The sequence below is a fragment of the Rosa rugosa genome, chromosome 6 (assembly GCF_958449725.1).
Source record: "Rosa rugosa chromosome 6, drRosRugo1.1, whole genome shotgun sequence".
Classification (NCBI taxonomy): domain Eukaryota; kingdom Viridiplantae; phylum Streptophyta; class Magnoliopsida; order Rosales; family Rosaceae; genus Rosa; species Rosa rugosa.
In genome coordinates this window covers 33,392,896-33,464,984 of record NC_084825.1, presented here as the reverse complement: position 1 = coordinate 33,464,984, position 72,089 = coordinate 33,392,896, and the positions used below count along the sequence as shown (strand labels likewise).

The window sequence follows — 72,089 nt, the reverse complement described above, 5'->3', positions numbered from 1 at the left end:
GCTTTGTTGATGAATGAATGCCAACGTAGAGAAATTTGGCCTAAATGGAAAGATGCGATCCAGGTTAAGTTGGATTCCCTAGCGAAGAGGAATGTTTTTTGAGCCAATGATGTCAACACCTCCTAACATAAAACCTGTTGACTAATGGGTCTTCGTTAGAAAGCGTAGTGAGAAAACGAGATGGTAATCTCGCCTTATAGCGCAAGGCTTCTCATAAACCGCCCTGGAATCGACTACGATGAGACATATTCTCTCGTAATAGATGTCATTGCACTCCACTACCTTGTCAGTTTGGTAGTTTCCAAATAACTGAACATGCAGCGTACAAATATGGTCAACACGTATCTCTATGGGGATCTAGATACGGAATGTACATGAAGGTTCATGGTTAACTTCATTTACCCAAGTTAAGGTTGAAACGCTCACTAAAGTGACTACTTGATTGAGAAGGGATATGCCCGCGCGTTTCCATAACAAGTTTCGAATTCTATCGCGGTTCATGTTGGACATGATCTTCATTGGAAGCCCTTAAAGACTTAAGGGAAACTGCTGAACACTTGAAATCCGAGTTTGAGATAAAGGATTTTGGGAGAACACGATTATGTCTCAGTTTGGAACTTAAGCATCGTGTTGATAGATGCTTAGGCATTTTGACAAGGTCAAGCCTCCAAGCACCCCCATGATTGTCCGTAGTCTTGATCCTGAAAATGATCATCTTCGTCCAAAGGATGACGACGAAGATGTGCTAGAGGCAAGAGTGCCTTACTTAAGTACAATAGGCGCATTATTGTACTTAATTCAATGCACAAGATCAGACATCTCATTTGCAGTAAACTTGTTAGCTAAGATATAGCTCTACGCCAACGCAACGCCATTAGATTAGTGTAAAAGATATCTTTCGGTACTTGAGATGTACGATTGATATGAGCTTGTTCTATCCCTACAGAGAGACGATGGATTCAGACCCATCACACACCAGAAACGCCGCCAACTCTGGCCTGCGTCCACTATCCCCATCCCAAAAAAACATGTGTTTTGGAAGGTTTTGCTGATGTTGAGTATCTCTCTGACCCACACAAAAGTCATTCCCAAATTGGTTAAGTGTTCACCATGGATAAAGACCGTGATATCTTGGAGGTCTACAAAACAGACTCTAGTCGCTATATCTTCAAACAATGCAGAGACTATTGCTCTTCACGAAGAGGTTCGTGAATGTATATGGATTGGATCCATAATTATGCATGTTCGAACAATTATGGTTTGAAGTCTACCACAGATGAGCCTACGAGCATATAGGATAATGCTGCTTGTTTTGAACAAATGAAGCAAGGCTACATCAAAAGCGACATCACCAAGGATAATCAGCAACAACAAACTCTTCTCAAGATGAAAGTGAATTAGGTTTGATCTGAGGACAGTGTGGCAGACTTGCTCACTAAGTCATTACCTAAATTCCACTTTCGAGAAACATGTTGGTAGCATCATTTGAGGAAGTTATCCGAACTCTCATGACCGTTGTCATCAGGTGTAACGCCCCAAGCTGCACCTCACCAGCTTAAGCACGTCACAGTGCCGCGAGCCTCTAAAACATAAACCGAACGCTCGATTTACATTCTAGAGAACCGCTAGGCATTTTGTTTGAAAACTTTTCGTATAAACACAGCGGAAGCTACAAATATTTTTGAGGTGAAAATCCTTGAGTTGCTAAAGTTTATTTCATTCGTCTAGAACTTGAAATGAATTCTCACACACGAGGTACGAACTTCAAGGAAATGAGAACTCAACCAAAATTGACACAAGGCTAACTATCAACAAGTCTCGGAATACGAAGTCAAGAAATAGAATTTAGAACAAGGTCTAAACAACAAAATTTACCGAACTTGTTCCACACACCCAGCTCCGTCCGCAATTGTCCCGTCACCAGTGCACAGTACCTGCATCCACACTGTTGTAGGGGTGAGCTTTCATCCTCGCTGCTCTACAGGAACTCTACCACGACTAGGTTTGAAACCAGCAAATATATCTTTGGGATCCCAGTATGAAAACATGCTTAATCCAAGTATTTAAAAGAACGACAAACTTTAATGTTTTTCAACTTGAAAACCGATGCATGATGCTTAAATAAATACGGCGTCAAAACCAAGTATTACCTGATGGCCGGTCCCATAGACCCACTACACGACCTTACCTCAAATTAATTTATCACCAGGTAAGCGTAGCGAGAGCGTCCGCTACCTAGCTACGCACACGTACCGGGCCCGTCATTAAAGCGGAATATCCGGACGACCGGCGTAACTAACCCTCCAGAGGTTTTGGGGATCGAACCCAAGGAAGTCAGAGCCACCCTTCGCTCTCAAGCCATCACACATTTTCTCACGGATTGGTTAGTATGCATTGCATTTTAACATAACCAACCCATACCACTTAACATGCATCACATTAATAAAATATAAAAGAAAATCACCAACCAAGGAGACTCCTGAATCCCTACCTGGATTCCGACGCTTTCTCTCATGTACTCCGAGAGTCGCAAACCTTCCGTTCCTCGGGTAACTGGAGTCCTAGATTCCGACATTTCGACAGTTAATAATCCATCGAACAATTATATGAGATCTCGACGATTAATAAATCGTCCTAACCAACTTTTCCTGGTTTGACCAGGAGTTGACCAACTTTGACCATTGTTTGACCAATCGAGATAGGTTTGATAATTAACTTAGATTATCGAACATTCACTGAAATTACGATATCGACCAAACATATATTGAGTGCACCCGATTACTAAGGCCACCCAATATATATATATACTTATATATTAATTTCTTTCACTTTCTATCCATTTAACATATGCACAAGCATAGAACATGTTTCCAATTTCGTCAACGACACTTGGTCTTTTACTTTCACTTCGCATTTTGTCACATAGTAATTCGACCAAATTTACTATGGACACCCAAATCACATGTGACCAATTCCACCCATCAAATCCATTTCCTTGACAATTCATTTTATAAACCATAATAAAAATACCAGAATAGTAACTCACAACAACTTAACAAACTAAACACACAACCAAGGAAATCTGAGCTCTACCACAACTCCACAGTTCATTACATATACAAACGAATCCAAAGTTTCAGTACCAGCAACAGATATACCAACTCAAGCTACTAACTTCGGATTTGCATCACAATAACCAAACTTCAATTCAAGATTTTGAATTATACCTTCAAAATCCAACTGCAACCAAACCAAACTCCTTGTGGAAACTAGGCAGATGATGAACTGAGGATGTCAACGTGATCTACCCAGCCAACTGCCCAATTCCTTGTCTACAGTTGCAGTGGAGGCCGAGACCAAGCCAAGGAGAGCCGGAAAAGTCGCCGGTAACGAAGAACACGGCAGAACCGAGATGAACCCAGAAAGGAAATCGTCAAAACGTGACCAAATTTGAAAACTAATTACACAGGCATGTAGACCATGAAGAGGAGATGAGGTTTACTACCAATTACAGGCCAGATGGTGGCCAGAATCGCAGAAACTCGCCAGTGCAGTCGCTGCTTCTCACCATCGAGTCTCCCTCCTCGTTCGGTGCATGGGCGATCAAAGGCCACAGGCGTGACGGCGACGACGAGACGAAGCTATTGGTGGCCACGCGCCGTCGTGGGGGGGGGGGGCCGGACAGCGTCCCTCTGGTCGGGTTTCCCTTCCAGGTCGTCTCTCTCTCTCTCTCTTTCGGGTCAGAGAACTCTGGTTCTCTCCCTTTCTCGATACTTCTGGTGTTCCCACGGGTCAAGACTCATATATATAAACTGACCCAATTAACAGTGGACGTCCCTAATGAAGCGGTGGAAGAGGTGGATGGCTAGGATCTCTCCACTTGTCTTCTATTTCTTGAATTAATTTTCAAAATCCCAAAACTTCGGATAGCCACGATAAATAGCCTGAGTATCCGAAAACTTCTCCGAAAATTTCCACGAACTCGTCATAACGTGTACTTTATTATCTAATCACTACAACAGAAATGCTAATTTGCGAGGAACAAATTTGTCGCTGAAAACTGAGATTTCCTCGCCGTAGTGTTTTCGCGAGGAAAATATTTTTGTCACCAGTTCCTCACGGTAGGGTGGTCAAGAAAAGTTTCCGCGAGAAAAATACTATTTCCTCGCCAATCCCTTTTTGCGATGAATATATTTTTTTCTCGCTGTTATTCTTTAGCTACAATTTTTTTCCTCGCCTAAACTCATACTTTTTTCTCACTAAAAATTTTTGAAGGCCAGAAAATAGTCGTTAAATATATTTCCCGATAAAATAAATTTCATCGCTAAAGTATTATTTCCTCGCTAATGATATGTAAATAATTTAGAAATTATAAATAATAAAAAAATTGAAAAAACATTTTCGTCATTGTAGGTATCTTTTGGCAAGGAAATCTTTCCTCACTATAAGCAATTTTTAACGAGGAAATTTATTTTCTTCCTTATATGTATCTTGTACGAGAGAAAACTATTCCTCACCAAAGGTACTCAATGACGAGGAAATTTACATTTTTAGATGTAGGTTATATGGTGTATTCCTCGCCAAAGGTACTCAATGACAATGAACTTTACATTTGTCGATATAGGTTATAAGGTTTATAGCGAGGAAATTTACTTTTGTCGTTGTAGGTTGTATTTACTATAGCGAGAAAATTTACTTTTGTCGTTGTGAGTTGTATAGTCTATAGCGAGGAAATTTATCTTTTGTCGTTGTAGGTTGTATAGTCTATAACGAGAAAATTTACTTTCATCACAATAGATACTATATTTTATAGCGAGGAAATTTACTTTTTGTCGTTATAAGTTGTATAACCTATAGCGATGAAATTTACTATCATCGTCATACATATTATAATTTTTAACGAGGAAATTTATTTTTATCGTCATAAGTTGTGTATTATATAGCGATGAAATTTATTTTCGTCGTTATACATTCTATAGCCTATAGCGAGGAAATTCTTTTTCGTTACAATTGATTGCTTATTACGAGGAAACTGTTGACAATACATATGGTTTTGTCACCAATTGTTCTCTACCATATTACATGAAAATATTTAAAACTAATTGAAATAGTCAAACCAATAATAAATCTCATAATAATAAAACCAAAGTAACAATCAAAGTGTTTCCTAACATAAGGAGTAACAAAAATAGTCTAAAACCAATAACAAAACCAACTTAGCGATCCTTGTGCTCTCAACAATTCAAAAACAAATATAAATGTCTTCTTTCCTGTGGTCTTCAAAAATGGGTAAGATAGCAATCCACTGTTTTGCATAGCACTGTATACAATTGCAAAAGGTTTATATGTTTCAGAAAGAAAGGAAAAAGAAAAAGAAAAAAAAAACTAACTGAACAATTAATAAAATACAATTGTGCCTAATTCAAAACCTAAGTAGTGGTCATAAGCTTCAGATGGCACATCAACTTTTGACATATTTTAATTTTCCAAAAGCTCAACTCTAATATGATGAAATCATGCTCTCCGCACTCCAAGAAGATTAACATATCATTATGCTCTAAAATGAAGGTCTAGATAAAAGGTTATAGCTGCTCGTAGTTAGCTAAATGATCATGATACAGAAAATTTCAGTTTAAAAAAAATTGGTAGCTGCTGCGTCAGCAAACAGTTAATAGAATTTCAGTCAAAACTTAAATAAAACAGTTGGTATGCATAGCTTACTAACCCAGAAAACGAAACAAGAAAACCAATAAAAGCTGAATCTTAGAGCTACCAACTCCCCATCACCCTTGAATGGAATAATACATTATGACAGATCAAATTTCTCACCTTTTTATGAGCAAATAAGAAGTCCAATAGAAAGCCACCTAATCTGAAAGTCCTGCATCAGCAAATACGGTGAGATTCTACTGTTGTTCTTACCACATATTAGTTTATCCAGTTCATCTACTGTTGTTCTTAATGCCCATGAATTAACAATTCTACAATTTCCAAGAAAGACGAAGTGACTCTCTCACCTATAGAACAAAACCCCTTAACACCTCGCAATTAAGTAGACTATTCTTTTTTGTTTCTCTATTTTTAATTTGCTGCCTTTACTTCTGCAAGAGGTTTTCATCAGTTGAGGATTATGCAACAGTAATTATAACTATACTTATTTTCACGATTATACACGTATTCCTGATATTTAAGTTAGACATGTTAACAGCATGAAAAATGTAATTTGAGGTACAATCATAAGATGGCAAATGAAATTCCATTCTCACCAAAACGGTATTCTAAACTCTATTTGTGACAAAGAAAAATCAATGAGAGGAGAACTGAACCAAAGATAGAAGAACATACAAACATAACAACTAAGAAAAGCTGATTTGACATTGGAAAACAAAAACATGGCAAGGAAAACCCATTTTTACCTAAACAGTGTCCCGAAACTCTGTTTAGGTAGCTGAGAAAAGTTCATGACCTTAAGATTTTTATAAACAGCAAAGCCACCACACAACCATTTGAAACAGAATGCAGCATACTCATTATTCCAATCCAATTTCTCCTCCTGAATTTTCACCAATCAAACAGTGAAAAATGAAACTAAGAACAACAACAAAGGAAAATTGAGAAAATGTTCACAACCAACAATCAATCATATCTGAGAATGAAGAAACATTTGAACATAATTCAAAATGATCAAATTGAATTGGAAACAAACCTCACAGACGCAATTGACAAGGTAGCCAAAGAACAACCCAGAAGAGCAAATAATGAATTGTTGCCACACAGGCCTATCAGAGAGTGAAATCCCAAACAGAAACCTGCAACCCACAGTCTAAGTATTCAGAAGAATTGAATTCAAAGAGATATTTGACCAGCCCATCAATTGGAGTACTCAACAAAGGCAACAATAAAGCTGATCAGAATTTAATTCATCATATATGATACTATTTAAAGAGAAAAAATAAAATTAAAATAAAATTTCTATGCATTCGTTAACTCATGGCGCACAGTAAATCAAGTGCAGTGCAATTGACCTGTTGCTTAACCCTTTAACAGAGCAAAGAATGCGATGGTTGGTACTTTGATCAATCGAGCTGTATCGAATCCAAAAATTTCAATAATTGGAACAGCAACGAATAACCTAGCCTACAAGAAAATAAGACCTTGATTAATCAAGCTATACAAGAATAATATATAGGGAGGGATGAATCTAATCTTACTCACAGAGATGAGAACTTCAAAGATGGGAGATTCAGAGGAGCCTTAGAGACAGAGCTTTGGTAGAACGCCGTCAGAGATAGAGAAGGGCGAAAAAGATAAGAGTTCTGTTTCCTTAGGTTTTATCTTTAATTTTTTTTTTTCCTTTTGAATTGGCGCCTTCCTCCCCGCCTTCGGTCATTTGGGTTTTCATTGTCCCGCTTCTCGTTTGTTTTTTTTTTTTTGGTAGTTGTCTCCTCTTTCTCGAATCCTTCAATATGCCATTTATAAAAGTAAAAATGGATACCCACAATAGGGTATCCTAAATTTAGGCCTCATCAAAAAGCCCGCCTTGGTGGGTAGAGGGCCGACCCGTCAAAAAGTCCGCAAAAACTCAGTCCACCAAAAGGCCGCTAGGCCCGGCCCGTAAAAGTCCGTAAACTATTATATATAATATATGTATGTGTTATATATATATATATATATATATATATATATATATATATATATATATTTATAAACACACACCCACATATATATATATAAACACATATTCTATATAAATGTATGAGAACTTCCACACATATATAAACACACACACACACACATATATATATATATATAAACAATATGTGTGTGTGTTTATATATATATATATATATATGTGTGTGTGTGTGTGTGTGTGTGTGTGTGAAGTTCTCATACTTCTATATAGAATATGTGCATATATATTCTACATATCATGACGACGGTTGACCAATTCGATTGCATTCGAAAATATGGTGAAATTGGCTAAATTTTTTATCACACTCATAATTTATTGTAATAATCTCATCCAACGGTCGGTTTTTCCATTTTTATTGAATTGATAGGGGTTGCTCTTTGGAGTGTATGATATATAAATATAGGTTTATAAGAGTAACTAAGTTTGACCTCGTTGATTGAATTCGAAACGAGAACCAAATTGGCTGAATTTTTTACAACCATCATAAAACATTACAATCTCTCCATCGAGCGGTTGGTTTCTCTAAATTCATTTTCTACTTCATGGTTGCTTTAGAATGAACCTCAACAATTTAAATGCAATGTACAAGTCATATAACTTTAGGAGGCAAATTGATATAGGCCAATGTCTTTGTAATTAAAATTGAAATTTTTATCTTATGTACACGCACATCCATCGATAGGATATTTACAGACGTGATGTGAAAAAATAAGCATATTTCGCGGTCGTCAAGCCATCGGTCAACCAAGAAAACATACAAGTGACAACGGTTGACCAATTCGATTGGATTCGAAAATATAGTGAAATTGGCTAAATTTTTTACCACACTCATAATTTATTGTAATAATCCCATCCAACGGTCGGTTTTTCCATTTTCTTTGAATTGATAAGGGTTGCTCTTTGGAGTGCATGATATATAAATATAGGTTTATAAGAGTAACTAAGTTTGACCTAGTTGATTGAATTCGAAACGAGAACTAAATAGGCTGAATTTTTTACAACCACCATAAAACATTACAATCTCTCTATCAAGCGGTTGGTTTCTCTAAATTCATTTTCCACTTCATAGTTGCTTTAGAGTGAACCTCAACAATTTAAATGCAACATGTAAGTCATACAACTTTAGGAGGCAAATTGGTATACGTCAACGTCTTTATAATTAAAATTGAAATTTTTATCTTATGTCCACGCATATCCATCGATGGAATATTTATAGACGTGATGTAGAAAAATAAGCACGTTTCGCGGTTGTTACGCCATCGGTCAACCAAGAAGACATAAAAGTGATGACGGTTGACCAATTCGATCGGATTCGAAAATATGGTGAAATTGGTTAAATTTTTTACCACACTCATAATTTATTGTAATGATCACATCCAACGGTTAGTTTTTTTATTTTCTTTGAATTGATAGACGTTGCTCTTTGGAGTGTATAATATATAAATATAAGTTTATAAAAAAATTAGTGTCTTTAAAGATTTATTTGTAAATAAAGCCCGTAAGGTCCGGCCCAAAAAAGCCCACAAGGCCTGGCCCGAAAAAGCCTGCAAGGCCCGCTTTTTATGGACGGGCTTGGATCATTCGATTTACAATAAAGCCCGGCCCGACCCGGCCCGCTACTATTTAAAAATATAGTAAGGCCCGGCCCGGCTTGTTGATGAGGCCTACCTAAATTGTAGAGAGGTCCATCATATTATGACATGTCATTCATTAGTAATGTTATTGTAGCACATGTCCGTGTACCTCTTATAGAGCATTTACCCTTAATTTATTAGGAATGTAAAAACTCCTTAATCTAATGGAAATGGATAAATTATAATTTGATCATCGATGTGAAAGCTCCTTCAAATAATAGGAATAGGAAAAATTCATAACATGTTATATGTTATAGGGATTGTATCTTAATAAAGGAGATATATTATCTTGTGGGAGGAGATATATCTTGTTAGGGTGGTGATATTTAGTCAAGAAGGGAATATCCGGTTGAGACGAAAATATCTGGTCGAGGTGAAAATATCCGGTCGAGACAGGAATATCTAGTCGAAGAGGAAATATCCGGTTGAGGCAAGAAAATCTGGTCGAGGAGGAAATATTCGGTCGAGACAAGAATATCTCATTGAGGTAGAAATATCCGGTCGAGGCAGGAAAATCTGGTCTCGGAGGAAATCTTAATTTTGTCGCCATTGAATTTGGGGGGTCTTATACAATTTTTGCGCTAAACTAATAACGACAAAATCGTTTTTTCCTTGCTAATTATTTTTTCTTTTACTAGGAAATGGTTCCTTGTAGAACAGAAACTTTTAATGAGGAATCTGTAGTTTTATCGCCGTTGAATTTGGCTGGCCTGACACAATTTTTTCCCAAACTAATAACGGGGAAAGTGTATTTTCCTCGCTAAATGCTTCTTTTGACGAGAAAATAGTTCATCACAAAACACGGACTTTTAGAGAGGAAACCATAGTTTTGTCGCCATTGAGTTTGGCGGGTTTTACATAATTTTCCACCGAACAACTAACGACGAAATCGGTATTTCCTCGCTAATTGCTTTTTTTCACCAGGAAAATAGTTCATCGTAAAACACAGGCTTTCAGCGAGGAAACCATAATTTTATCGCCATTGAATTTGGCGGGTTTTACATAATTTTCCGCCAAACTAATAACGACGAAATCATTATTTCCTCGCTAATTGCTTCTTTTCACGAGGAAATAGTTCATCGTAAAACACGGGCTTTTAGCGAGGAAATCATAATTTTGTCGCCATTGAATTTGGCGGGTTTTACATAATTTTCCGCCAAACTACTAACGACAAAATCATTATTTCCTCGCTAATTGCTTCTTTTCACGAGGAAATAGTTCATCGTAAAACACGAGATTTTAGCGAGGAAACCATAATTTTGTCGCCATTGAATTTGGCGGGTTTTACATAATTTTCCGCCAAACTAATAACGACGGAATCATTATTTCCTCGCTAATTGCTTCTTTTCACGAGGAAATAGTTCATCGTAAAACACGGGCTTTTAGCAAGGAAATCATAATTTTGTCGCCATTGAATTTGGCGGGTTTTACATAATTTTCCGCCAAACTAATAACGACGAAATCATTATTTCCTTGCGAATTGCTTCTTTTCACGAGGAAATAGTTCATCGTAAAACACGAGATTTTAGCGAGGAATCCATACTTTTGTCGCCATTGAATTTGGTGGGTTTTACATAATTTTCCGCTAAACTAATAACGACGAAATCATTATTTCCTCGCTAATTGCTTCTTTTCACGAGGAAATAGTTCATCGTAAAACACGAGATTTTAGCGAGGAAACCATAATTTTGTCGCCATTGAATTTGGCGGGTTTTACATAATTTTCCGCCAAACTAATAACGACGGAATCATTATTTCCTCGCTAATTGCTTCTTTTCACGAGGAAATAGTTCATCGTAAAACACGGGCTTTTAGCAAGGAAATCATAATTTTGTCGCCATTGAATTTGGCGGGTTTTACATAATTTTCCGCCAAACTAATAACGACGACATCATTATTTCCTTGCGAATTGCTTCTTTTCACGAGGAAATAGTTCATCGTAAAACACGAGATTTTAGCGAGGAATCCATAATTTTGTCGCCATTGAATTTGGTGGGTTTTACATAATTTTCCGCTAAACTAATAACGACGAAATCATTATTTCCTCGCTAATTGCTTCTTTTCACGAGGAAATAGTTCATCGTAAAACACGGGATTTTAGCGAGGAATCCATAATTTTGTCACCATTGAATTTGACGGGTTTTACATAATTTTTCACCAAACTAATAACGACGAAATCATTATTTCCTCGTTGAATGTCGTTTTCGCGATGAAAAAATTCCTCACCCTAGTCTCATATTTCCTCACTAATAACATGATGATTTAGAAGACCAAACTATGGTCACTTTTAGTGATGAACAAAAATATTTGTCATAGAAAGTGGTGTATAGTGAGGAAAATATGTTTCTCGTAGAAAACCTAATGACATTTAGTGAGGAATCGAAATCTTCCTCGTAAAAAGTGACATTTACTAAGGAAAATAAATTCCTCGCAAAAAACTTGGTCGCTAAAAAGACTTTCTGTTGTAGTGAATCCTTAAATCGAGGATTTCACTGTACAAAAATTTCTGAAAATATTATCGAGCACTTTGATAATTACCGAGATCGTAAATAAATAATTTGTCGAACGATCTCAATTTAAGCACGATAAATTTTCCGGGGCTTACATCAGGGGGAGATGCAGACATCAGGGGAGATGTCTACATGTATGGTCTCGAAACGTGAAGGGTGTGTTGTGCTCTTTTTCCCCTTCGACCGAGGTTATTTTTGTCCCACAGGGTTTTTGTTACTCAGCAAGGTTTTTAATGAGGCAACGAGAGAAGCACCACGTTTGGGCGACACAAGGGGGAGTGTTCAAGTAAATCCAGAATATATGTCTGGCGCAAACTCGAGATCACTTGCTCTAGTTTAAATAGGGTTTATATTAGAAATATTCTCAGAGAATCTTAGGAGATATCCAATCAATGTATGATTATGTTTCCATGTACAACTCTATCTCTATGCTTGCAATCCTCTATATAAAGAGGCCCTTATTATCAATGAAAGTACGACTCAATTCTCTCCCAATTTCCGTTTTTCCTTAAACAAAAAATAATAATAATAATAATAATAAGAGAAAATGGGGGGCATAATAGTCAGTTCGGATCATTTTGGATATATTATATGATAATTAGAGCAAATAAGAACTATTCAGTTTAATTTAAAAGGCGAGGGACCAAAATATTTTTTAGGGAAAAGTATGAGGAGTAACGAGTATTTAATCCAAAAATTATCTCTTGAAATCTCCCAAAATTAAGTGTTATTTTTTAAAAGAAATAAAAATTAAAGAAATTGAAGTTTACTAATTAAATTAATTAAAAAAAATAAGAAAGGGACAAGTTGTAAGTGTATATGAAAAAAGATAAACATATTTAGAAAATATTAAAAAAAAAAATACGGCTTCAAGGGCCGGGCTTCATTTGCATGGCCCATACCCTATACTATTTGATAAAGGGAAGGGCAAGGCCAGGCTGGGCTTCATTTGCTGGTCAATGAGTTTGAGATTATTGTTGTAGGTGTAGTTTATTCCTTTGCTAAAATAAGTATACCATCTGAATTTCATTCCTTTAAGTCTTGAGCTATTTTTCTAAGTTTAAAGTTTCAAGCTAGCATAGAATAATGAATATGATGTGGTTAAAAGCTTATGTGAACTTAACAATTAAAGTGTATAAGAGTAGCAGCATTGCTGCAAAGTCAAGTACAAGCCAGTGACTTGAAATATAAAAATTTATCATTCCATTCTATTAGAGCAAGTTCACCCGTGGGTCACCAGGTTACATACTATTCACTTGTCGCACCCCGAATTTTGAATAAAAATTTCAAAATCCGAAACATGAATTAAACAACTTAATCAAATAAACGTTCTGAATTTTTTTCTCAGAACAAACACACCACTCGCCACTTGAATATAAAATCTTGAAAAGCTAAGTTTATTATTACAATTCACTCTCACAAGTAAAATTGTAAAGCTCTAAATAAGCATAACACACCTCACAAAAGAAAAATCAGAATAACACACTTGCAGCTACTCTACGCAGCTCGATCACCTTCCTGATTCTCCTGACCTGTAATAGTACCCGCTACACAGTTTGAATAGTGTTCCGGGATTGCAACAACACCAAACCCGGTAAGCTTTTGACAGCTCGTATGAGTAAACAAGAATGAACTGTTGATTTGTTAAATTACAATTCTTATAACTCAAGTAAACAATCAACAATCTCAACTTCCACAAGAAACGTCAAGCCAACTCACGGAAAACAACAAGGAATACATCCCCACAAATCTCAAAACCTCTATAACGACCATGTGGTCTTCCCCACAATCTACAATTTTCCCCACTATAGCTTTTCCTACAACACGTTAGATATCACCACTTTGGTCTAACAAATATCACCACTTTGGTTCTACGATTATCACCACTTTGGTCTAACAAATAATCACCGCCACTTTGGTCTAACAAATAATCACGACTTTGGTCTAACAAATAATCACGACTTTGGTCAAACAAAAAAATCACCACTTTGGTCAAAGAAATAATCACCACTTTGGTCATACATCTCGGTTATTATTTAACCGTCAAACCTTAGACCATTTGGTCCTCGAAAACCCTACATTCTCAACCTTCTATTTAACTCACAAGGTCAACATGATTATCACAACATTCATCAATAATCATTATCACAATTCCACACACACCTCAATGTCACACCTTTCCATGTATAGTCACATATATATATATATATATATATATATATATATATATATATATATATATATATATATATATATATATATATATACACATAATTATCCGCTCAGGGAAAATCACTAATACCAACTATAGCTCAAGCATAAAAATTGTGAAATTCATTTGTATAGTGGAAATCATTTTACTTACCTATGGACCGTAGATGATCAAGTCCATATAATTTAAAACAAATATTTATTCCATAAATATTTTCACACAATTGCAACAAAATAAAGTAATTAAATGTACTGGGTTCGTAATATGAACCACGTGAGGTTTACTCACCTCTAAATTCCCGCTGCGTCTTCTTAACAGCTCAAAACACGATTCACAATCGTCCGCCAACTCAAACCTTCAATCACCTAATCAAACATGACCTTAACTTAGCCAATAACTCAAAAACATACTCAAATGACAATCCAACGGTCGGATTCTAAGTTATACGAAAATCCGACGGACGGATTCTCACGAATTGTTGTTTTGCAATTATACGAAGATCCAACGGTCAGATCTTCGCCCATGACCACACAAAGTCACTGGGACAGTCATACGATCAACATATCAAAACTAAAAGTCCATCGGACGGTCTTATCTTCACGGATCACAAATCGAACGATCGAAATCGATCGAAATCATAAAATTCATAACTTAATCATACGATCTCCAAAAATTATGAATTATATATGCAAGCGATCGTATCGACACATAGAACATAAAATTGGACAGAAACTGTCCTTGGGGTGGCCGGAGGTCTCCGGAAACCACCATCACAGTGGCGGCGCCGCCGCCCATCCAAAGTCAAAATTTGACAAAACTCACAACATGAAAGTTCATCATCTCAACTCCAATTTCACTTTTCATAACTACACCAAAGTCAGAGCATCTCCAACAGTAGGAATTACTTTTTAGTTAAATTTAGCTAAAGATGTGAAATATAGCTATTGATTTAACAATGTTGCTCCAGCAATAGTAACTATTTGTAAATAATATATTAAATTTTATCGAATCGTAAACTGACATGTGGACAAAAGATGAGAGAGAAATATAACGTTTGCTTTAGCTATATATGCAAGATTCTCTAGCAAAATATAGCTAGTCATTTTAGCTAAAGCTAAATTTAACTTGGTTATAGCTAGTCTGTTGGAGTTGATTTTTGCTTTAAAAATAGTTATATATAGCTAAAAATTGAATTTAGCTAGTCTGTTGGAGATGCTCTCAGATTATAAGCCAAAAAGTCAAATTTTACCTTTGAAGCAGCTGGAACCCGATGAACCCTAATTTCAAAAGTTCCAAAATTCGATCTCCACAGATCGAATCGTTGCAAGCCGTTTTGAGGAGAGCATCTACGTCTTCTGGGCTAAAAAAGCCCCCAAGAATCACGAGCTATGGTGGCCGAAGGAGTGAGAACCAAGGTGGCGTAGGAAGGCGATTTCCAGCTCGGGTTGTGCGGCTTCTCGGCCTTGTACCGGCCACCACGATGGTGATCTCATGTCGATGTCTTCTGGAAAGTTGTAGAAAACTTCACGGCGAGCAAAATTTCTTTTGGAATTAAGTCGATTGGTGGCCTGTGGAGGAAGATATGGCCGGACAAAGGAGAGCCCAGAAAACTGGATTTTTTGACATTGTAGTCCATTTCTCGGCCTTATACCGCCGTGTATGGTGCTTCCCAGGACGAATCACCACCACATACGTGTAGAGGGGTCTGAGGCAAGCAAGATTCCCTTTAGAATTGCTCCGATCGGTGGCCGGAGGAGGAAGAACGAAGGTGACGAAGGGAGGGGGTCGCGGCTGGGCTCGGGAGAGAAATGGGGAGAGATTTCTGGACTCCAGAAATTCTGTCCTCATTTGCAATTTTGGGAAATAAATTTGATTTTATACTAAAATGGAAATTTCTTCCAAAATTCATAACTAATTCATACGAAGTCTGATTTTTGCATTCTACATATGCACAGACTCGTATTGATGAGCTCTACGACTTTTATGAAGGAAGTTTTCCCAAATTCCCAACGTATAAAACGTCAACTCCTTTGACCCCCCCTAAAACGTTCAGTTTTCGATAAAAACACGTCCAAACCACTTTCGCTCCAACCTAGAGCCACAAAATTGTACTAATTGATACTTTATTAATTCCCGGAATTTCAAGAAATTAATAACAAATTTTTCAGGGTATTACATCACTGCTCTTTATGTGTATTTTCACTTTCTGAGTCACAGGCACAGTGTATTTCGTGCCCTGGGTCGCGTTGTGTCACCCTGGGTCACTTTCTGGGTCACCCTGGTGACCTGCAAGCTGACCTGGTGACCCAGATCTTATTGGAAACTGTGCCTGTGACCTAGAGAGTGGAAATAAACACTAAAAAGTAGTGAATAGTAGGTGACCCGGTGACCCAATTGGTGAACTTGCTCTTAGTTTGTTTGACTATGTGGTTGTGTAAGAGCTATTGAGAGAATGAGAGTGAGCAGCACAAAATTTTCTTTTTGCCTACTTTTTTGATTGAAGAAAAATGGAGCTACTTGTTTTGTGCAATATTTTCCTTCTTATATCTCTCATTCTCTTAGCTCCCAGTATTTGCTTAAACATTCTATGAGATGCTCAAGCATCAAATTGGATGCCGTCTTCTAAGATTTCTCCAGGTTGGTTAATATCGTTTATATGAATATGCAATTGGTAAATTTTCTTTTTCTCTGACAGCTGATGCATCCTCTTGGCATTTTTGCTTATATATAGAAACTAAGAATAAGATTTGTGAATAAAGAAAAAAAAAAAACAACAATGTCACTAGCAACGAGAAGAAGAAAATGTTGAGAAAGCAAATGATGAAAATCCACCAGCAAAGCACCCAAAGTTGAGCTAGATATGGCACCTTATCTGGATTGCGTTTCTCAAGTAGTTTCAACTATTATGGCATATCTTATTCTAGTTGGAATGGAAATAAACTACATGTTGATAGTTTTCTTTTGACTGAAATCTCAAAAGAAAAGCTAGGATTCGAGGTTTGAGAAAAGGGCGGTGCGGCAGCCCTCAAGCCTTGATAGCCTTAATTAAAGAAACTGTCGAATACAAGGGGGGGGGGACATTGAGCCTAAACCCCTGATTACAATAAGTAGAACATCCTGAGATACTATCCTGAGTCTCTACTAAATGCTTGTACTCAACAAAGCACCAACTAGCAAAGAGCGCTCTACTGGCGACTCTATTTGCTTTAACTGCATTAACGCAGCGGTGATACAACGGAAAGATAACTTGATCTGCAACCCGACTGTAGCAAAGCATAATTACCATACGCATAGCTTTCCCATCATAATGCCACTAGACACTACATCCAGTGACACTTAATTTCCCTCTGCTACTAAGAGGCAGCGACCATTTGCAAGTGCACGGAACTCGCCGCCTACCTAGAGCAAAACAGGCACACAAGGTGCAATGACTGGCACACAGGCCACTACCTCCAACCAGAACGCGGTTGGAGGTTATTACCGACAAAACAACAAGGGGACAAACTTAATAAAACACATTACATAAAACGATGGGCCCAAAACATGAGACCCAACAAACAGTAACCTAAACAGGGAGCCCAGCCCAAATCGGTGAACACCGATCACAAATTCATCGCCATTTCCATAAGGAACAGCGCCTCCGTCAAAGGGTGTTCTAGTGGTTCCGCCACCGTTTTCTCTCCTATGCTCGCTGCCATGAAGCTGCGAACCTTCACTCCGGCACCCAAGGTGGAATCTCGAGGAAGGATCCGGTCCCGAGGACGTTTTTCTAGCAGCATCAAAGGGGTGGAGCTTGCTGCAATTAGCAGAGGAGAGAAGGGTTTTTGGATTGAGGTGAGATGGGTTGAGGAAAAAATAGATAAGAAGGGATGGGAGGAGGACAGAGAGGAGAACTTTGGCAACAGACGACATGGGTATGGAGATGAATCTGTGGAAGGGATGGGAAAAACAAGCCTCAAAGCAAAGACAATGGGCACTGGGACTAGAAGCCCGACAGAGAGTGCGCTCCCCCGTCCCTCAAACTGGAGATCTGGACCCGGATGGATCTAGCTCCCAGCAAGAGAGAAGAGGAATCTACTTTCTCTCTCTAGATTCTAGAGAGAAGGCAGAGACCCTCCGTTCAGAGGAACAGCTGTTCAGTGAGTAGCTAGGATTCGAGGTTAGCAACTAGATAATGTGAAATTTTTTCTTGGTGAACAGTATGAACCGAAGGCATTACCCATGTCCCATGCCATTGTACAAGAAATTACATCTAACAGTATTTTGAATTTAGCTTTCTTAATTTACTCCAAACTACAACAATTTTTTTTTAGGGCAACGGAAGACTAATCCATTGATAGAAATCATGACGACCTCACTCAGTTAAGCATGAAGGGTACAAGCACCCCTCATATTACAATGCATGCTCATGAGAGTACTAAACCAAAAGGAAATCCAAAAAAACTAAAGTTCCAAAAAGAAAAACTACTAGCCAATTCAATAAAAAAAACTATGAGAACTACGAAGACCTACGCCTCCTAGCGTGAGACACTTCCTCGATCACTTTGACCCCTAAGACCCTTCTGGTGTACGTCACCATCATCAAGAAAGACACATCACACCCTAGATGACATAGGAAATCATCTCTTACCCAGACTGGGAAACGAGCACTGAACCCTGCCCATCCTGCACCCCATGCATACCATCAGACCCTTCAGCAACGGACCCTGACGCCGTGGCCTCAGAGCCACCACAAATGGACGCTGTCGACGAAGCTTTTGCCCTGTTTCGCTATCCCCGAGGCCTACCCTTCTTCTTGTAAACCTTGGGAGCCTAAGTTACCTTCACTTTAACCAGACCCTCTGGAGAGAAAATTTATGGCTGCAGATTGGCCGAAACAAGAGCCAAGCTATGTTTGGCGTGCTTGCCTTCCTCTAGAGCTTCCTCCTTCCTGGGACGATGTACCCCCATCACCTGTGCAGAAGCAGAAGTTCCCTCAGTTCCCAGAGCTCGTCACAAGTTCCGGAAGCGACCGAATCTGCACTGATTTCTTCTTTAGCAAGCTAGGAACCCTGAAAGCAGAGAGAAGTGAAGGAGAAATAGTCGGTTGGGCGTTTGCCCTAAAGACAAGGGCTGGAATGATCAGCCCCGCCGCTGGCTGTGACCCCGCCTCTACCATAGTATCAGTCTCTGATTCCTCCTCCCTAGGGCAGCGCTGCTCGCCATGATTGAGCAGAGTGCAAGAGCGACAACGTCCTAGGAGCCTTTCATACTTAAAGCGAAGGGTTAGGATGTCGACAGGAGAAACTCTAACCCTACGGTCCAGCTTTACCGGATCGTTGATGGAGAGAATAAGTCAGACTCGAGCTTCTCCCCTACGCAGCGCCAACCGGTCCACCTCCAAAACCTCCCCAATCGTCCCCCCAACCAGCCGGACGATAGGCTCCGTCAAGATGCCCGGAGGGATGCCCTGTAGTGTAACCCAGATCCAAACAAAATCCAACTTCACGGCACAGATCTTCGAGAAGCCATCATAATGGTTCGGAAGGATCATTGCGCACTGAAAGCCCCACGGGCCACCCTTCTTCACACGAGCAACATCCCTTTTATGAGTGAACGTAAACAGAAAACGTTCACCCCGTGGTTGGACATCCATTGTCCCCACAGCCTCCACATCGATCTCACAGCACTCTGGAAAGAATCCATTACCACTGCCCTACAAGTGTTCAACCTACCCACCAAGTAAAAATTGCGAGCCAAAAACTCCTTCCCCGGAACCCTAAGATTCCCCAAGTCCATTAGTTCTTCTCCTTCTCTAAGCAACAGTTTTGTCGCTAGCCTGACAGTCATGGATGCGATAGCATCAGCCATGAAATTAGGTAGCCGCACAACTCGAAAATACTCAAAACCCTAACCCTAGTAGAGCGAGAGAGAGGGGGAGCAAAAGTCGCGGTATTTGTTTTAGGAAAATGGGGTTATTCCCAAACTACAACATTATTGGTATTACATATTTCATACAAATAGTATGCATAAGTAACAAAAATCAGACATTAATAGAAAACACTGCACGTTAAGATGATACATTTGAATACTTATCAGGGTATGCTCTGCAACAGGGAATTGTGATTTCTGACTAGGATGGACATCGCACACTCAGCAAGCCTCAAGGGTCAAACTATCGTTCCTGTACTAAAGTGGTTTCAATAGTCATTCAATTCTTCAATTCATTCTCATCCATCACCAAATCTTTCTCCTCTCTATGTTTCTGTTGTTCTGAGTTGTGGGTATTGGGATATCAGTAACTAGTTCATCATTGTGTTTATTTGTGATTTGAGCAGACAAAGCTTCTTGGGCAAATGCTCTATTAGATTTTGACTACAGGGTCAAGCCAGCAAACCCTGGGAGAAGAGTACTGCAATATCACTCAGGTTCAACTAGTTATTCATCTTCTAAATTTCTCACATTTGAAGCCATTTTTTGTATAGTTTGCATACTTGTTTTCGTTAGGTTGCAGGGCCTTATGGGCTGCCTCCAACACGAGCAAGGCGTGCACTTTTCATAGTGTGTACCAGATGACGCTTCCTTATATTCCAGAAAAAATTAAGTCCTAACTTTCAACTTGCAGTTTTAATTTTGATATATTGATTTCGAGATTTTAACGATGCATTAATGTATGGCTGTTTTTTTTTTTTTTTTCTTTTGCCAGTTCTCGAGCTGCTAACTGTGGCATTATCCTTGCTGATTCCCAGATCTTCTGGTGTAATTCATTCAATAGTGGAAAGGGCAGAATACCGGGCGTATATATCTATATGGGCTTTCTTACTTCATAGAGGCCGACCATGAGTAAGTGCATATTCAATGATCTCTAGTTTTTCCAAGTCGATCATTTTCTATTTGTTTGTTCAACTTTTGAATATGTTTTTTTTTAAAAAAAAATTTTATTCAGAATTCTTCATAAGTTATACCAAGACACGTGTTACCATGTCTCTTATTTATGTGATCGATTGTGTCGAAGTGCAAAATTACATCTGTGATCTTTTGAATTAGCTAGGAGTTTTCTGTGGCAAGAAAAAATATGTAATCTTTGTTATACAGGGTTTTGGTTTTAGATCACCCCGTTGTATAATGTTTCTTTATCTAACAAAATTAGTGTGGAGATGAGCCACTAGCTTGATTGAGTTCCAAACCCCTAAAAAAAAAATTTAGAGTATGACATCGATCTGCAAGTTGGTCGCACAAAAAAAAAAAAAAAATTCGCCCTAGACAACAAAGCTCAAGACCGGCCCTGCATGGCTGCATGGGAGGTTTATCGATATTCAAAGCCGGTAATTAATAAGTATTGGCTATCTTGAATAAGTCTGAGATTTGATGAGGCTTGAAAATTCATTATAAGAACATATAACAGTCTGTAACTGCTGATACTCTTAATACCATGGAAAGAGATAAATCGAGCGGCATGACTTTTATATTACCGAATCACGTAATATTGTAGTTATCAGTACAGCGGTGTGACCAAAGTACTAGCTAACCCCATACATATGACTGGTATGCTCAAAAGCATAAGTGTCCGTACGGTTTTAAGGCCACATATATATATAAGCTTCCATTGTTGGCTTCGACAGTATAAGTTTACGAGGCTAACAATATATACAAAGTGAGATTTCTTCAGAGGGATTAACAAGAGCTTTATAGCTAGCTAGCTTATTTTACCAACATGGCAATCAGTACTCCTCTTGTTGTGATAGCCTTTTTCGTTGTTTTTCCGAGCATGGTTTTGGCAAAACAGTATGTTGTTGGAGATGATGAAGGCTGGGATGGTAATGTTGATTACCAAGCGTGGGCAGATGACAAGACTTTCAAACTTGGAGATGTTTTAAGTATGCGTGCCTTTTCTTTGCTATCAATTCATGAATTTGTTTTATGGAGGTAAAATTGTAGCTCACTAAATCTTGGTTCTTTTTGTTTCCCAGTATTCAAATACGATGCTGGTAGCCATAACGTTGCTCAAGCGTTTAATGCTGATGGCTATGACAGTTGTACTTCATCACCAGAATTGGGTGTGTACACCAGTGGCAATGACGCTTTAACTTTCAATCTTGTTGGGAGCTATTATTTTTTATGTGACTATCATTGTGACTCTGATCAACACAAAGTTATGATCAATATTGTTACATAGATCTCGGCCTCCGGATCAGCACCCGTTGAAAAATTCAAAAGAAATTTATTTGAGATCTAATTAGTCCTAGAGAATTATATGTTTAAGTAATTAGTAATTTTATTTTTTGACATTAAAATTTCTATGTTGGACAAACCAACTTATGATCGATTTCCTGACTAGTAGTCTTTTTTTTTTTTTTTTTTTGAAATAAGACTAGTATATAGTCTAGTGAATAAGACATTTATGATTTATCTCAAACAAGATGTTGGTACCAAGTTCGTATCACCCCTTCCTTATTAATTTTTTTTTTTTTTTTTTTTTTTTTTTTGATAAAGGGAGCCTTGTGATCGGCTCAGGTTATGTATGCACATTGTAACTTTCATATATTTTCATTAGAAGAAATTTAAATTCTTTCTTTGTTAATTTTGTTTTAATCAAGTAAACAACTAGTCTATTGTAAGTCATAAAGTCAAACTCACAACATTCTACTATAAATGAGAGACTTATGCCATTAAATCAAATGATACTGGCATGGGCTTCTTTGTTAACTTTGATATTGTTTATTTCTAATCTAATTCATATACTTATGATTTAAGAATTGCATCATAAAAATTAAGATTTGATATTATGAAAATAACTAATATTGGCGGTGCACATCTGAAAGGAGTATGGAGCTCATCCAACTTGGGGGCTCATCCCACGCCTAACTTATTATATTAGAATGAAAACCATGTCATTCAGATAATTAAAACTAGCAAGGTGCGTCAATTTATGAACTACGTCATTTGCTTCACGAAATATATGTCTAAGATAAGTGGAAAATGGTAAAATATAAGAAAGTAAAAATAGAGTGTCAAAATTACTTTGTTATTTAAATTTGACATATGATCGTGGATGATGGATCCGTAAAATTAATTAAGGATTAAATTCGGTTTACTCCCTCAAATTTTGGGTCAAAAATCAGTTTGATCCCTCTTTTTTTTTTTTAATCACGTTGGTCCCTGCGCTTCCAAATCCCATCAGCCGCGTCCAAATTTCAAATTTCCTACCAAATATGACGTTATGTGCTGAGTTGCAGCCGACATAAGGCCCCACTTTTTAACTTTTAAACCCTCTAAGAAGGCTAAATTCACAAAAAAAAAAAAAAAAAAAAAAAAATTCAATGCCTGCCCATCAAAAGTGTGAAGATCTCTCCTCCTCGTCCGATCCCAATCCCAACCGGCATCAACACTAGTACCTAACGAGGTCATCTCCGTCGTCCTCCTCCTTGACCTCGGCTTCCTTCAAAGGCTGCTAATGCTGCATCTCCCTGCTCTTCTCCTTTCTGGCCCTACTGGTCCTCGTCGTCGTCCTCGTCATAATGCTCGCCGTGAAACCTAAGAAGCCCCAATTTGATCTCCAACAGGTAGGCGTCCAATACATGGGCATCAACTCACCCAATCCCACCAACCTGAACCTGACTACTTCGGCCTCTCTCTCCCTCAACATTCGCATGCTCTTCTCAGCCAAGAACCCGACTCCTTCAACTCTTCTTCTTCTTCGTCCGCCATGAAAGGCCCAGAAACCCCACCATCTCACCCTCCTTTAACTCCTCCTACTCTACCACAGAACCCAACCACTTCGAATTGCAACAATTTAGTGATAATTTGCTTAAACCTAGCATGTCCAGTTATTCACAAAACAAAAAGAAGCTTACTTTTGTAGAATTTGAGTATCAACAACGCGGATTTGACTCCCAAACTGTTCATTTCCTTATCTAATTACACTTCAACTTCGGTGAGAGAAAAAACGACATGTCGTCACTGAAAGAGGTGGATTCCATCATCAGATGCACCATCGACAAGCTCCTTGTCCTCTACTTCAGCAGCACTAGTTGATATCGATTCCGACGAAATTCATGTCTACCTCCATTACTTCGACATTACTTTGATTCTGTTCACCATTTTCTTCTTCAACGCCCATCACATGAAGACAGATTCTAGAACTGCAGATCACACCAAATGGATCGGAGCGTTTCGGACGAAGCAATTTTCATTGATGTTGTGGAGGCGATTTTCAGAAGAGCAATGAAAATGAAGTTAATTGTGAACTGCCCGTTGCCAGAAATCGAAGATGAAGACTGGTTGGGATCAATGTTTTAAAACGCTGAGGCGGGCATATGCATTTTTCGATGAGCCTCAATAAGGCGTTCGCCTTGAGGTGTAAGGCGTAAGCCTTACGTATAAAAGACTTATATTGATGTAAGTATTACACTTATATATACACCACATTAAGAGTAACCAAAAGAACATTATTAATTGTCATTCACTCATAATAAATAAAGTACTAGAACCAACAGCATCAACTTTCATCATTCTGATCCATTACCATACACCAAATCACCAATGCCTATTGTTTGGCTCCAATTTTGTTGCAGCTGGTCAACAGTCTCTTTTCTGCGCGGGCGTGCCAGCACCGTTCGGGTGCGGTCGTCGGGGGTGTCCCTTGACCTGACTTCTTTCAAGCGAATGTAGACGAGGAGAGCACCAACCTCGTCGTGGGATTCTTTATGCCTCGTGATGAGGACTTTTGCTGAGCTTCTTGAAAATCACAATCGATACTCGATGTTGTAGATCGAGCAGAGCGAGAACCACTGGGAAGTAGTGAGAACTTGCTAAAGCGTGACTTTAGCTTGGCTGGTTTGCGAGGGTGTTACCCTTGCTTGGCTGGTTCCGTAACCGTTGTGGTCGTGGTACTACAATCGGCTCCCGAGGAGACTAGGACCGAAGTACGTTGACAGAGGGTTTGGTGGCACTGAAATTCGGCTTCTGAGAAGACTAGGACTAGGAGTGTGATCACCGGTAAGAGAAAGAGAAGGAGAGGAGTTGCTCTTAGAGAGGTTGCTCTAGAGAGAATTTAGATCATCTTAGAGATGTTTGTTGAATTGTGTTGTTCCTGTTTTACTTGTTGTAGCCTCTATATATAGGCTACCAAGCAACACTATTTGGCCTTAAACAACTCATAATGGGTTAGGTTTTAGCACTTAAACATTAATGGAATGTTAGGTTTGAATACTTAAACCACTAATGGAATGTTAGGTTTAAGCACTTAAACACTAATGGAATGTTAGGTTCAAGCACTTCCTGCTCCAATTTTTCTGCAGCTATATCTCCACCAAGAACTCAAAATGGGCCTTCGACTTCTTCATATAAAATGATCCACAATGAGTGTAGATCATTGTGGAAAATTGTTAGAGCTTTCTTCCATGTGGTTGGGCCGGAAACGCTGCTGGACCTCTTACAGGTCCAGTTTTCCAATTTTTTTCTTCTGCAGAAAATTGGACTGATTGTTTGAAGGCCTTCCACTCAAAACTAGCTCTGGCACTCTTCATAATAAATGATTCTTGGGCTGTCTAGAATGGATCTGCAGAGTTTCAGCTCATTTCGAGTTCATTTGGTCAGGCGGCCTGTCGACAATATATAGCTTGATCCACTGACATTGGCTCAATTTCTCCAAGACGTGCCTTGTCAGGCCAAAATGCTCATTTTGGGTCCAAACATTGCCCCCCAGACCTCGAAGTCAAAGGTCTTCGTCTTGACTGAAGAGGTCTTGAATCAGCACTACTCTTATAATGTTGTCGCTCCAAAACCACTTGTATTGGCTTGACTGTTTCCATATAGGCCTCTAAATAGGCCATAAAGCTTGAATGCCGTAATCTGAAATGCCTTTGTCATGAACTGACGCTTCCTTTGCCAATTTTATTGCCCCCCATGGATCTAGCGAAACTTGGGCAGGTTGTAGGCAATCAAAACTTTAGCGTGCCCCCCATGCGAAGGAGACTGCTTTTGATCGCGAATGAGGATCCTTCTCTTCCTTGGTGGTAGCTTCGCCATGTGTATAGCAACAAGTATCTGCCTTGTTTGCTGGCTCTCTGTTGATTTTCTCAAATGTAGGTGTTGGAGCCGCTTTCCTGGCTAGATCAAGGCCTATAGTACTTGGCGAAATAAGATGCAAAATAGCAAACTGTTTGCTTTCATTTAATCCTTCGCGAGTCTTATGCCAAAGAGGATGATTGGATCATGGCTATCGTCATCATGACCTGTGACCAAGTGAAACCATCATATTTTGCTGCAACTTTAGCATCTAAAACCGCATCGGTTTTAATCATGTTTTATTTAAAAAACATCAGGCCACTATGCTGGCCCTGCGGTGGTAGGAAAAGGTGGAATATCTTCACTGTCGCCTTAGATGCGATTCTCAAGATGGAATAATGACTCATTAATTATCGACTAGGGCCACTCACTGGCGCAGCTAATAAATTAATCTCCAAACATATTTGAGCTATAAATCAAGGTGTATTGGAGAAGTATCTTCACTGTCGCCTTAGATGCGATTCTCAAGATGGAATAATGACTCATTAATTATCAACTAGGGCCACTCACTTGCCCAGCTAATAAATTAATCTCCAAACATATTTGAGCTATAAATCAAGGGAGTCCAAACACCTATAGTTATCTACACAAGGGAGTCCAAATCACCAATGCCTATAGTTATCTACACAAGAGAACAAGCATAACAATTGAGAACAATAGATGCATCAGTAACCTCTATGACACTAGAGTCTACAATAATTCCTGGGCCTATAGTTGCATGCCAACATCTGAAGAGCATGATCCTGGAGCCATTGCAGGTCCCGGATCAGATACCAAAATTAGTGTATTTGGCTACTGGCAAGCTTTTAACTTCTGAACCAAAACTAGTGTGCAGACTACCAAAGGATTTCCTTCAAATTAATCTCCAAACTATGCGTAATTGTCTTCTACACTACCTAGCCTAAAGCAACCCATTCATAACAAGAGTAGAAGTCTGTTAACACAGAAAGAGTAATTCAAGCTAACTACTTACGTGAACAAAAACATTTGAATCAAACATAACCAGTCTCTGGCAATTGCTCCAAAACATACGAAAGCCCCTTTCTTGAGAGCCCCACACGTTCTTGGTTTCTTGGCTGCACCAAGATTATTAACTAGTTTTTAAGAGATCAAATTCTTGGCTTTAGTCGGTACTCTCACTCTTTTTTCAAAGAACGGTTCTTTATAGTTTATAGTCAAATTTTGCAAATTTCCTATGAAAGATTAGAACCCACATCGTCTCGATGCGATAAAATTGGAAACTTATGCATCTGCATTTTCAACATTGGGTTCTGGGTGATCTGAGATTGTGGAGTTTAATCCAAAAAATTGAAAATTTAATTGGCTACATTTTGTTTGGTGTTTTGATGGAATTGTGTGTAGGACATTTCATACAACTTAAAAGTTCCTTACTATGCAATCCACCCATCAACAAATGATGCCCAAAAGTAAGACATTTACTCAGACCCAGATACATATATGATTGTCTAGACGGGAACAACTCAAACCCAGATAAATATAGCCTTGGTTCAAACACTATTTTCAAGATTTATAATGGAATCAATTGGAATCATACCTTCAAATGGCCTGTTGCGAATCGAGCTCCAATACCTTTAAATGGCCTGCTGCAAATCGAACTCCAATACCTTCAAATGGCCTGCTGCGAATCGAGCTCCAATACCTTCAAATTGACTGCTGCGAATCGAAATCGAACTCCTAACTCGAACTCTGGGTTAGGGATCAAATTTGCTACGTACCTTTTGGAAGAGAGAGGGCTGAAATCAGCTCTCCAACACTCGATTACTTTGGGGTTACGACCTTTCTAGGCTTTAAACCCAATCTGTTCCAAAACGACGTCATTTTTCATTTTTTTTCTGCGCGTACGTCTTTAGCGCCTTGGGCGTCGCTTTTCACGCCTTGGAGGACGCCTCAGCAGCCTCATCGCCTAACCATTGAAACACACTCATTTTCAGGCCAGATTTTCGCTTTTTGAGCCTCAGGGGCACGCTTTTTAATTCATTGGTTGGGATTGGGATTTTGATCAGAAGGAGAAGGAGAGACACTTTTTCTTCTGGAGAGAGAGAGGGCAGCCTTTTTTTTTTTTTTTTTGTGAATTTAGCTCAAAGATTAGTTTGAGAATTTAGCCTTCTTAGAGCGTTGAAAAGCTTAAAAGTGGGGCCCCATGTCACCTCCAATTCAGCACATGACGTCACATTTGGTGGAGAATTTGAAATTTGGACGTGGTTGATGTGATTTGGAAGCACATTGACCAACGTGATTAAAAAGCAAAATAGAGACCAAATTACTGATTTTTGACCTAAAGTTTGAGGGATTAAACTGAATTTAATTCATTAATTAAAGTGCACACTCAGATATTATCCAACAAGGGGAACTAGACAACTAAGTAAAGAAAGTCGGCATTCAGATATATGAGTTATGAGTACTGCCCCTAGCTAGGAAGTTAAAATATGACACCGGTGTGAAAAATTAGACTAATGTTTGGTGCACTACCTTTTTAGGTATTAATTACATATCACCTTATGTGGTAGCTGATATAGTATGAACCCAACTTATTAGAGAATTTAATTAAATGACGTGGTTGTTCTACATCAGTTGCCACATAAGGTGAAATGCATGTGATAACCAAAAACGTGATTTACCTAGTGTTTGGACCCAAAATGAGCATTTTGGCCTGACAAGGCACGTCTTGGAGAAATTGAGTCAATGTCAGTGGCTCAAGCTATATATTGTCGACAAGTTCGAAATATATTATTTAGAGGCTAAAGCCTACTATGGAAGAATATGCAAGCTGCAAGAAAAGGAAATGATGGAAGCATGGAAATGAAAAGTCAACATTAGCACATTTTCGTACTTGGGCTAGGAGAAACCGAGCTAAACAAGGAAGAAGGGACGGAAGACTAACCAAATGAAATTCAAATGAGCTAAAACTGTCCCGATTAAATCTAGACATCCCAAGGATCATTTCTTATGAAGAGTGCTAGAGCTAGTTTTGAGTGGAAAGCCTTCAAACAATCAGTCCAATCTTTTGCAGAAGCAAAACTGGAAAACTGGACCTGTAAGAGGTCCAGTAGTGTTTCCGGCCCAACCGCTTTATTAAAAGCTCTGAAATTTTACCATGATGATCTACACTCATAGTGGAACATTTGTTATGAAGAAGTCATGGTCAAAATCTGAATTCTTAATGGAGATATAATTGAAGGAATAAAGGAGCCGAAAGTGCTTCCTTATCTCCGAAATTCATCATTCCTTATCTCCAATTATGCTTCCTTATCTCCTTATCTTCGAAATTCATCATTCCTTATCTCCAATTATGCTTCCTTATCTCCAATTAATGCTCCACTATCATTTGTTTAAGGCCAATTACTTTGGCATGGTAGCCTATAAATAGAGGTTACAATGAAACACTTCAACACACACAATTCACAACAACAATCTCTAAGATTATCCAAGCCTCTCTAGAGCAACCCCTCTCTAAGAGCAACTCCTCTCTTTCTCTTACCGGTGATCACACTCCAGTCCTAGTCTTCTCAAGAGCCGACTGTCAGTGCCACCAAACCCTCTGTCAACGTGCTTCGGTCCTAGTCTCCTCGGGAGCCGACTGTAGTACCGCGACCACAACGGTTACGGAACCAGTCAAGCAAGGGTAACACCCTCGCAAACCAACCAAGCTAAAGTCACGCTTTAGCAAGTTCTCTCTACTTCCCGGTGATTTCGCTCTGCTTAACCTATAACATTGAGTATCGACTTGGTGACACAAGACAAAGTCCTCCAGCACGAGGCACAAAGAATCCTGCGATGAGGTTGGTGCTCTCCTCGTCTACAGTCGCTCAAAAAAAGTTAGGTCAAGGGACACCCCCAACGACCGCACCCGAACGGTGCTGGCACGTCCGCGCAGAAAAGAGACTGTTGACCAGCTGCAGCAAAATTAGAGTCAAACACCTAGCATTATTTAAAGATAATTATGGGATGATGAAGAAAAGGTTGTTTTTTTGGTTCAGCACGTACCTTTGATCAAGAAAATAATTAATATAGTTGTCATCCCTCATCCGCATATGAAAAAAGTCTAAAGTGAATTAGTGATTGGTGCAAACATTTTAATTTATAACGCCTTTCCTCGCATTATATACTCACGGTGCAAGTAGTTTGAGTTTTGAGAACCCTTTGCTCGACTTAAGAGCTAGGTTCTAATTTTTTTTTACAAGGTTGTTTTGAAAAGTAGAACTGTGATTTTCTTTTTTGTTTGTACACCAAATTGTATGTACATCATATATACCATGTTGTAGAATTTTTGTAAATAAAATATCTTAAAGTTAAATGCAAGTATTGTAATTGGCCGGTTCAAAAATATAAAATCTAAATTTCACAGAGGTATAGAAAATATCTGAAATGTAATATGTTCACCAAGAAAGAAATAGGCGAAATTAAATTTCTTTGGCAGACCGTTAAAATTGCCAACATAAAATGTTGGTTTGCAATTCTTTTGTTCCCTAATTATGTAATTCGTAACAATCCCTGTCAACGAGCTCATATCAACGGGACAACATGTCACGGGAACCGTAAACTTTCCAATATTCAGGTTCCATATTCCGTTGGGAGGCTTTGCGAAATGTAGCGAGAAGAACCAAACAAATTAATATATGCTATTAATAATGAGTAAAAAAGTGATCAAGTAAAACAAATCTGTTACTGCATGCAGACGTACAACAATGTAGTCCCGATTTCAAAGATTGTAATTATCAGTACAGCGGTGTGACCAAAGTAGTATTTAACCCCATATATATGATTGATATGCTCACAGCATAAGTGCCCGTACGTTTTCAAAACCATATATGTAGATATATAAGGTTCCATAGTTGGCTTGGACAGTGTACAAGTTTACGAAGGCTAACAATATATGCAAAGTGAAATTTCTTCAGAGGGACTAACAAGTGCTACCTTTATTACTAACATGGCACGAGTCACTACTGCTCTTGTTGTCATTGCCTTTTCCGTCGTTTTTCCGAGAATGGTTCTGGCAACAGAATATGTTGTCGGAGACGATCTAGGCTGGGACGGAACTGCTAAATTACCAAGCTTGGGCTGATGACCATGCTTTCCATGTTGGAGATGTCTTAAGTGAGTGCCTTTTCTTTGCTATCAATTCATTGAAGTAAAATTGGAAGTCACTACATCTCAGTTTTTCGTTTTCCAGTTTTCAATTACGAAGCAGGTGAACACAACATTCTTTTAGCGGCTGATCCTCTAGGGATTGATACTTGTGTTTCATCTCCAATTGCTTGGGTGTGTACGACAGTGGCAATGACGCATTAACCTTGAGCGTTGCTGGAACCTACTACTTCTTATGTGGATATCACTGCGATACACTTCAGCAGAAGTTCTTTATCGTTGTGGACTAGATATTGCGCACCTGATTAGTCACATATGGAGGCGCTACAAGACCTTTGTGAGGTTCCTTTGGGCCCAAAACCTCAATCCTAAGGATTTTTCTTTTTCTTTTTTACCAATGAATCTGTAAGGTTTTCTAGTTGTGATTGATTTCTCAATTGTGAACGTCGTGGCTGTCGGCTAGCAAGCAAGAATAAGCCCAATGTCAAAACTAAAGTTATGTGTCGGTCTATTATGACCAAGAAGAAGATCGAGGTGGTTCTTCCAGTCTTATCTGATGCAGCTGTATGTCAGGCATCTGAGTTCTATTTTCCAATTCCCCAATTTCAGGATCATACTATATGTTTTATTATTTGGGTTATAACCAATAAAGCAGGTGCAATAACTACCACAGGTGGTCGAGTTGGTAAGAGCCTCCAGGTGTGGAACCCCCATATCCGGGTTCGAATCCCGCCGACGCTTATTGGAGTTAAATCCCAATATATTCTTGGTGGCCAGGGGGGAGGAAGCGTTTTGACAAGATCCCCCGAGCACGGATTAGTCTCTAGGCCTAGCTAGGAAGCCTTTGAGGACACCGTGTGATTGAACAATCAAAAATAATAATAATAAAGCAGGTGCAGTTTCTTATTGATGATACTTTTCTGTGGAGCCTTAATAGTTAATAGAGGATTATTTTTGTAACTTTGCTTTATAATGGCTTTTGATATCTCTTGCTAAATAAAGAAAAAGTCATTTTTCTAAAGACCAAGACAGACTTGGGCTCTACAGAAAAGCCACCAAGATATCTCCTTGAAACTCAAAACTGAGAGAGAGAGAGAGAGAGAGAGAGAGAGAGAGAGAGAGAGAGAGAGAGAGAGAGAGAGAGAGAGAGAGAGAGAGAGAGAGAGAGAGAGAGAGAGAGAGAGAGAGAGAGAGAGAGAGAGAGAGAGAGAGAGGAGGTGGTTTTTGCATATCTAATTGGAATGGTATTATTTTGAGGAGAGATTAATAGAATATTTTGGAATTGCAACTGATATCCAAATTGGATTTAACTTATCACCAAACGTACGTACGTTCAAAAGTAATCTCATTTGTCATCATGGATCTGTCACACACGAAGTGCTGTAAAAATAGCATTCTTGCACTGTAATGATTAAATTTACTATTGTCCACAAGTGACAAACTTGACAGAAACTTAAGTCATAACTGAGATAAGTACTAGTACATGAAGGTTGATAGACATCAGTTAGAGACTGATGTATATTTTAGTAAACAACTGATGTCTCGTTAAGTGATGTCTAATGTCATGCTTTTAGACATCGGTCAATGCTCGATGTCTAAACATATTTAGACAACATAGATTTCCAAAAAAATGATGTCCTATGTATACTATAAACCTATGAATATCTAGATTATCGATGTCTAAGCACCAACTTCTGATGTCTCGTATTACTTTAACATCAGCAAGTTGTTTTCGTCTAATGTGTAACCCTGAAACCAAATTGGTCTTTCACTTATATTTGATGTCTAAAAAGAATTCAACATCAGTTTTTTACTAGGTTATGTTTACAAATGCATCTTTACACCATGAAATGCATTTAAACCTGTTGTTATCTAGTCTTTTGGCATCCCTTTTTACCTTCAATTCTTACTATAGAATAATAACTTTTGTATTTCAAAGTAAGATTAATACAACTGTCTACATATTAAAAGAGCTATTCTTATTTCTCATATCAAAAAGACAGAAGAATACCAAGCAATATTCTTTATTAGCACAAAAAACAAATACAATAGAGAGGGGGATATAAGACCTGACCTCTTAGTACAAAAAACATAAAGAACTTACATAATGGAAAGCACTAAAAGTTCAATTGATCAAAATTAAATAACTTGGCTATCCAAATCAAATTGCTACCCAAGAATTAATATAATTAAAATGTTACATGAATATATAAGCACCCTTAGAATGAGAGAAGAACAGCTCTTCCTTGCACAAAACAGAGCATAAAATCCTCTTTGTTCAAATCCAACAGAGCAGCAACCCCTTTCTCCCCGTGAAACCTGTGCAACAAGTAAAATAATGCAAAAACATATAAGTTCAGGAATAGAATTTGAGATCCAATATTTAATGATCAAAAGTACCAATAAGGCTAGTTTTTCATGATGGACATTCAAGGGGTTGTTCAGAGAGAAGAATACCTTAGGAGTAAGTGAAGCTATTCCTAATCTTTTCCCAAGAATTGAACCAAGCGATCTTGGTGACCTCAGTCGTGATGTCTCTGAATTAGAAATAAAGAATAGTCTGTTCTCTATTGGTGGTCTCAAAGCTCCAGGCCCAGATGGAATTCCTGCAAAGTTCTTCCACCTTCATTGGTCGACCTGTAAAGAGGACATTATTCAGTTGGTTAAAGAGTGCTTTGATAAATGTGAGCTCCCTGAGAATCTGAATGACACTCTCATTGCCTTAATTCCCAAAGTGGCAAGCCCTCTCTCTATGAAGCAGTTGCGTCCGATTAGTCTTTGCAATACTTTATATAAAGTGGTCTCAAAGATCATTGTGCAGAGATTAAGGCCTATGATGAGTACGCTGGTCTCTCCTACTTAGGTTAGTTTTATTCCTGGCCGAAATATAACTGACAATATTATTGTTGCTCAAGAACTTTTGCATAAGTTTCGCAACTCTCGAGGGAATCTTGGGTTTATGGCATGGAAGATTGATCTAGCTAAAGCGTATGACAAGATGCAGTGGCAATTTATTAAAAGTGTGCTATGGGAAGTGGGTATTCGGGGTAAACTTTTACAACTGATGATTCAATGTTTTACTTCTGTTAAATCCAAAGTCATTATTAATGGAGAAGCTACTGACAATGTCAGTCCAGAGAGTGGGCTAAGGCAGGGTGATCCCTTGTCCCCTTACCTCTTTGTCTTATGTATGGAGAAACTTTCGCATTTAATTAATTTTCAGGTCGAACAAGGTACTTGGAAACCTGTGAAAATTTCTCGAAATGGTCCTGCTGTCTCTCATCTTTTCTTCGCGGATGATTTGATCTTATTTGCAGAGGCTTCTATTCCTCAAGCTGAAGTGATGCGCTCTTGTATTGATTGCTTTTGCTTAAATTCAGGCCAAGAAGTAAGTTTTGAGAAATCCTCCCTATTCTGTTCTCCAAATACTGAGGAAGGTCTAGCATCTCAATTATCAGATATTTGTGGTTCTCCTTTAACCGATGACTTAGGGAAGTATCTTGGAGTGCCTTTGCTACATTCGAGAGTTACTCCTGAAACTTATAAAGGCCTAGTTGAAAAAGCTCAACTCAGACTTACTTCCTGGAAAAGCCACACCCTTTCTCTGGCTGGGAGACACACTCTAATTCAATCGGTTACAGCTGGCCTACCAGTTTATACAATGCAATCAGTAAAACTTCTTATGTCCATTTGTAATACTCTTGATCGATTGAACAAGAACTTCCTATGGGGGCACACTGAAGAACAAAAGAAAATCCATCTAGTGAAGTGGGATACGGTCTGTAAACCCAAATGTTATGGTGGGTTGGGATTGAAGAAGACATGTATGATGAATCAGGCCTTGTTAGCCAAAACAGGATGGAGACTTCTTCAACAGGAACAAGGGTTGTGGGCTCAGGCTTTGAATAAAAAATACCTCAAAGATGATTGCATTATGCAGAAGCTAACATCTCCTTTCCCTTCTAGCTCTAGTACATGGAAAGGCATCCTTTATGGAGCTCAACTGCTCCCTGAGGGATCTAAGTGGAGGATTGGATCCGGTACGCAAATTTCCTTCTGGAATGATAATTGGGCAGGTCTTGGTGTTTTGTCTGCTATTGCCTTGAAGCCTATTCCTCCCAACCTCGAAGGGCTAAGAGTGTGTGATGTTCACGGTGATGGTGATGTTCACGGTAAGGGCAAGAATTTTTATCTGAGGATGTGAAATTAAAAATTTTGAGTCTGCATGCAGGAGGTACTCGTAGTGGTGATGACACGATCATATGGAGGTTATCTCAGAATGGTAAATTTTCTGTTAAATCTGCTTATCATTCTTTGTTTTTGAACTTGGATCCTCAACCATGGCCATGGAATTTTATTTGGAAGATTCAAGTCCCTCCTAAGGTGAAAACCTTTTTATGGACTCTTGTGCATGATAGATTGCTAACAAATGACGTGAGGGTTCGTAGAGGTTTGGCTATACATACTCGTTGTCCAAGATGCGGCTTCCCGCTTGAATCCTTAGACCATCTTTTCAGAGACTGCACTATTTCTATGAGGATTTGGACTGCCCTCCACCCCACAAGTGAGTTCTCCTCAACTTACACTCTTCCCTTTAATGATTGGTTGCTTATCAATTTAAAGTCCCCTGCGAGACTGCAATATGCGGTGCCTTGGTGTTGCTATTTTGCTATGGGGCTTTGGTATATATGGAAATGGAGGTGTAGCATCATCTTGGATCATACTTTTAAATTTCCATTTTGGCCTTCTCTAATTATTCATCAGTCTACCAGAGAATTTTTTGAAGCAAATATGATTACACATGCTAAAACTCCAAGACAGGTGGCTCAGCTGTGTTGGCAATTTCCGCCTAAGGATTGGCTCAAGTTAAATGTTGATGGTAGTTTGCATAAAAATACTGGGATTATATGTGCTGGAGGAGCCCTTCGAAATGATGGGGGGGAATGAATGAATGGGTTTTCTGTCAAGTTGGGCATTGGTCAAGTTATTGAAGCTGAGCTTTGGGGACTTCTGAAAGGCATGGAAATGGCTTGGCAGAATGGATGTAGACGTTTGAAAATAGAAATGGATTCACTTGTTGCGGTCAAGTTGGTTCTCTCTCCCATTGCTCATCTCCACCCTCTTTATAGTATTGTGGCAAACTGTCAAGAGCTTTTGAGTAGGGTTTGGAATGTGTCCCTTAAACATGTTTACAGAGAGTGTAATTCAGTGGCTGATTTGTTAGCGAATATTGGGCATGGTTATGAACCTGGCTGCAGATTCTTTAGCTCCCCTCCTATTGATGTCGTGCCTCTTCTGGAAGCTGACCTTTTGGGCTTGTCTAAGCCAAGATTAATTGTGCTTTAGGTTTCTTGTCCTTTGCCTTCGGGTATCCTTGTAATAAAAAAAAAAAAAAAAAAAAACCAAAAACAGAATTTGTTAACGTTCTCAAACTCAGTATGTCAAAGGAAGCTCAATTTCACTCCATAATGCTTATGGCCTTATCTAGTTAAACCCACGAAAGAAGTCAGTTAAGTTAAAAATGATTAAGACCAAAAGTTTAAAGCTTAACGCAAATTACATTAAACCAAAAAACATATTAAAGATAACATTTACTTTGAAAATTTTACCTGATCCTCAAAGGCAAACTAGGAATCCGATGTTCCAACCCCAACTTCTCTGTAAGAGGTAAACACAAGCAACACCAGTACAAATAGAATGAATGCATTGACATATGAAATATAGTCAAAGAAAAAAAAACTGAAAAGATAAAGCCAAACCGTATGGTGGACTTTTTAATGGTGACCAAGAGAATCAAAAAATTAAAAATTAAAATCAATAGATACGCTCTTATTATTTTTGAAAGAAGCACTAGTTATGGCTCTTCTTCAGGAAATGTAATGGGATCACCATGTAAGAAGCACATTGACATTTGAAAAGTTTTTTTATGTGCCATTAAAAAAATACGACTAGCAAGAGTGGTACTTAGCAAATACCCTCATACAGAACACCCATGAACATAGCACTAAAACAATAATAACTTAGTATGGACCTTCCAGATCAGCTAAAGATTCTTGGCTAAAGACATCCTGAATTGAAGTTAACACAACATTTTTGTTAGGATAGAGGCACCAAACATTGCTTTTTCCTGGATTTAATGTAAATTTCAAAAACATGTTAATGATGCCACAGGTGTAATATCCATAAAAGTAAACCAAAGAAGATAAACAATTCCAAATCTAATTGCTAAAAAAAAAAAAAAAAAAAGGCTGATAACTTCGCACCAAAAATAAAAATAACTGGCAACTTAAGTTCATCGATTTAGATTCATAATATAATGTCAAGTACTAAATTTCAACACAAAGTTGCAGTGTCTATTGCAAGAGGCAGTGGCTACAAAAGATATTAAAATAAAGCATATATTTTATCAGAGTCAAAACACTTTGTAAAAGATATTTTCTACAGTATGGAATGTGCTATGTTTCCCAAACAATAGCTTAATATCTAAAGTCGCAAAATACCCAAATCAAAATAAAGTGGTCGACAATATAAGGATGCCACATTTATTGGCCCTATCAGTTTGAGTAGGGAAAAAACAAGTAGACCTGCAAGCTTAAAAGCATCCCATATTATTTCTTCCTGTTCAGCGATGCCGAAGAGTCACAAAGTTGCAGCTTCAGTGCCAAATACTTGCCATAACAACTTTCCAGTTTTGTTCTCATCTTAAGAAATCCTGCAAAAAGTTAACGGCTCATTTCAATAAATTATTTTTCCAAAAGTGTTTGAAGTACCTGACTGGTTCATAAAATGACAAAAGTGACAACCTTTGGATGCATATATAACCAGAATCCCATTCGAGGTCAAAGAGGGCACTGTACCACTCTTGAACACATACAATCTTCCGGATCCGGTTCCTCTAAAGTGAGGAGAGTGTGAATTTACTTCAATTTCATAAAATCTAGATGCTCCATATAATCTAAAGGCTCTAATATGTGACACATCACTCTACCACAAATTTTTGGGATTTTAGTCTAAACAATGTTAACTTGGCGTTAACTCCAAAAAAAAAAAAAAAAAAAAGATTTGACGTGATCTTCCTATGTATCACTAGTGCGTTTGCTATTTCTCTATGCTTCTATGGAAACAAACTCGTCAATAGTTGAAGAAAAAAATCTCTGAAAAATCATTGATGTGCAGATATTATAGAATTGTAATGATAAATTCGATCGAGGTATAGTTTGATAGCTTTGAATTCTCTCATTCATATTACAATTTAAGAAGAATACTAAATCGATCTTGGTTAATGGTTTTTGGCTTTTTTCTTTATCTAAAATATCCAGAATTTCTAAAGGCTGTTTTTGATTGAATCCAATTGTACAGAAAAGTGAAATTCATAAGCAAAATTGGTTGTTCGCGACCTTTGGTGCTTTCGTTCAAATTCGCTATTTGGTATTACACCAATCAGAACCAGGTATTACACCAATCTGATTTGGTATTGGTTGAAACACTTTTGTTTGTTTCAAGTTATTGATGGCATTGTGAATTGGCAAACTGAGAAATCATATTTTGTGCTGCTAAACTATATATGAGATATAAGAGTACATGAATAGTTTTAGGGTTTATGGGTCTAGGGATGGATTTATTTTTCTTACATACTGGCTTTATTTTTCTTACGTTATAGGCTTGATTGTGTTCTATATATCATTATATCCAAGTAACGGAAGCAACTGAAGGCATAGTTGTGAGCCCTATTTGTTCACGCGACCATAAGGATGGAAAGTACATGAGTTATCAACTATGGAAGAAAGTCTAAACATAGCAGTGATACACAGGAGAAAGATCATGTTAAATTTTTTAAATATTTTTTTATATTTTTTTTTTTTGGGAGTTAACGGTAAGTTAACATTGTTTAGACTAAAATCCCAAAAATTTGTGGTGGAGTGATGTGTCATCTATTAGAGCCTTTAGATTATATGGAGCATCTAGATTTTATGAAATTGAAGTAAATTCACACCCTCCTTACTTTAGAGGAGCCGGATCCCAATCTTCCAAAGGAAGCCAGCACTGCAAAGTAATATAATTCCTATAAGATGTGATAAACATGAAATGGAGATGAAAGGCATATTTGCCTCCTTCTACGAATTAGGAATTTAGGATGCAGTATTACCTCAGTAGGAGGAAGAAGTTAAAAGCCAAAATGCATACAAATATTTTTGCAATAAATACCAAAGCTCAAGTCTAAATTATATTAGATATATACCTCATAAAACATCAATGTTAATGTCATACTTTCTCTCAGTCTTATAGATCGAGCACCAAAAACACTTATAGATCGAGCACCAAAAACACCTAAATGAGGTTATGCACTACTCAACTACACATCTGAACTTTAACTAAAATCTTAAACCCCCTAAAACCATGTTGATATGAAAAGATAAAGCCAAACCGTATGGTGGAGTTTTCAATAGTCACCAAGAGAATCAAAAAATTAAAAGAAGAGTCTTTTGTGTTGAGAGTCTTTTGGTTAAAGTGCCCACTACCTAGGATTGAGGTCCTGGGTTCGATTCACCATGGGGGTAGGAATGAAATCTTTTGATCCTTTTTTAAAATAAGAGAAAGAAAAAAAGAGAATATATACATCCCACATGGGAAAAATAGGACCTTGCCTATGAGTTTATAAGGGTTTGGACCACTCCATCCATTGCCAATTGGTTTTGAATGTGAATCACAGATTACTTTATCATGGTATCATAGCGGTTATCCCACGTGTGCATGCCTCACGGCCACACGGGCTCCATGTCACCCAAAATTGTCCACGTGTATGGCTTGAAAATTCGCCACACGTGCGGGGGCATGTTGAGAATATATACATCGCACATAGGAAAAATGGGACATTGCCTATGAGTTTATAAGGGTTTGGGCCACTCCATCCATTGCCAATTGGTTTTGGATGTGAACCCCAGATTACTTGCATGTAGAGAATATATACATCCCACATAGGAAAAATGAGACCTTGCCTATGAGTTTATAAGAGTTTGGGCCTCTCCATCCATTGCCAATTAGTTTTGGATGTGAACCCCAAATTACTTTATCATTGGTATTAGAACGGGTTACCCACGTGTGCATGCCTCACTGCCACACAGGCTCCACGTCGCCCAAGGGCTTGTTGAGAATATATACATCCCACATGGAATGAGTTTATAAAGGTTTGGGCCACTCCATCTATTGCGAATTAGTTTTAGATGTGAACCCCAAATTACTTTATCATTTTGTTCTATATAAGTCAACTAGCAGACAAATAAGACAATAAGGGTGTAACCATTAACATAACATATAGGAATGAAATACAAACGCATAAGAAGGGTCATATCGATGGCAATTCACATTCAGAGATGACTTGTCATCTGTGAATTCTAATTCCTCAAACCCATAAGAGATAGGCCCTTTATCATCATGAATGGGGTAAATTCAATCAAATACATAATATTCTGAGTAAACTTACAAAGAAGAGAGAAAATCTAACCCAAGAGGATATTAAAACTTAAAAGTGCGAGAGAAATCTTTTGACTCCGCACCTAACGCCTTGACCTCATGTCGTATATCTCAATTTCAAGAGACCCTGCGAAATCAAAGCAAACTTGCAGAAACTATGAAACTTCAAAACCTAATTATTCCAACAGAGGTAATGAATATATAGAAGACAACCTAACTACCGAGTTAAAAGAAAACGCAATAAAAAATTGACAGATTTGAGAAAACCATAATAAAAAGGAATAGCTTCTAAGATAGTAAATTGCATATGAATTAAAGAAATTAACAATGAAAAAAGGTATAATAGAAGAGGAAGCGTACATCATGAAGAGGACGAGGCCGGTTGCTTCATCGCGCTTTTGTCGTTGGATTCCTTTATAACCAGATTTCGGTCTTCTGAAAATTATTTTTCCTTTGATAATTGGAGAGAGAGAGAGAGAGAGAGAGAGAGAAGGGAGAGATTCTAGCAACAGATCAGTTCAGGTCTTCAGGACATGGGAATTTGGTTTTTTCTTTTATCGTGTAAAGTGGGAAGTTTTCATTCTCCAAAAATTTTAATAAAGCAGCGCGCTCAGCTTTTCTAAATTTTGAGGTTCCCGCAATTCAGAATTTTTGTTATATCAATCGCTGTAAGGCCCGATGTGTATGGCCATGTTAGAAATCGGAAATAAGAGAATGCTATGTTAAAATATTTGTAACATCAGATATTGGTTAACCTGATGTGAATCAGGCGATGTCTATGAAGGGATTTGTAGTAGTAGTAGTACTTATCTCAAGTGAAAGAGCATACTTTTTAATCAATTTTAAGCATATGTAGTTAGCATGAATTGCATAATCACTTACGTAATCTTGTATATTACAAAAATTCCCAGCTCATACATGTTATCACAACGGTGTGACCAAAGCTCTATTTTTCAACCTGTATATATGCATATATGCCTTCAGAAAAACCTATATATATCCTTGTAATAAAGCATACCCAAGGCACCAGCCTTGTATAGAATATAAAACATAATAGTAGAACTCGATCATCATACCAATTAATAGTACTTCTTGAAACAGGAAGAACAAGAATAAGTTTTATTGAAATGGCACGATTCAATACAGCGAGTCTTAGTTTGGTGATTGTGTTTTTCGTTTTTCCGAGCATGGTGTTGAGTGCACAATATTGGGTCGGAGACGATGATATTGGCTGGGGAACTTTTGGAGAAGATTACATGAGGTGGGCTGCTAGCAAAAATTTCCATGTCGGAGATGTTCTCAGTGAGTACTAATTACTGCAGTTATTTTTTATTTTTGGTCTGAGCATTCCAGTTAATTAATTTGCTGCTTTCATCACTTTTTTTTTTGTCTAAAGAACAAATACTCATATAATAAATCTAAATCTTCCTTGCTCAATTTGTAATGGTGATATGATTGCTGTTTTAATTCGTCATGTATATATCTAAACTATCTTATTTAGATATATTGTATTTTTTCATTTGAAGATTGTAATTATTCGTTTTTGTATATTTTGTCTTTCTATGCACGTGATGAGTCTGCACGATATGTACATAAAAATGGTGATTAACTTAATATACATATAATAGTTCATTCTCTAAATGCTAAATGATAAAATTATTGGAGTACGTATTTAATTAGTTGCTCAACTGTATGGTCTATGTTAAGAGTATTGTGTCTTTTCCTTGTCTCATTAATTCATTACTTTGTAGTTTTATTGGTTTTGTATAAGTTATGATTATAATTCACATATTAATTTTTTTTTGTTTCCCAGTCTTCAGCTATGACGCAAAAATACACAATCTTGTTGTAGCAGCTAATAGTGACCTATATGAGCAATGTAATTACACTCCAAACTTGGGAGTGTATCAGAGCGGCATCGACTCTTTAACTTTGCCGGTTGCTGGGACGTATTATTTCTTCTGTTCATATCATTGCCACCCATTCGCAGTGAAATTTTACATTAATGTAACCTAGCTACATAATCTAATTGAAAGTAACCTATGTAGAGAGAGGGGGTAGGAGTGAAATCCTTTGATCCTCTTTAAAAAATAAAAAAATAAAAATAAATAAATAAAAACCTATGTAGAGAGAAATCTAGTTAATTAGTAGTTTTTCTTTACATTAAGAGTTATTTTAAGAGTTTCTGTACCACATGGTTTATAGTTTCACATAAAACTCTAAAGGAAATGTTCCCTTCTGGAATTTGCAAGACCCGTCAATACGGATTTTGGTTCGCATGCACTCTTCTTACAAACTTTATGGACGTTACATGTATTTCAAAAATAGTGTTGATGATAAGATAAAAAGTTTGTTTCACGAATGGTGTCAAGGTTTTACTTTTAACATTTATACCTCCAATTGAGGTAAAAAGTTCGAGTCTCATTTTTTAAGGAATTACAACAAGAAAAAAAAAATTGTGTGAGAATTTAAAAATGATTATGGGTGGTCATTTCCAATTGTTTCACATCCTCACAAGTCCTAGGATACCGTTACCACTTACCAACATATCGCTACGGTTCTAAATAAGAAAAAGCAAAAAAGAACGCGCCTCACGCGCCTGGTCGTTTCTACTGAGAGTTCATGCCTTGTCCGGCGGCACGCCTTAGAGGCGTTGTCGTCGGACGGGCAAGAGAGAGACCGGACCTTGTGTCCGAGAGTGGGTCTTCCCGGAGTAAGCCCAATCGCAGTGAAGGTGATGTAGTGATGGGATCGCTGTCTAGATCGTTTGAAGGGACAATTGGGTGGTGGAGGCGACGGTGTGTTGGCTGGCGGACATGGCTGGTGTTGCTGCGTGGTGTTCTAGGGGTGGATTCGAGTTCGGCGACACGAAATCCAGATGGGATCGACAGTGCTCGGATTTGGTTGGTTAACTCCGATATAATTCGTGTTGCCTCCAATCTGGTTCTTGCAGGTTTCAATTTGATTTGTACGGGGTTCGATCTGCTTTGTGGAGACGCTGCAGGATGTGATCTGGGTTGGAGGGTGACTGCCCGGCGCACAAGGGGTGGAGGTGGAGATGTTGTCGGTGGTGGGTTGGCAGGGGTGTTTCAGGTGGGATGGTGGTGGCGTTGTTGCTGCATCCTTGCACTTGGGCTTGGGCTTGGCATAATTTGGGCTTGAGCTTTGGCTTTGGGCCCATGTTACTTTTGTTTATCTTTTATGTTTGATTGTTTTTTGTTTTTAGTAAGATGTGGCTTTATGCCAGCAATAAGACCCTACAACATTTTAGTAGGGCGACGTGAGCTCTGTCCTGGTTTGTGCACCTTGTGTGCCTGGTCTACCCTAGTTAGGCGGCGAGTTCCTTGCCTCGTCAAATGGTCGCAACCTCCTAGTGGTAAGATGAAACTCAGTGTCGCCGGTCTTAATTCCGGTCGGCAACATATTAGGAAAGCTGCACTATTTGTATTGATGCTTCAATTCGGTTTCGAGTTATATTTCTGTTATGTCACCACAATATGAAAGCAAATGGAGTAGCCAGTAGAGCACTCTTTGCTAGTTGGTGCCTGTTAGAATACATAGATTCTTTGGAGACTCCTGATATTATTTCGGGATGTTCTCTCAATGCTTATTGTATTTTGAGGTTACGACTCTATATCCCCCCTTGTATTCGACAGTTTCATTAATTAAGGCCTAAGGGCAGCCGCACTGGCCCTTCTCCTTCAAAAAAAAAAATAATAAGAAAAACATAATTGGTTAATCACAATTAATCTCGTAGAGCCATAACAAATGGCATGTTGATTGTACCGAAACAAAAAGCCATTTATATTGAGAGAGTTTTTAGGACTTTAAAATGAGAATTTGATGAGAATATTTTCAAATCAACGGTTAGATTAATGATTTAATTTTTAGCTAAAATATTATTTATTCAACACACTAGCCAAAGAGAAAAAGAGGAAGAAGAAATGAACACAGAGACATGCATGCACTAAAGCCAGAGAGAAAAACTGAGAAAAAATGTTACCATGGGAGAAGGGAAATAGCGGCTACATAACCATGTTACAATAAATTCTTATTTGTTTCCTGGAAGAGTGTCGACTGCTTCCTTGTTCAATAATTGAACTTCAATCGCACTAGCTTCTAGAGCAAGGTTTGGAAAGTTAGAGCTTCTGCGCAAATGCTTCTTCTTACTCTTCTTATTTAGAGGGTGAGATTTAGTTTATCCTTGCACTAGCCTTACTCGTCGTAAAATAAAAAAATACAAAATAAATGGTAGAAGAAGCCCTGCTCGTCGTCATGAGGTGACTGCTGATTAATGTCGTCGACAATTCCTTTGTCTTAATCAGGAAGAGAAAATTGCTCAAGCTAATATATATAGATGTGTCTGGCTTGTTCGTCACGAGATTTGAGATCATTTTTTATGGTTTTGGTTGTTGAGGCTTAGGGTTAAAGATAGTGTTTTATTGATAGGAGCATTTTATGCGACATTTATATAGTTAATTCTATATAATCTTGGTTGGTTTCTTATATTTTCTCTTTTTTTATTTATGTTTATGTTTATTAGGTTTTTCGGAGTAAATATACAAAAAGAAGATAATATGGAAGAAAGATGCGCGAATAAGAAAACTTTGAAGTCTTGGCAAGCAAGAGACGTCGCGATGGATTGAGGAGCCCAATCTATGGAGATGACGCAGCAAATATGGAGAATATTCAATATTCATAAAATATTGGTGATGACATGGCGTATTCTCATTGGACAAGTAATGTGGAGTAATCTTAATTCAACTAGAAATTCAAGAAGATGGCTTTCTCTACAATTCAAGGAATCTCAAACCAAAAACAATCAAAGAGGACTCAAGAAGCAATATAAAATGTTGTGCAACATCTGAAAAAACTCTCTCTTCTCCCCCGTGACTTCTTTTTTATTTTGTTTTATTTTTCTTTCTATGAGAAATTAACTCTTTAGTAGTTAGGGGTTGTTGAAGCCCCAAATCATGATTGTATAACTAGATATGACTTTTAATTAGTTTTTGTTTATCAAATGAATGAGAACCTAATTTCTATTAATTTTACATTGATGAATTTTTTACATGTTTTCTTTGGTGCGCAACTTAGATTGCATGTCTACGATTCTATTGTTATGAATAATCATTGTCTGCTCCTTGTTAAATAAGGTCCCTTTGAAAGTTCAAGAGTAGCAAAATATCTAAGAATAAGATATGTTTTTAGGTTCCTAGGTTGATTGAGACCCGTCATACTTGAGATTCCTTGTAATATCTTGTTTTTTAAATCATAATGATTTCTTTGTGTTAAATCTAAAGTTGCTTAACCTAGGTTGCATTTTAGAAAATAGGTTAGGCCGGTGTAGAGCTTTTCTCTCACTTAGCATATACATAAGGAAAAACAATAGGTTAATCCTAACTGTGAGTTAACTTGAGCATCTTCATTCATGGATAGATAATACTAGGCTATTTCTATCCACCTAAATAGATGCACAAAAATATCTATAACTAAACCCTACAAGACAAAATTTAATGATTTTTGAAGAATTTTTTATCGGTGTAATAATTAAATAAAAATAAGATAATAGTAACTCCGAAACTGATAAAAATATTTGATTTAGGAAGTTAGGCGGCAATTGGAGTGAGGCTAAGCCTTCCTATGCCAGTTTGATTAGGTTATAAACTGTTATTCGGAAAAGAAAAAATCCGCCAAAGAACTATGCCCGGATGCCCCGATGCAATGGAGATAAGATCATGCATGATGCAAATTCTCATCCGTCTCAGTTTTAACCCAATGAAGATGATATATTTCTACGATCTCATTGGCCTTACCCCCAATGGCCGGCCATGCCATGCTTAGGTATTAAGTTGTGGACTTGTGGCCACTTTAATTATCAGAAGAGCATTTAAAATTAAACATTAAGGCCTTAAGGGTATGTCAATATAAAGTAAATTAGCATGAACTGTTTATTACATAATCACGTACGTAACATGTGTACATTACAAGAATTCCTAGCAGCTATTATTTTAATCACGACGGTGTGACCTAAAACACTACTTTAACCAACGTACAGTTAGCTACATATATACCTTCGGCCAAGATAAACCTATATATATATATATATATATATATATATATATATATATATATATATATATATATATCCTTGTGCTAAAGTATAACCAGGACACCAGCCTCGTAAAGAATATAAGACATAATAGTAGAACTCGATCATCATACCAATATTTCTTCAACAGGAATCTTGTTCTTCATTGAAATGGCACGATACAGCACAGCGAGTCTTGGTTTAGTAATTGCCTTTTTCGTTTTTCCAAGCATGGTGTTGAGTGCACAATATTGGGTCGGAGGCGGTGATGGCTGGGGATCTTGGGAAGAAGATTACATGAAGTGGGCTGCTGGCGAAACTTTCCATGTCGGAGATGTTCTCAGTGAGTACTAATTACTGCAGCTAATTTTTCATTTTTCATTCTAAAGAACAAATATTAATTCTAAATCTTCCTTGCTCAATTTGTAATTGTGATATGATATGATATATATATATATATATATATATATATATATATATATATATATATATATATAGGTCTTGAATTTATTTTTAAAAAACTCATGTCCAAATAAGTTCGAACTTGTGTGTCCGATGACTTTGATCTCTAGCTATCTTTTCCGAATATAATGAATTTTTCATTTCAAAGTTGTAGTTATTCATTTTTTTTAATTTGTCTTTTATACGATGAGTACTGTACACAATATGTACTTAAAAATTCTGATTAACTTAATATATATTGTTAGTTCATTCTCTAAACGGTAGAATTCTTGGAGTACTTAATTAGTTGCTTAACTGTACTGTCTATGTTAAGAGTATTGTGTCTTTTCTTTATTTCATTAATTCATTTCTTTATAGTTTTATTGGTTTATGAGTATAATTCACATATTAATTTTTTTGTTTCCCAGTCTTCAGCTATGATGCAAAAATACACAATCTTGTTGTAGCAGCTAATAGTGACCTATATGAGCAATGTAATTACACTCCAAACTTGGGAGTGTATCAGAGCGGCATCGACTCTTTAACTTTGCCGGTTGCTGGGACGTATTATTTCTTCTGTTCATATCATTGCCACCCATTCGCAATGAAATTTTACATTAATGTAACCTAGCTACATAATCTAATTGAAAGTAACCTATACATGCAGAGAGAAATCTAGTCGATCAGTAGTTTTTCTTTACATTCGGAGTTATTTCAAGAGTTTTGTACCATACGATTTATAGTTTCGCATAAAACTCTAAACTAAACTAAATGTTTCCTTGTTGAATTTGCAAGACCTGTCAATACAGATTTTGGTTCGCATGCACTCTCCTTACAAACTTTTTTTTTTTTGATCAAATAAATACTTCATTGAAAATGAAACTGATTACAATGAGTTGTGGAACAAAACCTGCAAAAAGTCCCAAATTGGTGACCCTTGCATGACAAATGACCCAACTAGAGTCCACACTAGAAATCTATACTGACAGACTAATGAAGCCAACAAGGCCCCTACTCCAAACAAAGTAACGGTTGACTAACTTTTAAAGCCTCTTTTGCTAGACGGTGAGCAACCTTGTTACCTTCCCGCTTCAGAAAATGGCTACTACAAAAACAAAAGGACTGAATTAAAGACTTGACTTCGTCAATTATATGACCTTCAAAACTTAAATCCTCCGAGTTATCGTGTAGAGTATTAATAACCGAAAGAGCATCCCCTTCGACTTCAATGTTTGTGAAGCCGACATGAGCTGCAAATCTAAGTCCATGAAGTAATGCCAGAGCCTCCACAGATCTAGGATGTAATACCCCGAAAATTCGTAATTAATTCCTAAATACTTCGGGAATTATTAAAGAGTTCGTTGATATGATATCGTGGTTCGTGGATGGAGGGGCAGTATTTCGGATGATTATTTATTCAAAAAGAATGGTTTTAGGGGGGTTGCGAATGTTGACTTTTTATACGTACAGAATTTGGGAATGCTTCCTTCATGAAAGTTGTAGAGCGCGTCGATACGAGTTCGTGGACATGCGGAACGCAAAAATCAGAGTTAGTATGAAGAAGTTATCGCATTTGGAAAAGTTTCAATTTCGGGTATAAATACCCTACTATTTTCGGAAACTTTCCAAAAAATATCAGTTTTCCTTTTTGGCAAGCCGACTCTCTCTTCTCTCTCCTCTCCCCCGAAACCGAAAACAGAGCATAACTTCTCCGGCCATTTTCTCACAGCTCCGGCCATCTTTTGAGGTGAAACCAAGCCCAGATCGACTCACCTCATTCCTTTGAGTCGACTTCTGGTCACCGTTTCCCTTCTAGTGGCGGCTACGCAGCGGTGGAGCTCAAACACTATCCGAGCCCTAAAACGAACCAGCAGCGATTTCTCCTAGCTCCGGCCACCAAAACTCGAGGCTCTTGGCTTGTTGAACTCGCCTTGAGTTGCTTAACAATCACCAAAAAGGACAGCACCGGAAGTGGAGGTTTTAACGCTCGTCGGAGGCCTCGTCGTTTTCTGCAGCTTTTCCGGCCAAACCGGACTGTTTTGGTAATTTTCGACCACTTCCGCTCGTTTTCTCACTTCGTGATAGTTATGAAAGTTGCTCAAAATTATGAAACGAAGGGGACAAGCCTGGCCCCGACACCATTGGCGGTGGTCGGCGGCGGCTCTGTCCCTAACTCAAGCGACCTTTTCCGGCCAGTTCCGGGGGTCCCAAGGGCAGTTTCTGCCCATTTTTATGTTCTACATGTTCATACGATCATTTCGATATTGAGCATGTGAATTTTGGATATCGTATGATTTAGTTATGAATTTTATAAGTTCGATCGATTTCGATCGTTCGATTTGGGATCTGTGAAGATCGGACCATCCGTTAGACTTGTAGTTTTGATATAATGATCGTAGGACGGTCCCGATGACTTTGTGTGGTCACGGGTGAAGATCCGACCGCTGGATCTTCGTATAAGTGCGGTTTATGTTTTGTGTGCTAAGTTGAGACCTTATTTGAATAGGTGATTGACGGTTTGAGGTGGCGGACGATTGTGAATCGTATTTTGAGCTGTTAAGAAGACGCAGCGGGAATTTTGAAGTGAGTAAATCTCACATGGTTCATTTACGAACCGAATTATTTAATTGTTGGAATTGTTGTGATAATTGTAAATCGTTTTCAAATTTAATGCTTTGTTTGAAATAATATGAACTCGATCGACTACGGTTCATAGGGCTACAGCTCCCAGATAAAAAAATGAATTTAAGTATAAAATGAATTTCTTGGTTTTAAAGTGTGTGAACTATAGTTGGTATTAGTGGTCATTCCTGTGTGGATGATTACGTATATATATATTTACGTGGTATATATATATTTGGATGGTGTGGCATTGTGATATGTAGACTTTTGGTGTTTTCATTCACATTATTGAATTGAACTTCCACTTATGCCGGAATTATATTTGAGGACTTATATTGTTGAATGAGTGATTGAAATTATAATGTGACAATTGAGAGTCGGGTGGGATTTCTTTAAATGGCTGAATTCTGAAGGTTATTGTGGTTAACCTGGGTGCAATGTCATCGTAAGGCTGAACCTCGACGGAGGCAACAGGTTACGGTATGGTTAGAGATCTAGTCATGTTGCATGCACAGTTTCATGATGGTAACTGGGTTATTGCATCATGGGTGTGTAGTCTGTGTTTGCATAGTTTCATGATGGTAACTGGGTTATTGCATCATGGGTGTGTAGTCTGTGTTTACGTACCATCATGGTGGTAACGACGTTACTGCATCATGAGTACGTAGTTTTCGGAGAATGTTCTGGTGTTCTTTCCTTAATTCATATGTGAGAATTGGAATGCTATGAATTCTATTGTTGATTTAATTGTAATCTCCTGAACTAAACTTTCGATGCAGGGATTACTATAATTTGAATTGGGTGACTTTAGTGATCTCCTGAACTAAACTTTCGATGCAGGGATTACTAATTGTTACCTAGTGTGATTATATGTTTGGTTGTGTTTGTGGAGTTAAATGTTGTTGCTTTAATTTATCTCACGAGTTGAGAAATTATAAGCATGAGTGACGTGAGTCACTTTATTTGAGTTTACTCATACGGGCTTAAAAGCTTACCGGGTTTGTTGTTTACATTCCCGGTGCACTATTCTATGGTGTAGGGGTTATTGTGCAGGTTAGAATATCGATCAATCGTCATCAAAGCTGAGGTGTACGTTCGGTAGCGTGGACGTGGAAGGGTACTCTTGGTTCTAGTCTTCCGCTGTGTTGTGAGTGTAGAGAGTGCGTTTACTTATTGAATTGATATTCAGTTTAATTTGTAAACTATTGTAATGTAATATGTGACTCTAAAGAACGAGTCGGTATTGACATTGTGAATTCAGTTTGTTTGTTGCTTAGTTTATTTGAAAAATTTTCTAAGAATCTTCTTGTGATTGTTTGTTCTCGCGTTTCGGATTTGAATTCCTTTATTCAAAATTCGGGGCGTGACATAGGAGGTAGATTACCAACCTGGGGAACTGCAATTGCACCTTTCATCCTCCCAGAATGATCTCTTAAAATCACTCCCAGACCACAAATTCCCTTCTTCACATTGCATGCACCATCGAGATTTAACTTGAGATTTCCAATTTGAGGTAGCGTCCATTGAATCTTGTCATTCACCATCCCATTTTGACCCCCACCACCTTTTGCATGTATTATGCTTCAAGCCATCAGCTTGTTTATACAGCCTCTGCCAATCACTAGTAGAACTTACAATTTCTGCAGGTTCCAGTGGCTTCTCTCCATGTCTATGCAAATTTCTGTTTTTCCACAGCCACCATGCTATAGAGTAGAAGTACTCAAACTCCTTCCCTATTGCAATAACAATGACATGATGCACCAGGTCAAGAAACGATATGATTCCTGCCACACTTTACAAACTCCATTCAGGAAGGTTTTTTTCCAGGTCTTTTTTGCCTTCAGACATTCCCACAACGAATGCAACACCATTTCGCTTGGATGTCCATCCTGCCAACAGCAAGGATCATCAAGAATCTGTCTATGCTTCAGATTTGTCGCACATGGTAGAAAAGCATGCATTGCTCTCCACATGAATACCCGAACCTTATGTGGTACCTCCATGCTCCAAATTCTCCCCCAGACCTCCTTACTTTTATTTGAGCTTGAACTAGCCTCACAACCTCTTTGTCAAGCCTGCAAGTCCCTGGCCACCCAATATCCCGACTTCACAGTATACACTTCATCTTTCATAAAATGCCAAACTAATTTATGAGGTATACTTCTCAAACCAAGTGGTTTATGTAATAAGAAGATGTCCCTAATCACTGGCACATTCCATCCACCAGAATCTGTAAACAAAGTATCAACTTTGTGCTGCTCCGACAAGGTAAGAGGGCTAACAGGCTTAAAACTTACCGGACAAGGCAGCCACTTATCATAGACAATACTCACTCTCTTCCCATCACCGATCCTCCACCTTGTCCCTCCATCAATCACCTGTTTACCCCAAATCAACCCCCTCCAAATAGCAGAAGGAGTACGGCCCAAGCTAGCATTTAGAAAACAGGTATGTGGAAAGTATTTGGCTTGGAGAAGAGCACTAACTAAGGAATGCTTTCCCCAGAAAATCCTTCAAATAGTCTTCGCCAACATAGCCTGATTAAAAGCTCGCAAATCCCTGAACCCTAGACCTCCTTCTTCTTTTCTCTTACAAAGTCTATCCCAGCTACACCAATAGATGCCTTGTGTATCACCACCTTTCCCCCACCAAAATCTGCCCACCTTTGATTGGAATTTTTTGCACACTCCAATAGGCAATTGGAAAAAACTCATAGAATAAGTGGGAATAGCTTGAGCTACTGCTTTGATTAAAACAAGCTTACCCACTTTAGAGAGGAACTTCCCTTGCCAACCTTGGAGATGAACATCTAATCTATCATTCAACTTTTTGAAAACTTCTTTTTTATTTCTCCCAATTGTTATTGGTAATCCCAGGTACTTTTCATGGAAATCTATCACCGATTCATCTAATATGGCCTTCACTTCCTGTTTTACTCCTTCCAATGTACTAGGTCCAAAAGAAAGGGCTGACTTTTGGAAATTTATACGTTGACCTGCGGCACACTCATATAGTAGAAGACATTGTTTCAATGCAACACATTCTTGAACTGTTGCATTGACAAACAAGAGACTATCATCCGCAAATAATAGGTGGGAGATTGAGGGTGTAGTAGGTGCCACCTTAACTCCACTTATTAGTGTCGAATTGTCTGCATGTTGTAGAAGACCAAACAAGCATGTTGTAGAAGACCAAACAACTCCTCCGATATAAAGAGAAATAAATATGGGGACAAAGGGTCACCTTGACGTATTCTTCTCGTTGGCTTGAAAAAACCCACAGGTTGCCCTTTCCACAAAACCGAGAAGGATACCGAATTAACACACCTCATAATTAGCGTCACCCACTCCTCCACAAACCCTAGCTTCAGCATTACTTCCTTCAGGAAACTCCACTCCACCCTATCATATGCTTTATTTATATCCAATTTGAGTACCATCTTGGGTGATGTCATGTTCTTTTCAACTCTGATGGTGTGAACGGTTTGAAAAGCAGCAATAATATTATCTTGGATATTTCGACCTGGGACAAAAGCACTTTGAGTGCCAGAAATAATCTCTGGCAAGAACTTCTTGAGACGGTTAGCAATTGTCTTTGAAATCAACTTATAAACAATAGTGCAAAGACTGATAGGTCTAAACTCGGTCACCAACTTAGGGCTGGAGCATTTTAAAATAAAAGAGAGAAGTGTGTGATTAAACTCCCCCAAATCCTTCCCCTCGTTCAACACACCCAGGTAGAAATCACACACTGAACTTCCCACAATAGGCCAATATGTCTTGAAAAATACGGCTGACATTCCATCAAAACCTGGTGACTTTTGTGCTGCCATGTGCTTTAAAGAGACCTCAATCTCCCATCTCTCAAACTTTTTCAACAACTTAGCATTTACATCATCAGATACTCCTCGGAGAATCTTGTCTAATACCAGCTCAATGTTAATGCAACCATCAGTTGTATAAAGTTTCGTGAAAAAGGATACAAAAGCTGACTGCACATCATTCATCTCCTCACACTAGTCACCATTCTCATATGAGATTCCTACCACCTTGTTCTGCTTCCCATGACCTTTGCATGAGCATGGAAAAACTTGGTATTTTTGTCTCCTTCGTGTGGCCAATCAATCCTGGACTTTTGCTTCCACATGGTTTCTTCCATCTCCGCATATTTCTCCAGCTTCGATTTAATTAGAGATCGCTGTTTTCAGTCCATCTCGCTTTGAACATCAATTGGGAACTGTTGTAACGAAGCCTTAAGGTCTCCGATCCTCCTTGGTATATGTCCAATGACTGTTTTATTCCAGTGAGACAACTGTTCAGCACACTGCTTGTTTAGTTTTGTGAGAAAAGTTGACTCAGCCATTGTCTGATCATCCCAAACCTCCTTAATTATGTCACTACACCTCTGCTCTTTGGTCCAAAAGCTTTCAAACATAAATCATCTCCTTCCCACCTGTTTCTTTTGAAGACCTGTTCCTAGCAAATCAAACATCAAGGGCAAGTGGTCACTTACCCCAACTTCAATATGGTACTCATGTACTCTGGGGAAAGAAGCAGCTGCTTCATTATTCATTAAGCCCCTATCCAATCTTTCATGTACTATACCATTGCTCCAAGTAAATTCTGGACCTGAAAACTCAATGTCCTGTAGGCAACAGTCATTAATAACCTGACTGAATCTATCCATCTAACATACAGGTCTTGGTCTGCCCCCACTCTTCTCTTCACTAGTGATTATCTAGTTAAAATCCCCAAACACAAGCCATGCTACATGAGGATGCAAGTATGAGAGTCGTCGAAGTACTTCCCATGAGTGATGCCGCTCTCCCGTTTCGAGGTTTCCATAAAAACCGGTTAGTCTAACTTGTTTACCATCAACTACCACCATCACGTCAATAAAAACTGATGTAGCATCAATCACCGTAACATTCAAGTTGTCCTTCCAACAGAAGGCCAAACCCCATTCTTGTTTCCCCGTACGCTCCACTACTTTGCAATTAACATACCCTAACTTACCACACAACTTTTCCATGACTGCCTTCTTTTTCTTTGTCTCCAATAAGAAAACAAAGTCTGGATCTTGTGCCCTTAACAACTTCTTAAGGGCGTTGAATGTGGACGGGTTCCCAAGCCCGCGCACATTCCACCTTAGGAGACTCATTGTTCGTGGTGGGCCGGGATTTCGGGTCCAACCACTTTAGTCCCCTTCTCGAAACTAGAACTAGAGCTTACTGTATTACCAATCTTCTTCCTCGACTATTTACTCGGAGAGCCAAAGACAAATAACTTGCTTGGAGAGCGGGTAATAACAAAACCCTTACTTTTCCTTTCTTTACCTGGAGAAGTTGCTACCTGCTTCGAATCAGTCTTAGAAGCAGATCCATCCTCCACATTCTTCTTACCCTCACCCCTCCCCTTCTTTTTTGGTGAAGTAATATTCTTATCTACTCCCTGATTCTTCTCATTTCTGTTAGTTGCCTTCTCCTTAGAACCGACTTTTGAAAAACACTTCAAGTCAAAACCACTTGTTGTAATAACCACATTGAAGAGCGAAGGGACATCAACAGGCTTCTCAATCATTGTACTGACCTCCTTCCCACCCATACTGCCAGAGTCCAAAATAGAGTCCGTCATTATAACTTCCTCACTTGGCTTTTCCCAAGTAAGTTTGCGACGCTTCGAAAAACTGCAATGCTCAACGTTCCCCTGCCTCCTAGCTTCCCTTACTTCCTCTCTAACTTCCAACTCTGTCAAAACATCACGCTCCCTTACCACCCCACTCACATTTAATTCTGGAGCTTTGACAGACCACCCTTTTTGCTTGGAATTAACCCAAAGGATCGACCTTGCAGCTGGCCATAGAGATAAATCGAGTAAACATCCTTCGAAATTGTCTTCCAACATCCATATTTCTCCTCCGTGATCTTCCCCTCCATTCTAGCCTGACAACTAGTCCCCACATGATCCAATAAACCACAAAAGAGGCAAAAAAGAGGCAAAAATGAGGCAAATGCTCGTACTCAAACACCACCTTACTAAGTTGTGTGTCCTGTTGATCAAATTGTAATCTCAGACCCTTTCTCAACGGTTCTGAGAGCTTTAGCTCCACTCTCAGCCTGAGATAACTCCCACTACCATCTCCAAAAACATTCGGATCCTCATAATAAATATACCGATACTACTGCCAATTTTCCTCCCCATTTTGTCAGTTAAAAGCGCTAGCTGGAGGCAGCCCCTTCACTCTGATCCAAAATTCCTGGATAATTAGTGGAATCTCCCCGGGATCAATCATTCCATCAGTTGGGATCAACACCAACAATGAATTATCATAAGACCACAGGTTACCCTGCAAAGTCCTCATCCGATCCCCATCAGTTTTAAAAGGAAAAACAAATTGCTCCGAGTTCTCCCACTCCAGGATGGAAAAGTCCTTCTTTGTTAGTCATATCTTTCTAATAATACGCCTAAAGGACTCCACATTGACCTTCTTATTGGTGAGAACTTTCTCAACCAACCAGAATCTCTCTGCTATTAGCGACTTTGGATCATCCACTGTTATAACTTCCAGGTGCTCATCATCCTGTATTGCCAGACGACGGGAAAAGTCATCTAGTACCTCCTCCATTCGTAACAATACTTTCTCCAACCCCGACCACACCGTCTGCACAGTGTAGAGAGCCCTCCACATGCACTACAGATGAACCGAGGACTTTGTTGATCAGATGCGGCGGAACTAATCCACCAGACTACGGCAAAAACCCTATTTCACTTAAACCCTAACTCCGAAAGAGTAGGGGACTCCAAAGTTCCTCTCCTTACAAACTTAAGGGACATTACATACATGTATTTCAAAAATAGTGTTGATGATAATATATAAAGTTTGTTTCCCGAATGGTATTTAGGTTTTACTTTTAATATATATTATTGTATTTATATCTTCAATTGAGAATACAAAGTTTGAGTCCTCAATTTTTAAGAAATTTTCACAAGAAAGAAAACATTGCATGAGAATTTTAAAATGATTATGGGTGGCCATTTCAAATTGTTTCACATCCTCACTAGTCCTTAGATACCGTTATTACCAACATATCACTACTGTTCTAATAAATAAGTAAAATATAATTGGTTAATCACAATCTCGTAGAGTCATAACAAATGGCATATATATTTAAAAAAAAAAGACATATATTAAGGGAGAGTCTCAAATGAGAACTTTAAATAAGGACTGCATATATATTTTTTTAAATTAATGATTTTTTTTTTTTTAATAGGAATTGATTGCATTAGTAATCAAGCCATGAAAACAGGCCAGAGTCTAACGAAATTTACAGACAGAATCCCGGGACAAACCGGATAACCTATCTAAGCCACAACTAGACCCATTAAAATCTCTGGGATGCTCGTTGAACAGCAAGCCTAAACTACGCAAGAATAATCTCGCTCTCTAAGGAACAAATATTCATCTAGTCTAATCTGCCAATCACGCAATTGTGGTACAAATATCAACTAGAAACATCTTAGAAAATCTTATAGAAATCACCCCTACATTAAAAGGCTTGAGTCCAGAATGTCTAAAAGCCTAGAGATCTTAGGAAAACGCTAGTCCCTTCCCCGTAGGGTTGGAACCAACACCATCTTCAGCCTCCTTAGTAGCCAACAACCTCGACATTAGGTCGCTCCTCGGGCTCTTCTTGAGGGAATGCATCATATAGCCTCCATTTTCATATTTGAGCCAAATAGGCCTAGTCCCTGCCTTCGGCCCACGAACAGCATCCCTAGGCCCAGTCAACTCCGATCCATAAATCTCCGGCCCAGCAACCAGCCCGGTCAAACCCGCGACCAAACCTAGTCTGAAACTAGGGTTGCCCGACAATTTTTCCGGGGCTTCTTCTTGTCCACAGCCTTCTGCCGCACTGACTAGACCTCCAGCATCCGACCGGTCTCAACCACAGGCCCAGTCACCGCCAGCCTTTGAGAGACCCTCCTCGGTCCACTTGTTGCCTCCACAAAACGTGGTGCACCTGCATCCCCATTGCCTGGGCCGAGGAAGTCCCAGCTCGACACCACCGAATGCACCGAGCCACGCTGCCACCGCCCCTAAAGCTGCAGGCGTCGACACCAGCCCCGCCGTTCCAACCCGATCCGCAAAGCCACAATCGTAACATCACCCTCAGTTGAGAATCGCTTCAATCGGAGCCCTCAAAATCCTTGATCGAGACCCCAGCATCGCTGCAGGAGAAACCACGATCTCTCCAAGCCCACGCCGCCATCGTCTCTCCACTGTCCGGTCTGGAGAGCACGAGCCTCCCCGCCGCCATCACGAAACCTAGGTTTCCCCTTCCCTGGTCGCTCCGCAAGTTTCGGAGGCCTTCTCATTCTTCAAGATCAAAATTATTCAATTCATTCATTTTTTAAAATTAATGGTTTGATAAGTGGTCCAATTTTTAATTGAAATATATTATTTATTCAACACATAAGTCATCCAACGATTGATTTAGAAGTCCTCATAAGGTTCTAAATTATAGGTCATTAAAGTCACATGTAATATATTGACAGAAAATAATTGTTGGCCTCAAATCAGGCCTAAAAGTTGTAGCCACAATTTGATGTGGTATGCCATGTCAAGCATGCGCATTACCTATTTGCCACATCATGCCATGTATAAAAACAACAAATCTTTTTTCTCCAATCAGGCAAAGAAAAAAAATATCTTCATTGTTTTTACAATTGATTAAAACAAGAAAGACAAAAAATTACACTCGTGCTAGATTACAATTGATTGTTGCCGTATAGTATATCATGTTGAATCACAGTTCTCAAAAATTGTTCAACGTGAAAACAAAAGGAAAAATAAAAAAGTAAAGCAATATACAAGTAATTCGATCAATAGATTTGCACATACATCTGGGGGTTACAACAAATCTATTGCATTAACTACACATGTATATGAATTTGAAGTTTGTTAGGTTCCTCTAAATTTTTTTCCTTCATTTTTTAAAGGTTTTTCCCATTTAATTTTTTTTCCCTAATTTAAGAGTAATTTATGAAATCACAAAGACACAAAAAAGAAGAAGAAGAAATGAACACAGAGACATGCAATAAAGCCAGAGAAAAAAAGCGAAGAAAAATATTGCCATAGGAGAAGGGAAATAGCGGCTATGTAACCATGTTATAATAAATTCTTATTTGTTGTCGGGTAGAGTGTCGACTGCCTTCCTGGTTCAATAATTGAACATCAATCGCACTAGCTTATGGAGCAAGGTTTGGAAAAAGCTTCTGCGCAAATGCTTCTTTTTATTCTTCTCATTTAGAGAGTGAGTTTTGGACTTTTGTTTTAGAACAATTCTTAGATTCACCCTTAAGGTGAATGAGCATATTTACCCTCTCTTGCGATTAGCGCATAATAATTTTATAATTTTTTAATCTAACAATTCACCCTCTCTTGCGAGTAGCGCATAATAACTTTATAATTTTTTAATCCAACCATTCATGTTGTATAACGTAATACAAAGATTAGTTCTGTAAAAAATCAATCAACTTGAATACCTTTTAGTTATTCATTTTTATGAAATACATGGACGGTTCATCATAATAGTAGTAAGTGTTATTGGAATTAAATAATTTCCGATTTGATTGATTTTTTACAGAGATGATCTTTAAAGGACAATTTTAGATATGGACCATTGAATTATAAATTTATTAAGTAAAAGTATGTTAATTGACAATGGGGGTGAATATGCTCGTTCATCCTAGAGGTGAATCTAAGAATTTCCTTTGTTTTATCCTTTCATTAGCTTACTTGTCGTAAAATAAAATAAAATAAATAAAAAATAAAAAAGTAAAAGAAGCCTTGCTTGTGGTCATCAGGTGACTGATCAATGTCGTCGACAAGTCATTTGTCTTAATGAGGAAGAGAAAATTGCTCAAGCTATATATACAGATGTGTCTGGCCTGTTAGTCGCAAGATTTTAAAAACCTATTTTGATTGGCTATTGAACAAGATCATCTTGTAATCTCTAATTTTTGGAGTATTGGAATTACATTTCACGGTTTAATATGGGGAATTGGAGTGAGGCTGAGCCTCCTATGCCAGTTTGAATAGGTTCGATCTAAACTGTTATTAGGAAAAGAAAAGAATCCGCAAAGTGAAAAGAGAATATGCCCCGATCGATGCAATGGAGATAATATCATGCATGAATACGTCTAAATTTTAACCCAATGAAGATGATATATTTCTACGATCTCATTGACCTTACCCCCAATGGCCGGCCATGCCATGCATAGGTATTAAGCTGTGGACTTGTGGCCACTATAATGATCAGAAGCACATTTAAAATTAGAAATTAATTATTAAGGCCTTTAGGGGGCATATGTCAATATAAAGTACATTAATCCCAAAAAAAAATATAAAGTAAATTAGCATGAACTGTTTATTACATAATCACGTACGTAATTTTGTGTACATTACAAGAATTCCTAGCAGCTATTGCAAGTAAGTATTTTAATCACGACGGTGTGACCTAAAACACTACTTAACCAACATACACTGAGTTACATATATACATTCGGCCAAGAAAAACCTATATATATTTTTTGCTCGTATGCGTACTAAGCAGACATAGCTAGCTAGCTAATTAGATAATCACAATTACAATGGCCCAATACAGTAATGCTTTCGTGCTTGTGATTGCCTTTATGGTAGTTTTTCCGATCATGGTGTTGGGAGGAACAGCTTATCATGTCGGACGTGCTGCTGACTGGAACGATCATCTGTTCGATTACCAGGGTTGGGCTTGGAGCATAAATTTCCAAGTCGGAGATTCTCTAGGTGAATACTATCAATTTGCTGCATTCATAATCACTCTTTAATTTTTTGACCAAAAAAAAAAAAAAATTAAGAAACTAGATTTGCTGCTTAGTTAACTCCTTTGCTGCTCTCTCTGTAGAATATCATTTGAATCTGCAGGCATAGGGCTTCCATTCTTCATATTCTCTAGTCTCGTTATAGCTCAGTTTCGTATGTTGGTCCATTCGATCAGTTTGGGCATCTTAAACCGGCTGCTGATGGAGGGCTTGAATTAGCAAACCCACTGTACTTTAGTCTATCGATCCGTAGTCTCTGAGTTTTTACACGCACTATACATAGACACGCCATAGGTTTTCGGGGTCTAAGAGTTGCAAGAGGGTCTTCCGTCTTCCTTAAGGCTCCAACTATTTGTTTGTTGCTCAACATTTCTTTGCTTTCCGACATATAGGAAAATTGAGTACCTTGCAGATTAGAAAGACAATTTAGTCTCAAATGCATATGTTGTTCGTATATGTCTGAAAAGTTAAGCTCTTGGACTAATTCTTCAATGCATGCATCATTGCTTAACATGGTATGTACTAAGGAGTTTTTTTTATTTATTTTTATTTTTTTCTGTTTCATTTATCATTATCACTTTGTAATTTCAGAGATATCGATCTTTTTATTTTTTTCTGTTTCATTGATCATTATCACTGTAATTTTAGAGATATCTTTGGTGGAAGTTTGTCTTACATCTAGGTTTTTTGTATTCCAGTTTTCAGTTACCATGCAGATGTACACTCTATCGTTGTAGCAGCTAATCGTGTACTGTATGATGGATGTTCTTCAACTCCAAACTTGGGAGTGTATCAGAGCGGATATGAAGAATTAGTCTTGCCGGTTGCTGGGACCTATTATTTCTTCTGCGGAAATCAATGCAACCAAGGAATGAAATTTGTTGTCACTGTGTGAACCAGTTGATATATATAATTATTTAAGGCCTGTATTCCCACCTACAAAGCAACCCATGTGGAGAGAAATCTAGTTAGTAATTTCTCTTTAAATTCTGGAGTAGTCATGCCAAATTGAAAGCCTGTACCTCCTACAAAAAGCAACCGAGAGAAATTTAGTTAGTATGCAAAGAATGCATACTAATTGTAGCAGTCATTTCCAAAGGAACAATTCTCAGGTTCACCCCTTGGGGTGAAGCAGCATATTCACCCTCTCTTATGATTAACGCGTAATAACTTTTTGATTTTCTAATCCAACCATTCAAGTTGTATAATGTAATACAAAGATTAGTTCTGTAAAAAATCAATCAAATTGAAGACCTTTTAATTATTCATTTATATGAAATACATGGACGGTTCATCATAATAGCAGTAAGTGTTGTTAGAACCGTCCATTTATTTGATTCAATTAGATAATTAAACGATTTCCGATTCGATTGATTTTTTACAGAGATGATCTTTAAATGCTAATTTAAGATATGGACCGTTAGATTATAAATTTATTAAGTAAAAGTGAGTTAATCGATAATAGGGGTGAATATGCTTGTTCACCCAGGGGTGAACCTAAGAATTGTTCTTTCCAAAGCTATGTACCATATGGTTTAAATGGTATCTTGTTGAATTTATAACACAATATTAGAGAAGTCAACGTACTCGATATTGAATTGTGTATGTGCTTGTTGAAAGCATGAAGCTTATTGAAGAAAAAATTACATAAAGCTGAAAAAGAAGAACAGAGAAAGCGAGAGACAAGTTAGGAGTACGTACTTTGTTACCGACCATATGCTTCGGAGCCAAGCATAATGGTTGGAATACCCAGGGCTTGAATTCAACATGGCTTGAATTCAAGTGCATCACAGATATCAAAAATCTGTTGCTTCTTTACTCTGATCTGAACTTGAGTGTTATATCTTTTGCTTCATCAGGGCAAGTGTTGCCTGAACTTGAGATACATAGGACAAGCCAGCAGCTTAGTTGAAGAAACCAATGTTGACAAAGTCAAGTATAACACAATTGAGAAATTGAGATGCTTAATTGTATGATACTCATTCACCTCATAACAGAGGATTATATAGAAAGTTTACAGAATAATTTGTTGCCAACATAGATAGGAAGTGCTAACTCCACTAATGATAGTGCTAGCTATACTAATGATAGTGTCGACCACTATAATCTCTCTACCACTCACGACACTCCCCCTCAAGTTGGCGCATACACATCAACCATGCCCAACTTGCTTAGTGAGTCATAAAACGCCTTCCTGGAAACTCCTTTGGTAAGGTAAGTATATCTGCAAGTTGCTCTTCAGTAGGAACAAAAGGAAAGCTAACAAGTTTGGCATCAAGCTTCTCTTTTATAAAGTAACGATCAACCTCCATATGCTTAGTACAATCATGTTGTACTGGATTCTGTGATATATCAATGGCTGCCCGATTTTCACAATACAATTGCATAGTACTTTTGAGTTTGAAACCTAAATCACATAACAAATTTCTCAGCCACAGCAATTCACACACTCCATGAGCCATACCTCTATACTCAGCCTCAGCATTGGATCGCGCCACAACTTTCTGTTTCTTACTCTTCCATGTAACCAAATTACCTCCCACAAAGGTAAAGTAACTTGATGTTGACCTCCTATCTGTGATATTTCCAGCCCAATCTGCATCTGTGAAGCCACAAACCTCAAGAATGTTGTTGTGTTTAGAAAACATTACTCCTCTCCCTGGAGCTGACTTCAAGTACCTTAAAATTTTCACAACAGCATCCATGTGACTTTCACTCGGGTTATGCATGAACTGACTTACCACACTCACTGCATATGCAACATCTAGTCTAGTATGAGCCAAATAAATCAAGCGCCCAACCAACCTCTGATAGCGAGCTCGGTCAGTAGGTACTTGATCTGGATACTCTGCTAAACAATGATTTTGCTCAATAGAAGTGTCAATAGGTTTGCAATCCAACATACCTGTCTCTGTCAGTAGGTCAAGAATATACTTCCTCTGGCACAAGTAGATCCCTTCTCTGCCCCTGGCTACCTCAATTCCTAAGAAGTACTTTAGTTCTCCCAAGTCCTTCATCTCAAACTCAGAGGGTAGCTGTCTCTGTAGTATATCCATCTCAATAGTATCATTGCCAGTGATTACCATATCATCAACATAAATGATTAGAGTTGTTACCTTCCGTTGTTGATACTTGAGAAATAAGGTATGGTCTGAGTTACTCTGTTTGTAACCAAACTTCCGCATAAACTGTGAAAACCTCCCAAACCAAGCGCGAGGTGACTGTTTGAGACCATATAGAGATTTTCTCAATTTGCATACAAAATCACCAGGAGAAGCAGCTACATACCCAGGTGGAAGACTCATGTATACCTCCTCAGCTAATTCCCATGAAGAAACGCATTCTTGACATCAAACTGTCGGAGTGGACAATTTAAATTAGCAGCACATGAAAGCAGAAGCCGAATAGAGTTCATTTTGGCAAGCTTTTCCCCGACGTTTATACTTACGTATAATTTTCTCTTCCTGTTCCTCAGTAGTTATCACTTTATTCTTGCTCCCCTTAGGGCGCCCTACCTTCTTCTTCTTTAGGGAAACCAACATCCTACCATTCTTGTGTTGTAGAATCAGCGAGACATTATCTTCAACCTCAAGTGGAGAGTCAGGAAAAGCCAAATATTTTTTCCCAAAACGATCCAACTTGGTAACAGCCTTTCTTTTCCTCCCCACTGGCCCCATTTGCAGAGAGGAAAATTTCACATGGGCAGCCTCTGTCCGAGTCGTCACTACAGAAGCTGGAACCAAAGCCAATGATGCTTCATGACTCTCACCCCTGAAACCGGTCAGCTGCACAGCCCCCGCAGCCTTGATCTCAGTCAACACGTTATCCAAAACATTGGGGTTTCCCATCATCTTGGAACCAAATGATCTAACAGATCGCAGGGACGCAAGACCTCCCTTACCAGCATTGTTAACCCCTGCATCGACTCCGCCAGAGCCCGAACCTTGCTCCATAACAATCAGAGCGGCATTGCTTTGCTGAGTCCAGCTCTCGTCCTCCAAAGCCCGACCATGCATCAACGATGAACGAACAGCCTCTGACCCAAAGGTAATAGACAAACCAGCCATGGCAGATGCAGGGGGAATAACTTGAACCTCCTCCTTCTCTTTGATCAACTGCTTATCACAACCTAGGGCATCATGGATAAACAACCCACAGTCGCGACAAAAACCTTTAACCTTCTCATAGATCAAGGAAAGCTCCGGTTTCACCACAGGAGAGAACTCGATCACCTTCCATGTGCGGATACGGTGCCGGACGTCGAACACAACCTTGATCCTCTGTTCCTCTTCCTTCCTCTTCACGACATTCTGATCCACACGAACCATTGTCCCAATGGACGCCCCCACCAACTCGAGCACGTTCTTGTTTCTCAGTCCAAAAGGAAGGCCCTTCACCGTGACCCAAGTTTCCATCATATTCAGCGGCACATCCTCCACTGGACTGAGACCATCATACTACCACCAGCATAGTGTTGCGGTAAAACCAGGGACCCCTATGTAGGATGCGATTACGCATCGCTTCACTGTCAAATTGGAATACAAACTTCTCACCTGCATCTTGTATAGTGAGCCCCGACCTGATACGCCAAATAGTAGCAATCGTTCCTTTGAATCCCGGAAACTTGGCTTTCAGGGCCAACAATCTGCCAGCCATATACCAAAACCCATCCTAGAACGCCGCAGCCCCCGCCTCACCCAGCGAAACCAAAGTTGAATCCGAGTTGATGAGCCGTGCTTGAACCCCGTTCATGCCTTCTGCCATCAAGAAGAAAGAAGAAAAAAATTGATGCAAGATCGACCAGGTTTTGGCGATTTATCGATGTTGAGACCATCGAGAAACCCTAGTAGAGACGGCTAGGTCACAACAAGACTTGGAACTTTTCTTTATATATATATATATATATATATATATATATATATATATATAATTGATATGAAAACAATTACTGACCTCATATAATAAGACAAAATCTTAATTTGAGATGTCAATCTGATTTGACATTCATGTTATTTGTCAGATAAGATATCTATCTATCACACCGTGTAATAAAACATACCATCTTACCCATTCGTAATTGTTGCTTTTAAGTTTTTCTTCCTACCCTAGCTAATTCAAATCATATTTAGAATGCAGATCGACATTCATAGAACATGGGTTATGTCCTTCATTCATTTGATCATGCAAGAAATTTCGATGGCTTTTTGGTGAAGATTATGCATGTCTTTTTCACTTTCTTGGTTAGAGAATGAAAGAGTCATAATGAATCCTAATCCCCTCATGTGAAGGATTATTTCAAATCCTGTGTTGAGAGTTACCATCGTATTATAAGTTTATAACCTAAAGAAAACTTTAGACGTTTCTACCCTAGCTATACTCGTTTTACTTCTGCTTGAAGAAATCAAAATATAGTAATGTATAGGGGCTAGTGGATTACATCTAGATTAGTTGTTACACAATTCTAGATCAATTAATCTTGGATTTGACGAGTTGTCATTCCGTGGCGAATGGATTATTGCAGACTTTCAGATTTCACGCTTTGGCGAATGGATAATTGCCGAAATTCAATAGAAAAATTGGTCGCCCCCCTTAAAATCCCTTGGTGGGAGGTGAGATTAATGCCTGAAGCAAATAAAAGGCATGGAATCTCTGGAATAGAAATATAGCGAACAGTGCCCAAGCATTGTAATCAACTCCAGCATTCCAGCTCTCTGCATGCATCTCTAACAGGATAAAAATGGTACTAATGACTCGTGCAATGTTAAGTTAAGCTAAATCTTAAAGTAATTTCAACTAGGTCCACTGTTCTACTATGGCTTTTATTGAGAGAATGAGAGTGATACTGAACAAAATATCATCCGCCACTTCCAAACCGATTCAAACCCATGCATACTTAAAAAAAGTCATCACTTTAGTACAAACTACCCGTTGATTATCATTAAGGCGTACGTATCCGTCACAAGAAGAATCTGTCAAGTCTTTTCCATCTTTTAATATAGTTCAATGGGATTTCAAATGTCGTTCTAACTAGATACAAATAAATAACAGCTTATAATTTCATCTTAGAATTTGGAACGGAGTCGGGCATCTCACCGAGGGTGAGAGTTTGGGGGATGTCTCATTGGCCTACGCCGATAGAGCCGGCCATAGTCGAAGTAAATTATTGAACATGAACATGATGTGTTCCAAAGAGCAGCTTTAAATAGAACTAGACAAAGTTCATATTACTTCAAGAAGTAGCTTAACATGGGACGACTCAGTGCCGCTCTGGTTCTCATTGCCCTTGTCGTTTTACCTAGCATGGTTTTGGGTTTACAGAATTTATTGTTGGAGATAAAGACCGCTGGACTGCTGGAGTAGATTACTCATCCTGGGCTTCTAGCTATATGTAAAGTGTTGGAGATTTTAGGTGATTATCTACCATGCAACTTCAGCAAATCGCTTCATTCCTTTCAATTATGTGCTGCAGGCATTCACCCCATGGCCCAGGAGTAGGGCTGCCACTTGGTTTGGTAATTACCAAACCGACCGAATACCAACCGATGTTTTAAGTTTGGTAAACCGACTTTTTGGTAACCGAGACCGATAAAACCGAAATAAAAAATTACCGAAAAAGTTGGTTTGGTTTTGGTAAATACCGAATCTACCGATTATCTAAATATTAGCTTTATATACTATGATTTTCAATACACATACATGTATATTAAGAAATAAACATAAATTTTTTCATAATAGTATGAACATTACTACATATACTACATTAATAGTACATGTATTTTAAGTAACCTAGTCAAAGATGGTTAAATAACCTAGTTTTATTGAAAATGACTCAAACTTGATGTCATATATACAAAAGAAAGCTATAATTAGGAGATGAGTACAAAGTTTACGACTATAAAATTGAAGAACCTAGTTTTGTTCGTTCTAATTTTAATTACAAAGAATTAGTTGTTCTAAAGTTGGTAATACCGAAAACCGAAATACCGAATTTGGTAGTTAGGATTAAAAACCGAAAATTTTGGTTGGTAATTGGTAGCTCAATTTTGAAACCGAAAGCTTTGGTTTTGAAGTTGATAATACCTATAACCGATTCGAACCGACCGAGTGACAGCCCTACCCATGAATGTAGAGAGGCCCAAGCTACATTCCACAGTCTCATGCCCCCCTCATGTGTAATAATAAAATTTATTTTATTTTTTATTTTTTATTTTTTTGAACTATAAAAGTTTGATATATTTCGAGATTAGAGGAAGAAAACATGTTTACCTGAGCAATGGAGAACGACAAAAGAAACAAGAAGGCTTGAAATTGGAAGAGGTTAGAAGGTGGAGTAATAGCATTTACTAGAATTTTTTTTTTCTTAACTATTTCTTTAAAATTATGGGTTGGGCTATAGTTCATGTAACCCACTGAATAGATATGTCACGCGTGTGACCAACATTCATAGGTGGGCTGAACTACTCCGATACAATGGAAAATTAGAGATCCAACTCAAAACCAATTTGACACTGGTGTAAACCTTTATAAGGTCTTTTGTGAAGTCTTCATTTTTGAAGCATGACAACACTGACTTTGTAATTGTTAGATCTAGTAAAAGTAAATTGAAAAATCTGACTATCAAATGATCCAGCTAGGTAGAACTTCTCCAACTATTGCCTAAAAAGACTTTTAAGAGAAGGTAGAAATTGATGTCTTCATTCGCCCACATAACAAAGACTTTTCTAGATGTGTCTAAATCCTTCAATTGAGAGTGTGCAATAGAGTTTCAACTCCATATTCCTCGAAGTTCAAACAGTCGGTGCAAAAGAAAAGAAAATATATACGCAGCACAACTCTTTTTCAAGTATATTCCATAAAGATGAGATAATTTATGCTACAAATTTTGATACAAATTAATTACACCTGGTCTACTGAAGATGACTATTGATTACAGTCGACTCTCCTCGGCGGGAAGCTTCATGTATGAAAGTAAATTAGTTCATATCATGAGTTGAATATAATAATGGATTACAAATAGCCATGGGCGTAGTACATGTCACTGTACATGAGTATTAGGAGGGTCAATTGCCCTGCTCACCATCTTGACAAAATCAATTGTTTGTTAGATTTTTATTTTTATATAAGAGAAATATAAGTTATTTGACTCATTCCACCCCCCCTAATATAATAAAGGATTAAATTCAGTTTACCCTCTTAAGTTCATGTTAGTCTCTGTCTTCTCAATTTAATCAGTTTACCCCTCGAGCTTTTCAATTCTCCTCAACCGTGTCCATTCAGTCTAATTTGGACGTTACGTCTGAAAAAAAAAAAAAAGCCACTTTAAGGGATAAAATTGTCATTTCAAGAAAAAAAACAGCATGACAACAAAAAATTCTTCTTTTTTTTTTGACATGTTTTTTTTATTTTTTATTTCTCTCTCATTGAAGAAGAAGAATTTTTTTTTTTAAATTGTCATTTCAAGGAAAAAAGACACCATGACAAAAAAAAAATTCTTTTTTTTTTTTTTGTCATGGTTTTTTTTTTAATTTTTTTTAATTCTTTCTCATTGAAGAAGAAGAAGAAGAGAATTAAAAAAAAAAAAAAACCATGACAAAAAATAATCTTCTTCTTCTTCTTCTTCAATGAGAGAGAATTAAAAAAAAATTCTTCTTCTTCAATGAGAGAGAAATAAAAAAATTAAAAAAAACCATGACAAAAAAAAAAAGAAGAATTTTTTTTTTGTCATGGTGTTTTTTTTCCTTGAAATGACAATCTAAAAAAAATTATTCTTCTTCTTCTTCAATGAGAGAGAATTAAAAAAAAAAAACCATGACCAAAAAAAGAAAAAAAAATTTCTCATGGTTTTTTTTTTGTCATGGTGTTTTTTTTTCCTTGAAATGACAATTTTAGCCCTTAAAGTGGGCTTTTTTGTCAAACTTAACATGGACACGGTTGAGGAAAATTGAAAAGCTCGAGGGATAAACTGATTAAATTGAGAGGACTGAGACTAATATGAAATTACCTCCAAACCTCAGGGGGGTAAACTGAATTTAATCCTACAATAAAATACACAATTGGTTTTAACTAGTTTATGAGATCAAAAACGAAATTTGGTAATTGATCTATCAATAGTGTTTTCTTTTCTCGATTTTTATCATACGAAAAAGTTTCAGAGATAATAAAAAATTTCTTTCTATACAATTAGGTCATTTAATTTGTAGATTAGTAATTATGTAAGTTTGACCCCTCTTAACAAAATTTTTGATGCCACTGCAAATAGCAATGTAATGCCCCGGAAAATCCAAATTAAATTCCGTGGATTTTTAGAAATGATTTCACGATAGTAGGAGCGAGTACGAAGCTTGGAGAAGTTGTGGAATTAGTTCGAACGATTTTATTTTCGAAAACGAACGTTTTTAGGGGGTCAACAAAGTTGACTTTTTATACGTTCAAAATTTGGGAAAACTCCCTTCATGAAAGTTGTAGAGCTCGTCGATACGAGTTCGTGGACATGTGGAACGCAATATTCGGAGTTCGTATGATTAAGTTATGAATATTTGAAAATTTGGGAATTTTCTATAAATAGGAAAAATATCAGATTTATTCATTAAGGACGAAAAAATGCAAATTTTGCATTTTGGCCCCCGGTTTCCTCCGTTCTCTCTCCTCCCTACGCAGCCGACCCGACTGACCCGACCCGGATCCATCTCCCTCCTCCGGCGTCCTCCGGCCACGACCCGGCCCTCTCCGGACTCGCCGTGCCACGCCCAGCCGCCTGGTGGCCTCCCCTTGCACCGCCGCTGCCCCCAGACGTGGATCGAAGCCCCCCAGAGCCTAGCATTCGACCCGACCGGATCTTGGCCGTGCCGGCGTTGCACGGGCCGATCCTCCCCATTTTCGTGATCTCCTCCTCCCCCTGATCATCCCCATATAGGCCTTGCTTGACGATTTGGAGTGTGGAGTGAAAGATCACGAGTTGAAGATTTCGACGTCCCTGATTCAATCTGGAATCTGATCAGACGCACGAGATTAATCCAACTTCAACGCTTGATTTAGGACGATCTAGGCCGAACCAGGCTTAGCTCCAGGTATGAAAGTCGACCACCCTTTCATTTTGAACCAGTTTGTAGTTGGTCACTTTGCCATCTGAGGTGGTTGACCGGCGTTGACCGCCGCGTTGACCGCCCACTGACCACCGCTTGTGGCGGCGCATCAGACCATATTTCGAGTTTTCATTATCTAGGTGATGATCTATGCATCCATACGAGCGTTTTGATATATAACATGGTCATGTTAGAAAAAGTTGATAAATAGTGGATTTTCGTTTTGACGTTACTATTTAACGTTTTTACGTTTATCTTCGGTTTACGATCTGTGAAGATCTGACCATCGGTTTTGCTTCAATTTTGGATATGTTGATCGTATGACTGTCCCGGTGACTTTGTGAGGTCACGGGCGAAGATCCGACCGTTGGATCTTCGTATAATTGAGAAATAGTGATTCGGAAGGCGATTCGTGAGAATCTGACCGTCGGATTTTCATATAATTTTATGGAGATGTTTGTTAGAGTGATTCAAGAAGATCGGAGTCTTCGTGATAATTTTGGATGATGATCCTAAAGGCGATCCGTGAGGATCCGACCGTTGGATCATCATTAAATTCAGATCCGACCGTTGGATCATCGTATGATTTCGATCTGACCGTTGGATCATCATTAAAATTAGAATCCGACCGTGGGTTTCCGTATATGTGTGCTTTTGAGTTGTTGGCTAAGTTAAGATCATTATTGGATTAGGTGATCGATGGATTTATTTGGCGGACGATTCGTGAGATTGTTAATGGAGCTGTTAAGAAGACGCAGCTGGATTAGAGGTGAGTAAACCTCACGTGGTTCATATTACGAACCCAATATATTTAATTGCTTTATTTTGCAATCATATGAACTATTGTTGGTGTATTAGACATTCCTGTGTGAATGTCTGTATATATATTATTACGTGAAATAATATGTATTGTTGGAGTTGTGTTGAGTTTATTGTTGAGAAACAATATATTGTGAGAGGTATTGAGTTTATTGTTGAGAAACCATATATTGTGAGAGGTGTTGAGTTTTATTGTTGAGGAACAATAAATTGTTGTGATCTGTGGAGATCACTAGGTCACGAGGTGACCATGGCATCTATTAGTGAATCACGCTCTCGTACCGGGCTGGTGGTTATTAATAGTATTAAATCGTAATCACGTCTGTGGCCGGACGAGTGGTTACGTTCAGTTAGAGCTCTAGTCTGTCTGCCAAATGTGGAGTGACCTTATGAGTGAAATTGAGAGTAACTCATAAGTGTCAATATATATATGGTAACCTTATGAGGGAAATTGAGAGTAACTCATAAGGGTCTATATATATATATGAGTCTGTCTACCAA

General features: G+C 38.2%; 4 protein-coding genes and 1 long non-coding RNA gene across 5 annotated transcripts; all 5 read left to right on the top strand.

Annotated features, from left to right (window-relative positions):
* Positions 1–21,688: 21,688 nt before the first annotated feature.
* LOC133717284 (blue copper protein-like) lies at positions 21,689–22,393 on the top strand. Its single transcript, XM_062143973.1, has 2 exons — positions 21,689–21,905; positions 21,999–22,393. Exons 1-2 carry the CDS (start codon positions 21,743–21,745, stop codon positions 22,202–22,204), a joined length of 369 nt encoding a protein of 122 aa, XP_061999957.1. The 5' UTR covers positions 21,689–21,742; the 3' UTR covers positions 22,205–22,393.
* Positions 22,394–41,698: 19,305 nt separating this feature from the next.
* LOC133713707 (mavicyanin-like) lies at positions 41,699–42,962 on the top strand. The gene is made up of 2 exons (XM_062139738.1): positions 41,699–41,976; positions 42,488–42,962. The coding sequence occupies exons 1-2, from the start codon at positions 41,802–41,804 to the stop codon at positions 42,688–42,690; spliced, it is 378 nt and encodes a 125-aa protein (XP_061995722.1). The 5' UTR covers positions 41,699–41,801; the 3' UTR covers positions 42,691–42,962.
* Positions 42,963–46,850: 3,888 nt separating this feature from the next.
* Positions 46,851–47,990, top strand: LOC133714202 (stellacyanin-like). The gene is made up of 2 exons (XM_062140289.1): positions 46,851–47,105; positions 47,632–47,990. The coding sequence occupies exons 1-2, from the start codon at positions 46,934–46,936 to the stop codon at positions 47,832–47,834; spliced, it is 375 nt and encodes a 124-aa protein (XP_061996273.1). The 5' UTR covers positions 46,851–46,933; the 3' UTR covers positions 47,835–47,990.
* Positions 47,991–48,859: 869 nt separating this feature from the next.
* LOC133714426 (uncharacterized) lies at positions 48,860–50,991 on the top strand. Its single transcript, XR_009848665.1, has 3 exons — positions 48,860–49,245; positions 49,710–49,786; positions 50,865–50,991. It is a non-coding gene; the product is annotated as an uncharacterized LOC133714426 (long non-coding RNA).
* A 9,466-nt stretch (positions 50,992–60,457) lies between these two features.
* Positions 60,458–62,051, top strand: LOC133714203 (mavicyanin-like). The gene is made up of 2 exons (XM_062140290.1): positions 60,458–60,652; positions 61,386–62,051. The coding sequence occupies exons 1-2, from the start codon at positions 60,478–60,480 to the stop codon at positions 61,580–61,582; spliced, it is 372 nt and encodes a 123-aa protein (XP_061996274.1). The 5' UTR covers positions 60,458–60,477; the 3' UTR covers positions 61,583–62,051.
* Positions 62,052–72,089: the final 10,038 nt, after the last annotated feature.

Coding starts and splice junctions, on each gene's coding strand:
- LOC133717284 (XM_062143973.1), top strand. CDS start 21,743: ATGGCAATCAGTACTCCTCTTGTTGTGATAGCCTTTTTCGTTGTTTTT. Junction 21,906..21,998: donor CAAACTTGGAGATGTTTTAA/GTATGCGTGCCT, acceptor TTTGTTTCCCAG/TATTCAAATACGATGCTGGT.
- LOC133713707 (XM_062139738.1), top strand. CDS start 41,802: ATGGCACGATTCAATACAGCGAGTCTTAGTTTGGTGATTGTGTTTTTC. Junction 41,977..42,487: donor CCATGTCGGAGATGTTCTCA/GTGAGTACTAAT, acceptor TTTGTTTCCCAG/TCTTCAGCTATGACGCAAAA.
- LOC133714202 (XM_062140289.1), top strand. CDS start 46,934: ATGGCACGATACAGCACAGCGAGTCTTGGTTTAGTAATTGCCTTTTTC. Junction 47,106..47,631: donor CCATGTCGGAGATGTTCTCA/GTGAGTACTAAT, acceptor TTTGTTTCCCAG/TCTTCAGCTATGATGCAAAA.
- LOC133714203 (XM_062140290.1), top strand. CDS start 60,478: ATGGCCCAATACAGTAATGCTTTCGTGCTTGTGATTGCCTTTATGGTA. Junction 60,653..61,385: donor CCAAGTCGGAGATTCTCTAG/GTGAATACTATC, acceptor TTTGTATTCCAG/TTTTCAGTTACCATGCAGAT.